Source organism: Quercus robur, chromosome 2 (genome assembly GCF_932294415.1).
Source record: "Quercus robur chromosome 2, dhQueRobu3.1, whole genome shotgun sequence".
In the NCBI taxonomy this organism is placed as follows: domain Eukaryota; kingdom Viridiplantae; phylum Streptophyta; class Magnoliopsida; order Fagales; family Fagaceae; genus Quercus; species Quercus robur.
In genome coordinates, this window is record NC_065535.1 from 13473282 (window position 1) to 13529924 (window position 56643).

The 56643-nt window shown below is 35.6% G+C and overlaps 2 protein-coding genes across 5 annotated transcripts; one reads left to right on the forward strand and one right to left on the reverse strand.

The window, feature by feature from the left end:
• Positions 1 to 18066: 18066 nt before the first annotated feature.
• Positions 18067 to 24762, forward strand: LOC126712465 (probable nucleoredoxin 2). 2 transcript variants are annotated; one of them, XM_050411793.1, is made up of 3 exons: positions 18067 to 18479; positions 22974 to 23468; positions 23985 to 24762. In XM_050411793.1, exons 1-3 carry the CDS (start codon positions 18342 to 18344, stop codon positions 24609 to 24611), a joined length of 1260 nt encoding a protein of 419 aa, XP_050267750.1. In that variant the 5' UTR covers positions 18067 to 18341; the 3' UTR covers positions 24612 to 24762. The 2 variants fall into 2 exon arrangements, with proteins under 2 accessions (XP_050267750.1, XP_050267751.1); XM_050411794.1 differs by having other exon boundaries at positions 18424 to 18533.
• A 7701-nt stretch (positions 24763 to 32463) lies between these two features.
• Positions 32464 to 36275, reverse strand: LOC126712466 (NEP1-interacting protein 2-like). Of its 3 annotated transcripts, none has more exons than XM_050411796.1 (5): positions 35918 to 36275; positions 33941 to 34119; positions 33751 to 33840; positions 33487 to 33642; positions 32464 to 33358 (listed from the first exon to the last, which is right to left on the reverse strand). In XM_050411796.1, exons 1-5 carry the CDS (start codon positions 36054 to 36056, stop codon positions 33236 to 33238), a joined length of 687 nt encoding a protein of 228 aa, XP_050267753.1. In that variant the 5' UTR covers positions 36057 to 36275; the 3' UTR covers positions 32464 to 33235. The 3 variants fall into 3 exon arrangements, with proteins under 3 accessions (XP_050267753.1, XP_050267752.1, XP_050267754.1); XM_050411795.1 differs by having other exon boundaries at positions 33487 to 33657; XM_050411797.1 differs by lacking the exon at positions 35918 to 36275 and adding an exon at positions 34466 to 35014 and having other exon boundaries at positions 33487 to 33657.
• Positions 36276 to 56643: the final 20368 nt, after the last annotated feature.

Below are 56643 nucleotides of genomic sequence, written 5' to 3' on the forward strand. Positions count from 1 at the left end.
TAGGAGAGCACAGGTATAATAAGTCTACTGCATGCCTAATAAGCATTAAGCAGCGAGAGGAAGAAACGCTGAGATCCTATATAACCTGTTTTAACAAGGAGGCCCTCTCGATTGATGAGACTGACGACAAGATACTAGTGGTGGCATTTACCAATGGGTTACGGAAGGGTAAGTTTTTGTTTTCCTTATACAAAAACGACTCAAAAACCATGTTAGATGTACTTTACAAGGCTACCAAGTACATGAATGCAGAAGACGCGCTGTTGGCCTAAGAAGAGAAGCCCAAGAAGAGGGAGAGACTAGAGGATGCATGGCAAGATAAGGGACGGAAGATGGCTAGGACCGGAGACCGACGGGAGGACAGGCGTTCCAAACCCCCCACTAGGAGGTTCTCAAGTTTCACCTCACTAACTACCCTGATCGACCAAGTCTTGATGCAGATCAAGGACGAAGGAGCCTTAACATTTCCTGGTAAGTTGAAGGGAGATCCTAGTAAGAGGTCCAGAGACAAGTACTACCGTTTCCACCGTGATCACGGTCATAATACATCCGACTGCTACGACTTAAAGCAGCAGATAGGAGCTCTTATTAGACAAGGAAAACTACAAAGGTTCGTTAGCAGAGAGAGGACGGACCCACCACAGGAGCAGGCTACCCGGAATGAAAATGAGCGTTCTAGGACCCCCTGGGAGACATAAGGATGATTTTAGGGGGAACCACAACATCCAATTCGTCTAGGAAGGCACGCAAAACCTACTTACGGGTGGTGTAGATCGTCTAGCTGACGGGCTTCTTCCTAAGATGGCATGGATCGACAACCTTGCAATTGGATTCATAGAGGAAGATGCTCGACGTCTTCATCACCCACATGACCATGTGCTCGTAGTTAGCATACGGGTGGGGGACTATAACACCCATCGGGTCTTTGTGGACAATGGGAGCTTTACTGATATCCTTTACTACCCGGTATTCCAACAAATAAGGATTGAGAGAGAACAGTTAGTTCCAACTAACGCATCGCTCGTTGGATTCGGAGGAATGAGAGTATACCTTCTCGGCGTGGTTACTTTGCCCGTGATGGTCGATGATTACCCTCAATAGATCACCAAAGATGTCTCGTTCCTGGTTGTTGATTGTTCGTCTACTTACTACGCTATCCTGAGTTGGCCTACCCTTAACTCGTGGAAGGCCGTAACATCAACTTGCCATTTGATGATCAAATTCCCTACTAAGTGCGGAGTGGGAGAGGTATGAGGAGATCAAATTGTGGGTGAATGCTACATTGCCATGTTGGAGATGGATGATCGTTTATAAACAATGTGTATAAAGGAGCAGCGGACGGTGACAGAACCCATGGAAGGACTGAAGGAGGTGCTTCTTGATAATTCTAGGCCTGAGTGAACAATCAGGATTGGCACTCTTTCTAGCCCACTAGTACAACAGGCGCTCACTTTATTTCTGAGAGAGAACTAGGACGACTTCGCCTGGAGCCATGAAGACATGACTGGAATTGGTCCTTCGATTATTGTCCACAAGTTGAATGTATCGCTCTCTTTTTCCCCCATCCGTCAGAAGAAACGGGTATTCGCGCAGGAGCAAGACAAGGCCGTAGCGGAAGAGGTTCACAAGTTACAAGAAGCAGGATTCATACGTTAAGTATACTACCCCAACTTGCTGGCCAACATAGTGATGGTAAAAAAGGCCAACGGGAAGTGGAGGATGTATGTGGACTTCACGGACTTGAACAAGGCATGCCCCAAGGACAGCTACACACTTCTGCGAATTGACATTTTAGTGGTTTCAACAGTGAGACACCAGTTGTTGAGCTTCATGGATGCATTTTCTAGTTACAACTAGATCAAGCTAGCCAAGGCTGATCAAGAGAAAACCTCATTCATCACTAACTAGGGTCTTTTCTACTACAAAGTAATGCCGTTCAGACTCAAGAATGCTGGGCCCACGTATCAGAGGTTGATGAATAAGATGTTCGCACATCAAATTGGGAAGAATGTTCAAGTCTATGTGGATGACATGTTGGTAAAGAGCATTCGGGAGAATGACTATTTGGACGACCTCAAGGAAACCTTCGATACCCTTTGTTTTTATAACATGAAACTGAATCCGAGCAAATGTGCTTTCGAGGTGATGGAGGGTAAATTCCTTGGATTCATGGTGTCTCAAAGGGGTATTGAGGTTAACCCAGATAAAATATAGGCCATAATGGAGTTGACCCTGCTAAAAAACGTAAAAGAGGTACAGAGTCTAAACAGTATGGTAGCTACATTGAACAGGTTCGTCTCAAGAGCAACGGATAGGTGCATACCTTTCTTCCGCACATTGAAAAAGTCCTTTGAATGGACGACCGAGTGTCAGCAAGCATTCGAGGACCTGAAGGTGTATCTTTCTTCCCCACCTTTGTTGAGCCCGTCTAAACTAGGTGAAGAATTGTTCCTCTACCTAGCTGTCTCCATAGTCGCTATCAAAGAAGCTCTAGTCAGAGAAGAGGACGGAGTTCAAAAGCTTGTATACTTCACGAGCCGGGCACTCTGGGGTGCAAAAGAAAGGTACTCACCAATGGAAAAGCTAGCTTTTGCCTTGGTAATTGCAGCCTGCAAACTCAAACCTTACTTTCAGGCACACACGGTGATTGTTCTAACGGACAAGCCTCTACGAAAAGCAATGAGCAGCCTAGAAGCCGCAAAACGGATGACACTTTAGGCAATTGAACTGAGCAAGTTCAATGTGCAGTATCACCCACGCACGGCCATAAAGGGGCAAGTTATTGTTGACTTCATCACAGAATTCACGCACATAGAATGCCAGGGGGTAGGAGAGATTCCCTAATGGAGTATCCACACGGACGAATCGTCCACCATACAAGTAGGCAGAGCTGGAGTGGTACTCCGTAGCCTAGAAGAGGACTAGGTTGAATGCATGGTCTAACTCGATTTCCCTACGACAAATAACGAAGCAGAATACGAAGTCTTGATAGCAAGGCTGGATCTCACCAAAGCAACAAGAGCTGCGAATGTGGTAGTATATTGTGACTCTCAAGTAGTCACCAGTTAGGTTAATGGTGATTATGAGTGCAAAGGCGACTGGATGAAAAGGTACCTAGAGTAGGTGAAGAATCGGGTAAACGACCTTCAAGCAAAGTTCGCTTAAATCCCAAGAGAGAAGAATGAGCATGTCGACTGTCTTGCCAAGGCCGCATCAGCAGAACATATGCTCATTCCTAATCAGGTACTGTCCTTCGTTCAGCTATCACCGTTAATAGGTAGTATCAGTGTGCATGAGATAGGCTCCAAGAACGATTGGACGACGCCGATTGGACGACGCCAATTACCTCCTATCTGAAAGACGGTGTGCTACTTGATGGCAAGGAAGCTGCAAGGAAAATGAAGGTTCAAGCAACACGATTTGTGCTGATTAAAGATGTCCTGTTCAAAAGGGGTTTCTCCCACCCATACCTGCGGTGTCTTATCCCCGAAGAGGTAGACTACGTCATGCGAGAAGTACAAGAAAGAGTCTATGGAAACCATTCTGGATCACAGTCCTTAGTGCACAAATTGATCTGGGTGGGATACTATTGGCCTATCATGCAGAAAGATGCCATTGCATATGTCAAAACTTGCGACAAGTGTCAGAGGTTTGGCAACCTCATCCGACAGCCAACAGAGGAACTCACCCCAATGACAGCTCCATGGCCTTTCGCTCAGTGGGGATTAGACATCATGGGTCCGTTCTTAATAGTAATTCAGTAGCTAAAATTACTGGTGGTCGGTATAGACTACTTCACCAAGTAGGTAGAAGCCGAAGCTCTGGATACCATCACGGAGAAGAATGTACGAAACTTTGTATGGAGAAACATCATCTGCAGGTACGGTATACCTAGAGTATTGGTCTCAGATAATGGGAAGCAGTTTGACAACGATGCGTTCAAAGGGTTTTGCTCACAGTTAGGGATCAAGAATCACTACTCATTACCTACCCACCCTCAGGCCAATGGACAAGTTGAAGTCACGAACCGATCCTTGCTTAAAATCATCAAGACTCGGCTCTAGGGGGCAAAGGGTATATGGCCGAAAGAATTACCAAGTGTTTTATGGGCATACAAGACGATGGCAAGGATGCCTACATGAGAGACACTGTTTCGTTTAGAGTGGGAAACCATGACGAGAGTGGAAATAATGAAGCTTTGCACCTACAACTGGATCTGATGGACGAGGTTAGAGTAACGACAAAACAAAGGTTGGCATGGTACCAGGACCTCATGGCCAAGCACTACAACTCCAAAGTTAGACGCAGGGACTTCTAAGTTGGAGATTTTGTCTTAAGAAAGGTGACGGGCGCTATAAAAGAGGCCACTTAGGGGAAGCTTGGACCTAATTGGGAAGGGTCGTACATGATCGCATTATGGCATAGGAAGGGAACCTACCACTTGGAGAAACTTGACGGACAAAAGTTGCATCACCCATGGAATACGGTGCACCTGAAAAAGTACTACCAGTAGACAATGGCAAGGAAAACGAAACCTCTCATTCCCAGTTTATTTCCTTTTAGTTAATTTCTACTATTTACAGTACTTTTACACCCGAAGGGTAGTTTTTTATTTTTAAGAACAATTTTTACGCATATTTATCACATAATAAAAGGAGTTTATTCAGAAATATCATGAGCATATGTGCAAGGAGTTAATTTCTACTATTTACAGTACTTTCACATGTCTACAACCAACTTCTTATGTGAACAGGATGCCTTGTGGATGGGTTCATCCCAAGAGGAGGTCCAAAAATAATAAGTCCATAAGCGGATGGGTTCATCCCAAGGGGTGAGCTAAAAATTATAAGGTCCACAAGTGGATAGATTCATCCTAAAGGATGATCTAAAGAATATAAGTTTGCAAGTGGACGGAGGGATGATCTAAAGAATATAAGTCTGCAAGTGGACGGGTTCATCCCAAGGGATGATCTAAAAATACAAGTCCACAAGTGGACAGGTTCATCCCAAGGGATGATCTAAAGAATACAAGTCCACAAACGAACAGGCTCAAGGATGATGTCCATAAGAGGACGGGATCATCCCAAAGGGGTGATTGAAAAAATTATCAAGCCCACAAGTAGACGGGCTTACCCCAAGGGGTAACCTAAAACTATGAAATCCATAAGAGAGCATTATAAAAACCATAGGTGGATGGGTTCATCACAATAATAAGAGTTTTTCAAAGATACCGCGTGTGCTGTCTACATTTCTACTTAAAAGTCCAAAAATGGACGAATCTATCCCATGGTATTCCTTAGAAATACCAAAGTAGACAGGAATATTAAGTTCTCGAATAAATAAGTTCCTTAAGTGGACCAGCAGAAACATGCTTCAAAAATTGGAAACAAAAAGCAACATATGAATGAGCAAACGTAAGTGATGGATAAATAAAAATAATAAATAAAAGCCCATGAAAAGGCAAGTGTTTACATCTAATGATTTAGTTAATGGAAGGAATGGATACAATTATCAAAAGTTAATAATTTACAAGTAAAAAAGAAAAAACTACTACTGAACGGCAGGAGTCTCCTTATTCTTCTCCTCCACAATTTGATCTCCTTCAAGATGATGGGCAACGTCCTCGATGGATTTTTCTTGATCAACTTGAGTAGCATCCCCGTCACGGTTAGGATTGGTCTCATCGGCAAAGAGCTCGTTGGTTCCTTTGGAGTAGACGGGCTGAGCTAGAGTCTGAGCTTGGGCGTCGATAAAAACATGTGAAAGGTCCAGGTCAGGGAAAGAGGCTTTGACCTGACGGAAGCAGTTGTCAAAACCGTCGGTAAAAGAGCCACCAAACTCTTTTTGGAGGGCGTTGGAGTCGCGATACTCTCGTACCGCATCCTTTTTAGCCTGACGGAGGTGACCCTTTGCCTTCGAGATCTCTGCCTCCTTGTCCTTGAGAATCTTCTTTAGCGCCTCGACTTGCACTTGGGACTCCTTCAAAAGTTGCTTTGTCAAGTCGAGCTTGTTAACTTGGACCTTCTTCCAGGCTGTCAGCTCCCTTAACTCCGACTCCCTTGCCTCCACCTTTTCCCTCAGATGGCTGATCACCGTCTCGTGGGACACACAACGGTCCATAAGACCTTTCATCATGACGACCCCTTACAAGAATCAGAAACGAATGTTAGAACGAGACAATAATAGGATGGAATAGAGGAAAGGGGACAGATAAACATACTTGTGTCAAACTAAATAGGCCCGTCTCCCCCATGGCCTTAGTAGCATGATTACCCAAGTCTTTATAGTCGTCGTCCTTGATGCTAGACGACAATTGCTTGAGTGCATACCCTGAGTCCTCACGGAGGAGAACGAGGCGTTTCTCTGTGATGGGATTAGCACCCTTCATTAGGCCCTTCCCCTTCCCCCGACCAGGTTTAGGGGGCAACTTGCTGGTGGCAGGGGTCTCACCAACAGTTGACCCCGTTACCACCTTAGGCTTCTTGAGTGGATGGTCCACCTTTTCGGACGGCTTCCTTTTTATGGACGACTGCCTTCTTCCAAGCTGTCAACTCCCTTAACTCCGACTCCCTTGCCTCTACCTTTTCCCTCAGATGGCTGATCACCGTCTCGTGGGACACACAACGGTCCATAAGACCTTTAATCATAACGACCCCTTACAAGAATCAGAAATGAATGTTAGAACGAGACAATAATAGGACGGAACAGAGGAAAGGGGACAGATAAACATACTTGTGTCAAACTAAATAGGCCCGTCTCCCCCATGGCCTCAGTAGCATGATTACCCAAGTCTTTATAGTCGTCGTCCTTAAGACTGGATGACAACTGCTTGAGTGCATACCTTGAGTCCTCACGGAGGAGGACGAGGTGTTTCTCTGTGACGGGATTAGCACCCTTCATTAGGCCCTTCCCCTTCCCCCGACCAGGTTTAGGGGGCAACTTGCTAGTGGCAGGGGTCTCACCAACAGTTGACCCCGTCACCACCTTGGGCTTCTTGGGTGGATGGTCCACCTTTTCGGATGGCTTCCTTTTTATGGATGGGTTAGCCTAACCCGTTACCTTAAGAGGCAGGCTTCCTTCCTGTTTCTTCTTTACAGTAGCCTGCTGCTTGATGTAAGCCCTCCTTTTGCTATCTTCCATTTTTGCATAAAGATGGACAGATAAGAGTTATACAAACTACTAAATGTTAGAAAAGAAAACAAGTAAAGGTGACGGACTTACGTTTGCGCACTTGACTGTCGTAGCGACGGCTAGCTGCTGAGGGTTCGGGATTGTCACAATACCAATGGAGAGTGTCCAAGGTAACTAGCTGCGCCCACGTTCTTTTCGACAACTTGATCTTGAATATCGGCTCAAGGAAACTTTATTGTTCAAGAGTAACATTTGGACGGTTTCGAGCTGCAATAAGAGACGGTTTGAACATTATTTGAAAAAAATGAAAAGAGATATCAAATAGACGGACACCTACCAGACGGAGGCATTATACCCCAAGTCTTGTCCACGGGCATGTACTCCTGGTTGTCGGGGTGACACATCCAGTCGTCCCTTTGGAGGAAGAAGTACTGACTCTTCCAATTTCTGTTGGAGTCAAGGGTCTCGCACACTAACCTAAGGGTTGGCTTCCTTGGTAAAAAGCTATACATGCCCTTGGATTGGACTATTTCGGATGGACGGTAACAGTGGAAGAACTCCTCCACCATCATCCTACGTGCCCTATTAGATAACACGCCGTATAAAACTTCAGTACCTAGGAAGACTTTCCAAGCGTTTAGAGAGATTTGGGTGACGACCAGTCCTAGGTATTGAAGAAAACGACGGTGAAGAGCACTTAAAGGGAATCTAAGCCTCGTTTTCAACATTTGCTCATATACCCTGACGTCCTCAGCATCCTGGTAGTAGCACTTTTCAAACTTGAAAGGTAGACAGATAGGGATGCTGACGAGAATCTGATATTTCTCCCTAAGGGTTTCAAAATATTTTTTCTTTATGGTAGAGTTAAAATCATTTATTGTCCACAACGGAAGGAGTTTGAACTGCCTATGACCATTAAGGTGTATGACAGACTGGATTGGGGGCTCATCATTGCCTATGTTTTCATCCTCATTGGAGTCACTTTTTGATCCGTCTACATCCATATCATCATCCTCCTTCGTGGAAGGTGAGTTGGTGGATGGGACCCTTTCATCAAAAGAGGTGCCAGGGTCGTTCTGACCTAATGGATACACCTCATCGTAGCTCGCTCCCTCGCGGACACACGATTGTTCACTTGATGCACTAGACATTTGTCACCTACACGTGACAGATAAACCCTAAGACTCTGACGGGTCTACCTAGACAACGAGTTTGCAAAATTTAAATAAATGACAGAAATTTAACTTGAGGTAAATGATACTTACCGATTGAACAATGTAGAGAAGGAAACAAAGAAGGTGTAGTTGATGGTTGCACCAAGTAGATAGTGTGCCAGTTTGATAAAGAGGACGGTAGTGTTCTAGTTGTAAATTCGTTGTGGAAAGTGAAAATGAAAGGTAAAGCAACATTTATATATAGAGGGAACAACATGGAAGACGAAGGGACGCTTCGGTTCGAGTGATTAACCACTAAAAATGTGCCACATGACCCTACGACATTTATGGCCTTAGGCTAGTTTGTCAATCAAAGTACGTTTCTCAGGGGCTGAGTTAGATTGTCACTCCACGGGTCCATCCATGAAAGAAGGTGACAGACCCATAGAGTGAGGGGCAACTGAAGAGGATAAAATTGAAGAAGATGGGTTCATTCACTTAAGTCTGCAATAGGCGACGATACTGAAACAATAAATAAAAAAAACGAGAGGCAAGATGATGGATCAATATACTGGATGGAAAATAAATGAAACAAGTGGATCCTTAATTGTGGACGGATTCTGGATGGATGGACACAAGAGGATAGATATCGAGGCCACATGACATCTACATGGCTTAAGTAGTCTCCAAGATTCTAAATGGAAATGTCTTGCGTCTCATGATTAACTCTAGTCAATGGAATCCTAACATAGGAAGAATCCCACAAAATACGTGCATTTATGAGGATCTTCCTCATAAGGAAATACCTTCCTAAGCACGAAACGAAAATCGGTTCCAAACTACTATAAAAACCCAAAGCCCTCAGAAAACATGGTACGCATAATTTACCTTAGTTCTGGCACTCTAGAGTTGTGAAAAAGTTCTCTGACTTAACTTTTAGAGGGTATTTGGTTGGTATCACGCCGATACTCTCTGTAAGGTCTTCTTCTTTTTCTGTGATGTGCCGGTTTTGTCTGAAACACGTGAGGACTATGCGACTTACTGATGATTTTCGACATCATCAGAATGATTATACTTTTTGTGTTGAAGAGCGACTAAATCGAGCATTTAAAAGGTTGTAGTTCTTAGTTGTCACATTTGAGTAATTTCATAAATAATACGTTTTCAATTAGTCAAGTGTAACATGAGAAAATATAGTAAGTATGATAGGAGACGGTTTTATGAGACCTATGTCCCAATAATATGTAGGTTCCGTGTGTGTGTGTGAGAGAAATTGTATTCTTTGAAGTCTTAAAAAAATTTAGGGCAAAAATTTTCTAAGGACAAATCCACGTAGCAAAAATTTGTTATTATTATTGTTTTATTTAATTTTTTTTGGGATAAGTGAGGTTGCAAACTTTGACACTTTGGCTTTGTCCCCAAACTCATGAGTCATGACAAACTGACAATTACAAGTCATTGACCTATAATTTAAACAAAATAAATGTGAAATGTTACTTCCACGGCCTATATAAGTGAGATTTTATTTTTATTTTTTTAACGACTGCTATCAGTTCAAGCTGAGTATTTCGTATTCCATTATATAAAATTTTTCCCCAAAAAAACTTAAACAATAAAAAAATTATTAAGAAAAACAGACTCACTTACAATGAGATTACGCGTACAAACCAACAACACATTGAATTTATTTATTTATTTTTACTTTCAAAACTATTGACTGGAAATAATAATTAAATACATATTATTTTTTAATTATATCTTGCTATAGTCATTAGCAAAATCCTATTAGTCATATTCTTTAAAAAAGGCTTAGAATTATCTATTTTTATAGTGTGTCACCTGTATTTATTTATTTTTCTAATCATACCAAATAATTAAAAATATTTTATATATAAAATTTTTAACTGTAAAATATTTTATTCCAAAACAAATGGGAAGTAATTAAAAAATGAATGGGGGCACATTTTCAATGACGTGGGTCAGTCATTTTATTTTTTAACATTAATCTTACTATTAACATGCAATAAAGATGACATCAGTCATACCAAAGAAGTGACGTTGAAATATGCTACCAGTTACTCATGAAAAATAAATGCTAGGATTATAATTTGTCATCATTTTTGTTACAATTTACTTGTATAGTAAGTCATGATGGTAGAATAAAAGTGATGAGTTCATAATTTTACTACTCATAACTTACCACATAGATAAATTATGGTAAAAATTATAGTTTTAACATTACTCTTAAAAAAATAATACTTGTGAGATTTTGTGGATCTTAGGCATCTTTAATAAAATCGAAATCATTTGAATAGTACTTTCATTTTGTCATTTCAATACCTGTAGTTTCGGATAGTAGAACTTCACCCACCTTGAAACCTTTTTATTAGGGATGCCTAAGACCCACAAAATTTCACAACAGCTCTAACAAATCACAATAATTGAGTTAGACCCACTATTGATACCAATTTCTTGAAAAAGAATTTAATTTTCAATTTTTTACTAGTTGAATTTCTGATTTTAGCTATTTTTATAGGACCAGTTTAGAGTTTGGTCCTATTGTACTAAATAGCCTAATTCGGTTTTTAAAATCATGTTTCTTTTCATAATTTGTTATTTCAGCAATTTGTGATGTTATTTCATATTTATAAAATTGAAAAATATTATATCGACAATCAGGTACTTGATTTTAAAAGTTTTTTTGTTTTTGTTTTGTTTTGTTTTTTTTTTTTTTTTTTTTTGTGTGTTTTGAAAAACAAATAGTAATTAAGAGAGTAATTTTACTAGTAAGTATAAGTTAAAACCGGTAACATGAATGGTTGCGAAAGTACGTAGCAAGGAATTGAAGCTTTGAGAAGGCAAAGAATAAGACGTGTCACAAAAGTACGTATCAAGTACCACGTGTTCGAATCTAAACAGACCAGCATGCCTTTATAGCTGGCTGCAGGTCACGGACTCCAATCAATAGATTTTCATAAAAGTAATTGAAAATTGAGGACCGCATAGCTTTTGGCTTTTGGCTTTGCTTTCGCTAACTTCAACACGGCACAGGGGTACTGACTAGACACGTGGGCTTTGAACCTTGCGCTTCTGGGCCTTTTCTTGTGGGCCCATTTGTACCTCTCTCTCTCTTAATAATTATTGAACCTTTTAAATCAAACCTCCAAGTCTCCAACAACTTCCATACCCTAGCATGTGTCACCTTGTCCTCCTGCTCCTTCATCCTTGACACGTGTATGCTCTGATTTGAGTAATAACCGTTTAAGAAATTATTTTATAACATTTTATAAATAGTTGTTGTGTTTAACTTCTTAGTAATTTTATTATTAATATAATTTTTTTATTAATAATTATTTTTTACATCGTCAATTTGTAAAAAAATTTGTATCTTATTATTTCTTTGATTTTACCTACTTCCTCTCTTACATCGTGTTTGGCTGCACTTGATAAGAGGAAACGTTTGGATGTATAGAAAAGAAAGAGAGATAAAGTAAAACATTTTCACTATGTTTGGCAAAAAGTGGTGGAACGAAGAGAAAAAAAAAAAAAAAAAAAGGAGAGGAGGAGGAAAAAAAGAAAAAGAAAAGTGCAGTAGTTTTTTTTAATGGTGTTTTGTTCTTAGGGTAGAAAATAAAGCAAATATGTGGGTCCATAAAAATTTGTCTCTGCTTTTCCACTCAGTTCGAAAGTAATAAATAACAGTTTTTAGTTATTTTAGAGATACGTATGGGTAAAAAAATTTATAAAAATACGTATAATGTGGTTTAAAAACTAAAAATATATATTTAAAATGATGTACCAACATGAAAACATGTGTTACTCACTCCTTTTCTTTTTCTTTACTTTTCTCAGTGTGTTCGGTTGCACATGATGAGAGGGAGTGTTTGGATATATAGAAAATAAATGTAAGTGAAGTAAGAATTTCCACTATGTTTGGCAAAAAGTGAAGGAGGAAAGAGAAAAAAAAAAAAGAAAAAAAAGAAAAAGAAAAAGAAGAAGAAGAGAAGAATAGAAGAAAAGGGAAAAAGAGCACTAGTTTTCTTTCATAGTGTTCTGTTTATAAGGTAGAAAATAAAGCAAATATGTGGACCCATACAAATCCATCTTGACTTTTCCACCTAATTTGGAAGGGAAAAATAAATGGTAGGCCATGAAAATTTATTCCCTCTTTTTTTTTTTTTTTTCCTCAGTTTCTGTCCAACCAAATAAATTATTATTCTCCTCTTCTTTCCCTTTCCTTCCATCTTCCCTCAAAAAAGTGAGCTCAGACGCAATCATGCAAATCCCTTTCTTTCCATCTTTGCTTTCCTTTGAACCAAATAAGGAATCCCATTTCTTTCCTTCCTATTCTATCCCTTCCCTCGTGTTCCATGAGACCAAAACACACTATTAGACTCTTTATATGTTTGGCCTTTGGTTAATGGTTATAGATTATATTGCCTCAAAAAATTAATTTAACAAGATAGAAGAAATTACACAAATACTCCAAAGTTTAACCTTATTTTAGATTACGAAACGGATTTTTCATTTTTTTCAATTAAATTTCAAATTTATGAAACATTTTAAATTTGAATCCCAAGTTCATATTTGTTATTCCATTTCATTGTTCTAAGCAATAAAATAATAAATAAAATAAAAAATTGTTATTTAATGTGTTAGGAAAGCTCTAAAGCTTTTTTATTTTTAGAAACACACATGTGCACGTGCACACAAACAAAGGAGAAATAATGAAGTTCTAACTTCTAACACAATGCACACCACATATTTCACATATTCCATTTAAAAGTCATAGTAATTATTTAGTTTGAATTTTTACCCTATTAAATTTTTATTTTTATTGTTATTATTTTTTTTTTTTATTATATGATATAATTTTAATTTATGACATCTTACAAGGCATTATATCTTATCATATTTTTTTTTTTTGAGAAACAAACATACACACACATGAGAGAGGGAAATGAGTTCTAACATAAAGACACATTACAACTCCACTCAAAAGTCATGGTAACTTTTAAGAGAGGGTATAACAAGTTATACTACACATAACACACTCTTTTAAACAATGTGGGACAATTACCGATATTTTTTTTTGAGAAACAAACACACACACATGAGAGAGGGAAAATGGTTATAACACAAAGGCATATCACAACTCTACTCAAAAGGCATGGTAACTTTTAAGGAAGGGTGTGATAAGTTATATTACACACAACACACTCTCTTAAACAATATGGGACAATTGCCATTTTTTCTTTTTTTTTTGAGAAACAAACACACATACACAGAAGAGAGGAAAATGGGTTCTAACACAAAGGCATACCACGACTTTACTCAAAAGCCATGATAACTTTTGAGGGAGGGTGGGGCAAGTTATATTACACACAATACTCTCTTAAACAATGTGGGACAATTACCTCTTTTTTTTTTTTTTTTTTTTTTTTTTTTTTTTTTTGAGAAACAAACGCATACAGGGAAGAGGAAAATGATCTTATCATATCTTAAAGATAATAACAAAAAAAAAAAAAAAAAAAATCATATCATCTCTATAAAATAATACTATGAAGTCATACTGCTTAGTTAACTTATAGTATATTATAGTGGGGTTTGGGTTATATTTCTATTCATCCATATTTTCTTAAAATAAATATCACTTATTAAGGGAGTTTAACTTTAGGTTAGCTTAAGCCTAGGGCCAACCCTATTTATTTATTATTTGGTCAGGACGACAACTGATTTTTGAGCTTAACAAACACTAATTAATGTATTTTATTTACTACATCGGTAGTAATGAGTGGAGAAATTTAAACTTCAAAATTTTCCCTATAAGAAATTTTAAGAAGTGACGATCAATTGTACTATACAACTTTTAGCACGTTAATCCAAAAAAAGAGATCAGAGTTTTATTAGAAAACTACTCAAATCTTTATCAAATACAACTTCAATGTTTGGTGAAATAGTTTCTTGGCACACTAATCTACTTAAATATGTTAGAAATGGGTAATGTCAAAATACAGTGAACAATCAAACAATAGGATAAGATATACAAAATTGATATCGGGGCATGCCCCACATCCAACTCTTAAATGATTGTTACTATTATCACTAATTCATTATCATCAACAACGACATCATCGCTGTTTTTTTTATAATCTATTTGGTACTGATGAGTTATGTTGATTTTTTGCTACATGCATGATGACAGGGCTGTCAGGGCATATTATTGATACTTAGTTTTAGTCGATTAATATGAAACAAGGGTTTTTTTAGCTAATTAAATTTATCCCGAAGAAGTACAAAACAAACGCAAATTAATGCAACTTGTCAGTTGTCAATTAATTCCTTGGTGTCTAATAAAATTACCGAACGCTGTGCCTCAAAATCTGTCTACGAAACAAACCAAGAAGTAATTTTTAGCAAGAAACCAAGAAGTATTTTGCTATTGTAATTTGTAAACAGAAACGATGAGAGATAAGAATAAGGGTTTTTTACTGTGAAAATTTTATATTTCTGTTTTAACGATCAATAAAGTTAGGAACATAATAAAATTTTACAACATCCATATTGAGCCCACCATAATCTGCAATTTTTTTTTTTTTTCATAATGTAGTATACCAATTTGGGAATTTCATAAAATTGTTGTGAATTGATATGACTTAATTAAATCCATAATAAAAACTTGACTATTTACACAATAAAAATGGAAGTTATATTATATATCTCGCGCGGTGGTGAGATACATTATAGTGATTTTTTTTTTTTTTTGATAAACATACATTATAGTGATTGTTAACAACTAGTTAGCCATCAATAATGGCACTCATGAGTCATGACGGGTTATTCATTAGCGGCAGTTAGCTTCGCATTAATTTCTAGAGGATTATAAACGAACTTGATCGTTAGACCAACTTTGGACAGATGTTTAGAGGCATATTTGGCTTGAAATAGATAAATGATAGTTGTTAGCGACACAAGTGACATCATGCCCAAGGAAGTAGTTGAAAGTATCCCCAAATCATTAATCTCAAAGTTTTGGCTGAGAAGTGTTGCACACATCATATCCCTATATATAGTATCACCACCAATAATAATCATGTCACCGACATAGAGGAGAGTGAGAGTAGCTTCGAATGTGATTTTAATGATGAAGAGTGTAAAGTAAACTTAGGGAAAAATAACCATGTTTAATAATGACAAAGATAAATTTGAATAACCAAAAATGCGAGCCTGTTTAAGTCCATAAAAGGGCATGTTGGAATCTGTAGACCTAAATAGGTGGATACATAGCCAAAAGGAAATTACATGTAGACTATTCATTAACCTCACCATTTAAAAATGCATTTTTGACATCCAACTAAAATATAGGTCAATTACAAACAATGACAACTTCAAGTAAATATCTAACATGGGCCAATCTAGCAACAAGAGTTACAGTTAGAGGAAAATAACCAGTTTAGTAACGACAAAGATAAATTTGAATAACCAAGAATGCGAGCATGTTTAAGTCAATAAAAGGGCATGTTGGAGTTTGTAAACCTAATTCGGTGGATACATAGCAATAAGGAAATTATGTGTAGACTCTTTGTTAAGTTTACCATTTTAAAATGCATTTTTGACATACAACTAAAATATAGGCCAATATATCTAACATGGGCCAATCTAGCAACAAGAGTTACAGTTTCTTCATTATCAATACCATATTATTGAGTGAAGCATTTGGCAACCAAGTGAACTCTATAGCCTGCCACTTATCCATCTGCTCGAGTATTGATCTTGTATACCCACTTACACCCAATTGTAAACTTACTAGGGGAAAATCAACTAAGTTGAAGTGTGAGTTTTGTGCAAGGCATTAGATTTATCAGACATTGCTTTTGCCAAAGGGGTCCATATTACTTTCATGAGACATAAGAGGCACATGAAGAGTGAGAAGAGAAAAGAAATAATGATAGCCATTAAGATGGGAGGGACGAAGAATATGATATATATGGGTGAGTTTTGATTGATATTTTAAAATATCATGAATATCATAAGTAATTATCAACAAAGATGACAAAAAAATAAGATCTTCCCTTTAGTGGGGACCAAATATAGCAGATTCTCAAATATCATAATGGAATAGATCAAAACGTGTAAAAGCAAAATAGTCAATATGTTTGTTTTCCAATATATATATGACACGAGACACAATCAAAATTATGAAAATCTATGGAAACTAAGTGGCATTAGCCATTAAGAAGTGCTAACAATAGAAGACGCGAGACAAGGATGCATGACCTAAGAGATAGTGCCATAAGCTGGGTAAGATGGTGGCAGCGGTAGTAAACTAAAGGGAAATAGATATGAAGGAACTTGCAAGACAGAAAGCTTGAACAAACATTCAACCTTAGGACATGTTCCAAGTAGTTGGCGCTCATTCATCGATCCTTCACACCACAACCATGATTAGAAAAATGGAACTAAAGGTTGAGTTCATAGAGTTGCCCTATTGAAAGAAGGTTAAGAGAAAACTTGGGAACAAGATACTTGTCATTAATAAATAAATTACGAGAATAAATGGATCCTATTTAACTAACATATATAAGAACCATGGATTAGATGATTGCTACATGCAAAATCAATAAACTAAAAGGATGCAATACCTGATGAACTAATGTCTCAGCATCATATATAGTAAGTGGAGGATTTGGATGGGATGCAATACCCGTGCAATTCACCTCTCTTTGGACACAAACATTTTTTACCATTTTTACTTTTTAACTTAAATTTTTTTTTTTCTTCAGGGATTGAGATTGAAAATTACTTTTTTTTTTTTTTTTTTTTTTTTTTTTATAACTCTCACTCTCAACACTTGATAGCTATTGCATTAAGTGTTATGCTTTAGATATTGCACCTGATCTCAATCTATAAGTAGGGGAACTTGATGCGTACCATCAATTAAAGACTCAAGTAGAGACAGCAGATGTCCTAGTAACAATTACCAGTAAGAAGGGGTTTAGAATTACTTCTTAAATCTTTCTTTTTAATTTGTAATTACTTCTTAAATCTTAAGTGATAAACTAACATAACTTGATTCAAGCTATAATCAAGGATGGACTATTTTCACCACAAACAAACAGCACTTTTATAATTAAAAAATATTATTATTTTATATACATTTTTTTTGATAAGCATTATTTTATATACACTTTGTATCTATATTTTCACATGAACATTCACATTTAACAAATGTTTGTACCAAGTACCAACATTGTACAAGAGGAGTATAAAGACAATCAATACACCCACCCTTTACCAAAACTTTAGCTTTTTTCTTATTTCTTATTTTTTATTTTCCTCAACAGTATTATATAGCTTCTGGGTCACTGTCAGCACAGCTTTCTTTTTTTGTCTAATATATTTTTTTTTCTCCAAACAGAAAAATGGCCCTTTACTTAAGCCGTTGGATCTGTGCTTTCTTGAGATATGCACCTCGTACACACACCTCATATTTTCCGGGAAAAAGGAATGATACAAAAGAAAAGAGAAGACAGGTGTCCCCCTATTTTGTTTTGCCCTTATTCACAACTACTACAACAACATCAATATTTCATAAGGGTCTTTAATGACAACACGGACCTTTGCCAATCAATACTCATTTTGGTGAGTGTTTATATATTTCCACGTCAAAGTAAAAGTAAAATATTAACCCTCTCAACCGCATCATCACCAACCATTCACGTGGCACATTTTGATTCACTGGAGTTGACCTAAGAGAGCCGAGTCAATCATATCTGCCTACTGTGATCTACTTAGGAAAAAGAAACGGTGGTGATTTAACGTAGCACCATTTTTTTATTATAGACAAAGAAATAGCTTATAATTGTTGTCACAGAGAGGGAGGTGAATGCTACGTGTTGAAGTTTTGGTGTATCATGGGGAGCGAGTGCATAGGATGTAATGATGTGGAAAGAATATGGTTCTTAGGAATATAAACAAGCTTTGGAAGAATGATAAGAGGCTGGTTTTTTCATACTTGAAAGAGAGAGAGAGAAAGAGAGAGAGAGAGTGAGAGAGATGAAGAAAGAAGGTAAAGATGGTAATTTTGAAGCCCTAACAAACGGTGACTATGAAGAACAGCTCTCAAGCTCAAGATTCTCATCTCTCTTGGAGTCCAGAGATCGAGATTATCTTCTCAGTTCAACTGGACTTCAGGTTCTCTCTCTCTCTCTCTCTCTCTCTCTCTCCATATAAAGTTTGTTTTGTAAGGTAAACTAAAATTTTCTTTGATATATATAGTATTGTGGTCTTAGCTAGTTTTATCATGGGATATTATATATGGGTTTGAAGTATAGATTCTAATTTCTACAGCAAATTCTTTCTGTGTGACATATAATGGGTGGTCAGATGAAGTATATGCTTACTTTTGGCCTAACTCAATAATTTAAATTTTCTTTCAACTGAAGAAAAGAAAAAGAGAGAGAGAGAGAGAGAGAGAGAGAGAGCAGAGATTGTAGAGAAAGAAAGAAATTAAAGAATAAGAAAGTAGAGAGAGTGTGTATTAATCTTTCATAGTTTTTACACTTTTCTTTCTTCTTGAACTTTGTGGCGTTTCTCTCTCTCTCTCTCTCTCTCTCTTTGTTTCTTTCTTTGTCTGAATGTTAACTTCTTCTGATGCCGGAGTTCATTAATTAATTGTTAATCCTAAATCATTTTTTTTATATAAATAATTTGAGTTCAAGTTTAAGAAACAATAGGGCATATAAATGTTAAAAAAAAAAAAAGATTTGTTGTTTTTTTGTTTGTATTCTTCTTCTGAATGTTAATTTTTTTTTTTTGGATATTTATTGGGTAACTTATTTCTTGTATTTTTTTAGTGTAAATCCTGATTATAAGATGATTTTAGACGGGTTTGTCGGGTAGAGTCATGAAATGGATATTAAAATTTTCCATTTCAAAGAGTAGGCCTCTGAATTAACTGGTTAGCTATAGATTTTGTAGCAGAGATTTTATCACTCACTGAAAATTGAAAGAGAAGCTAAGTGATCATTGCCAAATGAGCCTTAAATATTTTAAATCGTGTGCATGAAATATGAATTAAACTAGAGAGTTTTTAGGGTGAAACTTGTGTCTGTCTTTTTGCATCGGATACGCTATGATGTGCACACGTGTTCAGTGCAAAAAAACACCGAACATAAGCCGAATCTGAGTTTTTAAATTGTGTTAATAGGTTTTATTACTTTATAGTGCCAATAACTGACCGTGAAGGTTACCACTTACAATCTTCAATTTGTTTGTTCTATTTATTCTTATATTTGGTAATCCATGTCATTTATACCCAGACTCTTATACCAAACTGCCAAGTGTAATAGCTGTTTTTAATTCGCTGCAAGCTTTCATTTGCCGACATATCCAACCATCGAAGGGCCATTGACATGGAAAATTACTAGCTATTCTCGAGTATTATTAATGGTTACTCCCTCCTCTCACATGAATGGTAAGTTTTGTCATAAATTTAATTAATAGGATCTATTATTCATGTGAGAGGATAAAATACACATTTATGGTACTTCGGGAGTACACAATAATTTCTCCATTGACATATAGTAATTTGAATGTATTGATGAAATGAAACTAAGTGATCAAACTGCCTATTCTAAATAAAAAAGTTATCAAGCTACCATATATGCAACAAACAATTATTTTTATTTTTGTGTTATCTTTTTTGATAATATAATATTTACATGCCAGATTGAATAATTTGATTTTGCTTCTCTCCGTAACGAGAGGATGCAATATCACTAATTTATAAGGTTTTTTTTTTTTTTTTACTGTGTCATACACATTTTTCTGATTGGACAGGATCAAATTTTTCCACGGTTATATCAAAAATACCTTTCTGGTTGATGTCTTTGATATTTTTGTGCAAAGCTGATAATTATAAAAAAAAAGTGTATTTAAAAAAAAAAAAAAAATTCTATAGTTGAAGATAGGGAAATTTGAAATTTTGATATCTCTATTAAAAACACTAGAAGATGTTAGTTAAACTGCAAAAATTAGAAAGCATTATCAAATTGTTTGTACACCCATATCAAATTCACTAGTGGTTTGTTGATGTCTACACAATGAGCATTATTTATTTATTTATTTTTTTTGAGAAAGACAATGAGCATTATTTGGTTGTTAGGACAGAAGATAAATTTTCTAAAATATATAGTATCTTTTGTTTTTAACACGACTGCATTTATTAATATAAGTATATATAAAATATTTTAGAATTAAATTCAATACAAACTATGTATTTTTTAATTTAATTTAAAATTTTAAGATAAAAAATTGCTTCTAAACATATTTACCATATTAGTGTTAATAGGCTAGGTAAAGGATTTGAATCTTTTCAATAATTATCATATTGTTTATTGTTATTGGAAAATTTTTAATTACTTCCAAAATAAAGTAAAATAGTGTTTGCTCTTTTTACATTCATAATGAATCTTATTATGTACGAATTTAATATGATTTCATCATAAATGTAAAAAGAGAAAGTATTATTCATCGCACTTTAAAAACACTTAAAAATTACTCGTTATCGTTGACTTTTGGGGGGAAGATGTTTGAGAGCCGAAGTGTTTGTTTTGTTCAGCGAAGAAAAGGAAGAAAAATATTATTTTTTTAATGTATATTTTTTTAAAATCTCATATATATATTTTAAATTACAAGTATAGGTTTTTTTTGGATGCAATTACAAGTATAGTTAAAGCATATTTGATTTTTTTTTTTTAATTTCAAAATAAGCTAAATAATAAGAATGAGTTTTAGTGAAGATGCTTATTGACTTATTGTAACGACACACGTAAGGTTAATATGCTGTCCAAATCAATGAGGGGAGTCCCACATTGGAGTTGTCGTTGGGACAGCGCAGCAGAAAGGACATGTGTCACATATTAATCCCACTTTTGGTCTAGCCTCACATTAACGCTATTGGTACAACACGTGGCCCGTTGTAACCCTATACACATGTATATTTGGTGAGAGATCGTTTTCAAAATTTTTGGGCTTCTAGCTTCTAGCTGACCGAACCTTCTAGGCCCCTAGGGTAGTGGATTTTGTGCTGTCCACTCCACAGTAGTAATTCATTCCCAAGTACTGTTTCTTTTGGATTGTTGTTTTCAACATCCATAGTGCCAATTTCATTTGGATCTATCATTGTTTTTGGGTCTTTGATTTGATTGTATTGTAACATTGAGCCATTGACTTTTATAGGTTCAATTCATCTCTCACATATTGTTTTGCTTGCTATTGTTGTTGCTACTTTTTTATTTTTATTTTATTTTTTATACCATTTTTGGATGCTCTAATGATATCGACATTTTAAAAAGTTAATGCATACTAACTATCTTTTGAAGAATAAAATTGAACAAAAAAGATAAAACAAATGAGGGTTGGGTTTGAGAAATTACCAAGATGGATGAATAAAAATGGATAGAAGGAATATTGTTTATGGTACATGGTATACAATTAGCAAAAAAAAGAAAAAAAAAAAGAGGTACATGGTATACAAAATATTAAATATATATATTTTTTAAATTACAAATTATTCTAGGGTTGTGTTAATGGTGCTCGTAAACAATAACTGTTTTGAAATTTTTCTAACAATTTTTTTTTTTTGTATTTTTACAACTTTATTTTATTTTTTCAGCTTTATAAGTATTGTTTGGTGTTTTTTAAAACATTTTTCTATTTTTTTTTGACACCTTCAGTACTTGTTAACATTTCTCATTATTCTGTATAAGATTTGTGTCATCTGCACATTTATTAATTAAAGCATAAATAAAAACCAATCCTAATTAAGTAAAAAAAGCACATGCACCTATATAGGCTATATATAGAAAAACAGGCCACAAAAGAGGACAGAACGGAAGATATTTATTTTTTGAGTTGGACGTTACAGTACGAAAAGAAATAGGAAAGTGGACTTTATCATTATGGGGTCACACACTGAAAAGAATGTGAAAGATAAAAATAAAAATAAAAATAAGTTCTCACATCTCAATTCAATTCAACTTTACTCCATATTTTGGATTGTGTTAGGTATATCATATATGGCTCAAATATAAAAAAAACATTACAAGTTTTGTTCTATAATTACTAAAAATTGATGTATCAGCTTTTAAACTATCGGAAAATAATTACTAAATATATTTATTAAATTAGCTTATAAGTCTTTTGTTGTGAAATTAATATTTTTTTAGAATAAATTGCAAATTACATCCTTTAAGTTTGGAGGTGTTTGGATTTTACAGTTTGAAGTTTTAGAATTTAGATTTTATCCCCTGAAACTTGGGGGTGTTTGGATTTTATATCCTAACGTTTCTGAATTTGGATTTTACTCCCTAAATTTTAGTGGTATTTGGATTTTACTCTTTAAAATTTTTGGATGTTTGGATTTTACACAAGTTTCAGAATTTGAGGGTGTAAAATCCAAATACCCGCAAATTTAGGGGATAAAATTTAAATTCTGAAATGTCATGATATAAAATCCAAACATCTCCAAACTTTAGAGATAAATTCAAAATTCTAAAACTTCATTGTATAAAATCCAAACATCCCAAACTTTATAGCCGTAGTTTGCAATGTACCATTTTTTTTTTTTTTTACATATTTCTATGGCTCTTGATTGATTTTTTACTGGTATTCTTCGTGGTGTAGGTGAAAGTATCTGATCTTGAAGGCAAGGTTATAGGGCTCTACTTCTCAGCCAATTGGTACCCGCCATGCAGAAACTTCACCCCAGTCCTAGTTGATATGTACGAGCAACTTAAGACCAATGGGTCTAATTTTGAAATTGTGTATGTGTCATCGGATGAAGACTTGAATGCCTTCAACAACTATCATGCATTGATGCCTTGGCTGGCTATTCCATTCTCTGATTTGGAGACTAAGAAAGCATTGAACAGGAAATTTGATATCGAAGGAATTCCTTGCTTAGTCATTTTGCAACCTAACAGTAATAAAGATGATGCAACATTGCATGAAGGTGTTGAACTCGTTTATCGATACGGGGTCCGAGCCTTCCCGTTTACTAAAGAGAGGTTGGAGAATTTGCTGGAGGAAGAGAGGGAGAAGCATGAGAGGCAGACCCTTACCAATTTAATAACTAACCACGATAGAGACTATCTTTTGGGTCATCCCAGTCCTAAACAGGTAAGTCACTGCACTATCTAACTCAAATTAGACTCTGAATCACAGTTGAGACAGCTCAGTTTTGATGTTTAGCTAGTGTCCAAAATCATAAAACCATAGATTATTTTTTCTCTCTCTTAGAGAAAACAACTTGTTTGAGATACGTAATTTGAACGATGTGATATGGTCACACACATTTCATTGGTTGGCAAGCACATGTTTCAATAGTATCCTATATTAACTTGTGTGTAAAGATTTTGGGATCTTAGAAATGGTTCCATTATGTGAAGTTTTGTTAGCTTTATACAATCCTGTAATTGGTTGATCTTATCTGTTCACCAAATTTTCTCTCCTAACTGGTATTTCTACCTATACAGTTAGTGCTACGTTGATTTAATGCACACCTCTAGCTCGGATCATGGCACGGTAGTGTATATAGTCACCAATTGCGGGGTGGAGGGGCTTCTTTATGTGGTTGCGCATTAATGAAGAGTCAAAATGAGCATAGAGGCTCATGAATGTTTCTCTGTTGTGCAGGTACCTGTTGCTTCATTGGTAGGTAAAACAGTTGGACTATACTTCTCTGCCCAATGGTGCGTTCCATGTGTTAAGTTTATTCCGAGGTTAATCTCCATCTACCAAAAGATTAAGCAAATGCTGGTAGAAAATGGAGATCAAGAGGACTTCGAAATAGTGTTCGTGTCAAATGATCGCGACCAACAGTCATTCGACACCTATTTTAATACCATGCCTTGGCTAGCTTTGCCTTTTGGAGACCCAACTGTGAAGGAGCTTGCTAAGCATTTTGATGTACACGGGATCCCTTGTTTGATAATTATAGGCCCTGATGGTAAAACTGTGACCAAACAAGGTAGGAACTTGATAAACTTGTACCAAGAAAATGCATACCCTTTCACTGAAGCCAAAGTGGAGTTGCTAGAGAAACAAATGGATGAAGAGGCTAAGAGCCTTCCAAGATCGGTGTACCATCCAGGGCATCGCCACGAGCTCAATTTGGTGTCTGAAGGCAATGGAGGAGGGCCTTTTATATGTTGTGATTGCGATGAACAAGGGTGTGGTTGGGCTTACCAGTGTTTGGAATGTGGGTATGAGGTGCACCCAAAATGTGTGACAACTGCAGATCGCGCCTCTACGGGGCAATAATCAATTGGCAGTGCTCTTGTGTTAATGCTAATTACTTGGATGTTACATGTTTGTGCTTTAAAATTCAAATTATGTGGTTCTGTTTGCGGATTTAGAATATTGGGATTAGATATCCTTTGGATCATCTAAATATCTAATACAAGTTCCAACACGGATCTTTTATCTATGGTTGCAATGATTTTGGGAAAAAGCCGAAGCCCACTGGGCTACTATGCAGTGTGTCTAGTGTACAGTTATCCAGAGGGAGCTCCAGCAAGCTGTAATTAACCAATGAATGAGAACTATGAATTGATGCATTTAGGCTGTATTTGGTTCAATGTAAATCGAATTGCGAGTGTAAAATGAATGCAGGGGAAAGTGAATACCTGTAAGGAAAATGAAATCGGGGTGTTTGGTTCTGCAATAGAAAATAGTCCAGAAAACGATTTCTTGTGTTTGGTAACATTATGAAAATGCTATTTTCCTATAATTTTTTCACATTTTCTCAGCTCTCAAACAAATTTTATAACAGAAAAATTCAAAATATACACTTAACACAATCAAAAATCAAAATAAAAACATCTTTTATTCACAAACTCGGTGAGAGGAGGAAGAAAGAGTGGGAGATTGAGGGAAAGAGAGATAGATCAGGAAAGAGAGGATCAGAATGGATGGAGGCGGCGGCCAGTGGGGGTTTGAGAAATGGGTTTGCGGAATGGGTTCATCGAAGTGGTGGGTTTTTCGAATGGGTTCGTTGGAGTGGGTTTGAGGAATGGGTTTTCTAGGTTTCAGGGATGGGTGTGGTGGGATGCAACCAATTCAAGTTGAGTTTGAACAAGAAAAAATGGAGGGGACGATGAAGCTGGAGGGGACTTCAGACGACGCCTTGTGGTTTGGGCATTGCTCGATGAAAGAGCTCGGTCTTGGGTGGGTTGAGGACGAGATCGGTTTTGGGTGGATCGGTCTTGGGTGGTGACGATCTAGATGGCAGCGCCGATGAGCTTCTAGCGGCGGCTATGGGTGCAATCTCACCAGTGCTGGGTACGACGAGACCGGTGCTTCTGGGTGCGATCTCCTTGTTGTTTCTCTCTCTCTCTTCTATTTTCCTGGGGTGTAATTCATTTGAAGGTAAAATAAAACCTGAAATGGTTTTACACCCTTTAAGCCTTATTTTACAGTCAACGCAGAAAACCAATTCCGTTTGACCCAATTTTCTGTACCTACCAAACACACACGCTGGTTTAAAAACATTTCCGGAAATGGTTGGAAGCCAAAACAAACGCAGCCTTAGTGGCAATTTATTAACTAATCTTACCGTTTGCTATCAGAATTAATCTTAGTTTACAGATGAGAATAAAGATATTTTTGCTTAAAACTACAATATTCATAAAGAATTCACACACACATGCACACATGTGTGCGCGCGCACACACACATATATGCACTACCGAGATCTTACCGTCTTAATCTCAATGTGCTCTAAGGTAGTCAACTTTAAGTTTATCAGATACTCAAATTACAGTATCCTCTAGTCCACGTTGGGAATATATACTCGAACCACTATGTTTCCTACCCATCAAAGTTCCAAACCAAATTATGGTTAGATTTTGATTTACTAAAATTTTTAAAAGCAATACATCGATACCCTCATCTTGCCTTAACATTACAATGCATCGATCCAATCAAAGAGTTGATATGTGAAGAAGCATGCAAAGAAGACTGCTCACTCACAATATTATGATCCTGTCCTAACTATGCCATTCGCTCATAGTTACCTACATCAAAGGCTTCTTCTAGCTAGGACTTCATAGACTTTTAGGAACTCCTGAGCTTCTAGGACCATTGCAGTTTTCATAAAAAGGAGTATTTGTATCAATACTGTTGGAAGCAAAACTATGTCAATTGACATCGCTCTGCATTTTTCACTATCCTCTAATTCATCCTCACGAGCACAACTATTATACCCTTTGGTTCTATTGAGACACCAGTTACATTTGTTTATTTTGTTGATTTGGAGGCACTCTTCAACCAAGTTGTATTTTGCCATAATATTCACTCATCTTTTACTCTTTCAATCACATTAGATAATTCTTCTTGGTATGTGACTTCTAATTCGTCCACTATCTCTCACAAATCTGTGGTCTCTAATATTCATTTTATTCATACTGCTAATGGATTCACCATGTCTATCACCCCCTCAAAATATATCATTATTCCACAAATGTCACTTCATGAGACATTTCTTTTTCCTAATCTTTCTCACAACTTACTCTTTGTTGGTCAAGGATCCATATCAGCACCATGTAATTGTGAAAGGAAAAAGTTGAGAAGAAAAAATGATAAAAAAGTTAAAAGTTTTGATCCAAGGATTGAGATTAAAAATAAGTATTTTAACTTTTAATCTTAGCCATCAAAAGTGATATTGCATGGTGTTGGTGCAAATACAATAATAATGGAAATAACACAACGAGAAACTGAATAATACTTCTTAATATTATTAATTTAAAGAGAAAAATTACATAACACTATATGGACTAAGACGTGGCACTCGATCTCTTTAAGGAGATTCAAGTCCTTAGTTGACTAAATTTTGTAACTGATGCAGACCTTCTCTGACTTGTCTTCCACAGGATATAACTGCCCAACAAGTGTCGTATGGTTAGAACAACCTCTGCACAAAATGTTCAAACCCAAAACTCTACCAGAAAGAACACCCCTCCTTGCCAAGAACCTCTCTATTTTTTAGTCTCTCTTCTTTTCAATGTGAGATTAAACATTTTCACCAACTTCTCATCTTCCATATTCATTCCCATATCTTTACATTCATGTTATAATATTTATTCATTTTAATTAATTAATATTAAAATGCTCCAACAATCCCCCACTTATTTTAATATTAAATTTTTTTAGTTAAAAAGATATTACCTGGCAAAGTTGAGTCACTATGCATCACGAAGGTATGCTTTACATTGAACCTTCACTTAGTAAAACAACGATCTCAACTCTAGAGTCGTAGTGGTTTTCGACTTGAACTAGGATTGCTTTAGGGAAATTAAACGTCACTATTTACATATAACAACCCAGGTGTTGACATGAGCTTTTATAGCTAGCACTTTTCGGCCGTGTGTTGATCCCAGTTTCATGAGTGTATTTGAGATTAAGTTCAAATCTCACAGGGAGCAGCCTCACCCTGACACTCACATAGGTGAAATTTCGTCAAGGGTACTCCTTTAATTTTGACACCCCACTTATACGAGCTACAAATTTCATTATGAGTTTTTTACTCAACCTTTCCACATTACAGGATAAATGCACTTACATAATAGGGATGAACAATTTAAAAATTATTTACAAAATAAATAATTAAAAAAAATAAACAGTGCATTTCTTACGACTATCGTATGATTTGTTTTTCCCATTGAACTCAATTCTCAGGATCTTTGGTCCTTGGGTTGGATATCTTCATACATGACTCATGATTCTATGGACTTTAGTCCCATCCCCCTTAATGTATTCCAGACCCTATCTTTTGCCAAGGCCTTGGTAAATGGATCTGCAAGATTATCATTATAGTTAATATAATCCACTGTTATGATGCCACTACTCAAATAAGATCGCACGGTATTGTGCTTTCTTCTTATAGGTTTGGATTTACTGTTGTAGTAACGATTTTTAACTCTGTCAATTGCAACATTACTATCACAATGAATTAATATAGGTGGAATTGGCTTTTCCCTAAGTGGAATTTCATATAACAAATCTCTAAGCTAATTTGCCTCTTCACTAGCTGAAGTTAATTCTATTAGTTCAGCTTCCATTGTTGAATTAGCAATTATTGTTTGCTTTTTAGATTTCCAACAAATAGCACCACTACCTAAGGTAAAAATATAACCGGTGGTAGAGAGAGAATCACTTGACAAAGTATTCCAATCGGCATCACTGAAAGCTTCAATCACAGCAGGGTGTTTTTTTTATTATAAAATAAGACATAGCTTTTGGTATCAATTAAATATCTCATAACTCGCTCAATAGCTAGCCAATGATCTCTATTAGGCTTGCTAGTAAATCTGCTAAGCACTCCTATTGCATATGCAATGTTAGGTCTAGTACAATCAGTAGCATAACGCAAACTACCAATGATGCTAGCATAATCCTTTTGATTAAAAATCTCATCATCATTATTCATAGGAAATAAATGAACACTAGAATCAAAAGGAGTAGCTACACTTTTGTGATTATGAAAATTATATTTTCTCAATGTTTTCTCAACATAATGTGATTGATCAAGAAATATTCCATCACATGTTTTTGTAATTTTCATGCCCAAAATAAAATTAGCCTCACCAAGATCTTTCATATCAAAATGGCTTTTTAAGCATATTTTTTGTCTCATTTATAATATGCATATTTGAGCCAAAAATCAACATATAATCCACATAGAGGCTAATAATAACATGTAAATTATTCCATGATTTAGAATAAATACATTTATCAGATTCATTTGATTTATAACCATTCTCATTGATGCAGGAATCAAACTTTTTATGCCATTGCTTAGGTGCTTGTTTTAAGCCATATAGGGATTTAGTTAGCTTACATACCTTGCTTTCTTGTTCGGGCTCTACAAAGCCTTCGGGTTGATCCAGAGAAAAAATATCAAAAAAATCAAGGTAAGCTTTTTGTTTAAAGCCTTTTGCAACAAGTCTAGCTTTAAACTTATTTATTGATCCATCCGGTTTCAACCTTTTTTAACAACCCATTTACAACCTATAGTCTTACAACCCAATGGAAGATCTAGTAATTTTCAAGTTCTATTAGAAATTAGAGATTCCATCTCATCATTTACAGCCTATTTCCAAAATATAGCATCATGTGATGCTAAAGCCTCTTTTAAATTTTGAGGATTTTTCTCAATGTTAAAAACATAATAATCAGGATCACAATCCTTTTCAACTCTAGCTCTTTTACTCCTTCTAGGTTTCATTTCAAAATTTTCTTGATTTTGTAAATGAGAAGTAGAAGAACTAGGTTGTGACAAAGTATTTTCTTCACCCCCACTATTTTTCAATTTGAAAGGAAATTTTTTTTTCATGAAAAATTGCTTCACCATATTCAATAATTTTTTTTTTCAAGATCAAAAAATCTATAGGCTGCTCTATTAATTGCATAACCAAGAAAAGGTAGTAGCTCTTATACCTAATTTAGGTATTTTAGAGTCAGTAAGCCTTACATAAGCAAAACAACTCCATACTCTCAAATATCCCAAATTTGGCTTATGTCTTTTCCACATCTCAAAAGGTGTGGTATGTGACTTTTTATGGGCCACCTTATTCAAAACATGATAGGCAGTTAAAATAGCTTCACCCCACAAATGTAAAGGTGCACCAGATTCAATTAACATGGCATTTGTTAACTCAATTAGAGTTCTATTTTTTCTTTCAGCCACACCATTAGAAGCAGTTGAATATGGTGTAGTAGTTTCATGGATAATTCCCAAAGATTGAACAAATGAGTTGAATGCACATGATTCATATTCACGGCCTCTATCACTTCTTATTCTTTTTATTTTTCTACCCAATTAATTTTCAACTTCTTTTAAAAAATCTTGAAAATTTTCAAAAGCATCACTTTTATTTTTCAACAAATAAATAGTTGTATATTATGAGAAATCATTAATAAAAGTGATAATATATCTATTTCCTCTACGAGTTAAAATTCCCTCAAATTCATATAAATCAGAGTGAACTAACTCAAGTAATTCGGTATTTCTTACAACACTTTTATGAGGCCTTTTTGCAATCTTAGCTTGATTACAAGTTTCACATTTTTCAAAATCTTTTGACCGTCCTAGAATTAACCCTAAACTACTCATTATTCCCACATATCTACTATTTATATGACACAAATGAGCATGCCAAAAATTAATAGAAGAAAGCATATAAACTGAACTGGTAGATGCTTTATTATTCTCAACATTCAATTTAAACATTCCATCACAAGCATAACCTTTACCCACAAATAATCCCTTTTTAGTGATTACATAATTATCAGATTCCATAATTTGCTTTAAGCCAGCCTTGTTAAGAAAAAAACTTAATGTCAAATTCTTCCTCATGGACGGAGCGTAAAGTACATCTTTCAATGTTAGCACACGTCCAGAAGTGAATTTCAAATCAACCTCACAACTCCCAAGAACCTTGGTTTTGCTAGAGTCACCAAACATAACAGTTTTTTCTTCTTCAAAAGGATTGTACAACTTGAATCAATTTTTGTCATAGCAGACGTGCCAATTAGAACCAGAATCTGCCCACCACCCTTCAACATATTGCACCATATTGATGTATGTAATCATAGCCATTAAAGGGTCTTTGGTTACATTAACCTGTGGGACAAATTCATGTTTCTGAAATTTGCAAAATCGAGCAATATGCCCACTCTTGCCACATACAAAACAGGATCTATTAAATTGATCTTGTGAAGAGGGTCCTTGGTTCTTATTGTAATTTTTATTCAGGTTTCCCTTTGCTTGAGGTCTATTATTATTTTTAAAGGCTTTTTTTTAGGCTTCAATTGACCATTTCTAGGAAAATGATTTTTGGGCATATTATTATTGGTTGAAATAAGGTTTACCTTTGTGGTGGAATTACTATTGCTCTCTTGTGTCATGAGTGCATCTTGTCCTCTAGCCTTCTCCTCCACAAGAATGCATGTGATCAAAGTCTCCAAGGATGTCTCATTTTGTTTGTGCCGCAAAGTCTTTCGGAATTCTCTCCAAGATTGTGGTAGTTTATCAATTATGCCAGCTACCACCAAATTGCCTCCAATCTTTATGCCTTCGGATCTCAATTTTGCCACAATCATTTGGAAGTCTTGTGCTTGATCCACCACCGATTTTCCATCCACCATTTGGTAACGAAAAAATCTACTAGCAGCATACTTCTTTGCACTAGCCTCCTTGGTATCATACTTGCTTTGTAAAGCTTTCCAAATTTTCTTGGCAAAATTATAAGTTGTATCATAATAATCATAGAAAAGATCGGTAAGATAATTCAAAAGATAAGAACAACAATTATATTCATCTTTTGTATACTTAACTATTTTTTCTTGATGGAGACTATATTCTTCCTCACTCATCCCATTGGTAGAAACCTTTGATGGATTCTTGTCCAATATCTAATTCAATTCATATTAGTCCATTAATCACCACAATTAAAAAGAATAAATAAGTCTCTCTCATTTTCAATATGGTATTAAACACTTTCACTAACTTCTTATCTTCCATATTCACTCTCACATCTTTACATTTATGTTGTAATATTTATTCATTTTAATTAATTAATATTAAAATGCTCCAACACATGGCTATTGTACCATATCTCAATCTGTCCGTCAATTATGTGAACTTGGAAAGTACTCTCAACGTTTCTCAAAATGATTGCAATGTGTAGGATTCTCACAGAGAAGATCATTTGGATAGGGCGTAAAGTATGATGTTTGTTTGAACTTTGCTCCTTTTACCTTCTATGCCACTTCTCGCTGCTACTGTTACTTAGGCCTTTGTGTCTTTACAATTATGGCGCACTTCAGATTAGGTCATGCTACATTGTCTTGTATTCAGCTTTTAATTTCTAGTCGTCATTTAGGGTCTGTCCTGTCCTAGATTTTTCATTATATTGCATGTCAATTTGGAAAAACAAACTGTATTACCCTTTAATGACAGTGAATCTTTTTTCATATGCTCCATTTGATTTATCCATTCTAATGTTTTGGGGCCTTCTCCTGTCAGCCTGTCTCCACTATGAAGACTCATGGTATTTTGTTATTTTTGTGGATGAAAATTCTCGTTATATATGAATTTATATTATGAATCATAAATATGAAATTCATGATACTTATAAAATTTTTACAAAACTGGTTGATACACATTTTTCTAACTCAGTCAAAATCTTTCATTCTAATATTGCCATGAAATACAAAGAAATTGATTTGTTAATCTCTTCGATGCTTATAGGACCTTGTCTCATTAAGTTGGTCTTGATACATCCCAGCAAAATGGTTGAGCCGAGCTTAAGCATCAACAAAGACTTGATTATGTTCATGCTCTGCACATCTGGGGCGAACTGTCCCTAACTGCAGTGAGTGCAGTGTATACCATGAATTGCACCCCTTCATCTATTCTTGATATGAATTCATTCGTATGAGCGTCCATAATATGCCTCAATTCAAAATTATTCCCTGCTGAAAGTCTTTGGTTGTGCATGTTTCGTTCTTCATCAACCTCATTCCAGTCACTTGAATTGGCATGAACAGTGCTTCATCTTCCCTGGTGAACTTCTCCACCATAGTGTCCCTTTGATTTTTTCACGACAGGGCTCATGTTACCCCATCTTCATCTCAATCTCTGTCTAGTTTCTGCTGTGACGTGTGAGATTTTTCTTTGATTTGAGAACCCATAAGCGACTGACTCTATTGTACATAATAACTTGTGTTTGTTGACTCGTAGTTCTTTGAAACACGTGAGAATCAATACAGAAGAAACGTGCAAGCTTCCAGTAAAGTGCTCATATATTATATCAATATTTTTGTCCTTGCTGACTTGAACCAAAGTTGAATGTGAATATTGTGCAATTATCAATTGGTGTAAGTTATATTTCCCCTCTGCACAGTGGGCAAGAGCTATGCCCCACAAGCCACTTATCTATGCATTGCAAATGAAAAATGTGGTAACAAGGCGGCATGCTACGAGCCATTTCCTCTAGCTGAAAGTGCTAACAAACGGTAAGAACATTGAACAGAGTGAGTCAAGGTGAAGTTTTTAATAAACTAACGAGTATTTTCTTGGAAGATTAAAATAGATGGTAATAATAAATTAATAATAGAGCTAAAGGCATGAAACCTGAAGGCAAATTGAGCAGGATATTCCATTCCCTGAGGAATCTAAGATGTGTCTGTATGTCATTTGGAACCTGGGGATCTTCTCATCTGAATATATTGATAACCCCATGGTGGTTCTCATTGGGACCTCCTCAGAAGTTGTAATGGAAGCATGTACCTGATCAGTCACATTCTGATTTGAAAAGGGAAGAGAAAAATTTAGGAATGGGATTTGTACTATAGTTTAAGACCTCTATAATTCTTTAATTTGCGAATAATCTCTTACCTGTCTTTGCATTTGCACTGCGCTTGGCAAGGTTGGTGTAGATGGTTCTGCAACGGGTCTTCCACTCAAAAGTTTTGCGATTATGTCAATCTACAAACGCACTGATGATTAGAATGTATTTTACAAAGTCCAAGTTATAAGAATGAAGTGACTAATGAACCAATGGCGATATGGGAAGCTATTGACTTACCAAGGAGAGGAAAAACCTTGAACTACTAATATTAGAATTCCATAGATCAAGTATAATTCTGAAAAGCTCAATGGAGAAAATGCCACCCTTGATCGCTCCAACCGCGGTCCCATGGAACACGCTGCTCTTTGTTTTTATGGCAATCAAAGCTCCAATCATGGCCCCCATTTCTGCACCAACTATAAACAGGAGTTCTGTGATTTTTAGCCATACACTAGGTACAATCTATTCAATTATTACCTCAATTTTTTTACATGTACATGTACAATACTTCAAAAATGACATTTTCTAAGATAAAACTATAACACAATAGTAAAAACTAGACGCCCATTAATAAAATCAACTCTGAATATACCAATATGAAGTTATGAATCCTTTGAAATGACTTAGAATTCATTAAAAAACTTTAAAGCTTGTTAATATGAATGTAAAAACGGAGTGTATTCCTGGGTTTTCATTTATACTACTTGGTTGTTCACTCAAATGGAACAAAATTACAAAATGACTCATAAAAAGGTTACTAACCCACTGCAAATAAGAAATTGAAAATCACACAGAAGAGGATGCATAAAACTGCAGAAACTGCGGAGCAGCACAACTCCTCCATATCAATTGTGAAATATCTAGTATAGAAAACAGGAAGAAGAGGAAGTAGAAGAAGATAGAGGGCATGTATAATTCCTTACGCTCGCAAAATATAAAAAAATTAGGCTCAAATAGCAGCTTCTTTATGTAAACTTGCAAAGGTATATTACTACTCTACATGCCAAGAAGTTTCATGCCAAGAAGTAAGAAGTTGTCTGAAGTTGGAAAATAGAATGGGTTCGAACGAGTATACGTGACAAGGAAATTCCATTCCACGTGAGAAAAAAGAACACGCCGCCACAGAAATCAACGTGTAGTAGTGTTTGCTTGGTTTCTAATCCAGTCAATGTCGTCTAAACTCCTAAGGAAAATACGTGATTAATTACCAACTAACAAAGAAAAGTAAATTTTTTTCATTCCCCTATATATGGTTTTTAAAAATCACAATTGAGATTTGTTAATGAACAAGATCAAATTAATTAATTTATACTTATAAAAAGAACCTCTAAGGTTTCTAACATCATACGACTACGTAACCTCTCCTACCTGCTACCTGTGGTCATCGGTCTTTTGAAATTATAAATTTACCGTGTGTACAGTTATATAATATTTTCAGTTTCAATCAGTAATGTAAACTGATAGTGACAGATACTAAACTTTGAATAATTAATTTTATTTAACTACTAAAAGGACTTTGTTAGTTGTTTCACCCTCCTCGTATCCCTTTAATTCTAAGATAATTGTTGTCTATACGTCTCATCTATTGATTTTTTTTTTTTGGTGGCAAATAATCTCAACTATTAAACTTAAGGGCTATATCTTAGGATTTCTACTTAAATTTAATCATTTGGTTATATTAACCAATATATTTGTCCATAAACTCCATACAAGTACAACCCACATAGTTAATTAAATTGCAAAACTTAGAGAGCATTTGGTTTGCTGTGATGTGTCCTTAGTATGATGCACAATACAGTGATATGACATTAATATTTTTGATTTATTTTATTTTATTTCTAACATTACCATAATCTAAAATTACAAATATATTACATTACCTTAATCTTATCACATTCTTAAACAATGCATTCTTGTATTGAAATTACATTAATGTAAGATTACATTAAAGTAATATTACGGTGTAATGTCACAGTGAACCAAACGCTCCCTTAGACCACAAATTTTTTTTGTCTAATTAAGCTTTGTCTTTACCAAAATTTTTTTGTCAGCGTCCTTGGGAGGATAGTAACTGATCTACAATTACAAGTTCATGTCATTTGAAGAACATTTAACGCAGTAACAACAAAAAAAAGAAAAGTAAACAAAAATAATTAGGCAAACATTACAACTTCTCAAAAAAGGTACATAAATGGATCAAGAAAAGTTACTAACCTACTGCAAAGAAGAAAGTGAAGATCACATTAAAGAATTTGCATATAAGTGCATAAAGCATGCAGTAGCAGAACTCCCGTACTCTTTCGCCAGAGACCCAAAATGGGAAGGAAGAAACAGGATAGGTGCAAATGCCCATTGTTATGATGGGGGAATTATATTTTATCAAACTAGGCCCAAACAGTTCTTTTTTGAAAGTGAAAAATGCTGTAAAATAACGGAAGCTCAAATTACTCAGAGAGAAGTAAAAAACAAATTTGCACCGAATCACAAAAGCCTCAGCACTGCCAAAGAGAACTCACAGCAAGCTGCAACTCTCTACCAAAACCAAAGGGCGGCAAAGCCAAGTCGTACCCTCTCACAAATTAATCTGGCCGAGACTTTTTATATATAAGTGCTTGGTTAATTAAGTCAGCTACATGTAAATCCAAAAACCAAGTAGTTGAGAGAGTCTGAATTGCGATAAGCTTGGAAAACAAAGTCAAAGCATCTCCACTGAAATTCCGGGAAACGCCCATCTGGCTTTTTTATTTTATTTTTTTCAAATTGCACGCGGTGAAAAAGAAAAGAGTATTTCCTCTGCGGTTCATACTTTGTTGTCAACCTCACTACCTCAGGTCAGGTCTCACACTAGTCTTTTAGTATTTGAGCTTGCAATACGCTCCAACTTTGCTCCATGGTACATGAGACATCAACCTTACCAAATACCAACCCTTAATTAATTACGTATTAATTTAACATACACAAAAAAAAAAAAGGAATTGTGAAAATGATCGATTGTGCGTGATTTGCATGCTCATCTATTCTACCAAAAAAAAAAAGACTAATTAGTTTATTTTTGTGGTTGATCTTTAATGTATCATTCTACGCAATTGACAAACATTGGATCTATAAAGTTCTACTAATACTACTTAACAGATAATAAATGATTTCAAATGACCTGGATGTGATTGTTAGAAAATTCATATTCTCTCTAATTTCATATAGACTATGTGGGGAAAAAAATATTGATAAATTCCTTTCACGCATTAATACTTTGAAAAGAGTGAGAACCAAAGTTTGAAAAATGGATATAATAGAATAAAACTTTTTATATTTTTCCTTATTTCACATTTGTGGTGAACCTTATCATGAATTTAATGATTAGACCACACTATGAATATGAGAAAAGGGAACACCAGTCTCATTGTTCCAAGAATACCTAAGAATTACTTATAATAAAAACATTAATTACATGGTAAACTAGCATAAAAGAAGAGAGAAAAAGTTTACAAATAAAAAGGAGAGGGAATTATGCAAGCCAGGACCTATTGGGAAGTCTAAATAAAAAGATTCAACCAAAGGAAAAAAAAAATGGAATGCCACTCAACGAGAGATGATCCAATGGTTAAACAATTCGACCTGCTGATGATCTAATGGTTAAGCACCCAACTTGGCAATGGAATACCTACAAAACATAAAGATCAGCTTTGGTAGAATTGGCCCAAGCTCTCCGATACTTAAGTTGGTGGTGATCTTACTAGAGCAAGCATTATTTCTTAATACCTATCTCTGATCGAGAGAAACTAAATCCTAGACTTGCTTATTATAACCTATTTTGCTATTAATTTAATTTAGTCATTACCTTGGTTATGGCCATCAAGGGTGAGATTGGGGCAACTGCTCTTGTTGTTGGCCAAATTCTAGGCTTACGGTTATTAATTTCCGTGAATGGAGGTTATGGGTTACAATTTTCACATATTCTTTTCTAATTTCTGGGCACAAATTTGTCAATGATGGTCATACTCATCCCTTGGGTTGTGTTTTGAGCCCGAGTCTACCTATATGTTGAATTATAACTTCATTCTTCAATGGTCATCAAATTGCTCAAATGGTGTGGATGACTGAGCTATATTCCTGTATTTTGAATGTTGCAAGATCTTCCATGTCATGTATGGTTGTTCAAACCACCATATCGTGATGAACAATCTAAAATGGTTTGAATTCATTTTAATTAATTATTTAATTTTAAGAGTAAATTGCAAATTTAATTCTTTAAGTTTGGGATCATTTTGAGTTCGCCTCTTAATGTTGAAAATTTTTGATTTAAACTTCTAACATTATATAATTTTATGATTAAGACGCCTAATATTGTATAATCTTTTTATTTTTAAAAAACAATTTTTTATACTTCTCACTATAATCTTTATCATCTATACTCACTACAATAGATATATTTGGGACTATATTTAGGACTTTTTTGGAGACAGAAAGTGTAGTAATGTACTAAAATCGCTGAGACAATATGGGGTGTGTGATGCGAGATATTGCTTCCTTCGTGGACCTCCTCATCCTTCAAAGTAGGGCATGGAAATTTTTGGCAATGGAAAGGAGGCTTTCTTTCTTTCAAGGCACGCAAATGGAGAATATAGACTCATATAGTACTTGCTCCTCGACCGGTGTATAAAACGTTTTCCGCAATTGTGTAGAACAAATCGTTGTCCAATTGAGACCACGCACGCAGCCATGATCACGTGATAAAATCTGCAAAGAGTGAGTGATGTATTGAACTTTTTAATCACAAAAGTGCATGCATGTGTGAATGTTTTCAAGGGGAGAAAAGAATAAAAGTGGTGTTAAAATAACAAGAAAATTGAGGATTATTCATCACTCCCTCTGTTGAGTGCTGTTTGATTTTAGAATCCGATGAACACCACAAATAATATAGATATATATATATATATATATATATATATTTTGAGGAAATATAGATATACTGTTAGTCTTTGACTATCGAAAATTTTTATTCCTTTTAGAGCCGGGTCCTTTAATATGCTTCTTAAATTTAAAAAAAGAAAAAGAAAAAAAGAGGTCAATTGAAAATTATATTTCTGAAGTTTGGAGGTGTGTGGATTTTACACCTTGACGTTTTAGAACTTGGATTTTACCTCCTAAAGTTTGGAGGTATTTCAATTTTACACTCCCAAGTTCTAAAACTCCAAGTTGTAAAATCTAATTGAGGTTTTTAATTCCAAATTGAGGTTTTTAAATGCCAAAATTAAAAAAAAATTAATTACTCAATTTTAATTAAAATTTTTTTTCTTTCAAACAGAAATTTTACTTTCTTTTAATTAAAATGAATCTTTTTATTTTTTATTTTTAATTTTTAATTTTTTAGAAGAACATTTAACAAACAAAACCCTTTTCTCTCTCTATTCTCAAACTCTCTTTCTCCTCACCCTCCATGGATGGAAAGTCTCTCTAATCTCAAAGTCTCTCTCTCTGTTCACAGTAGCTCCATGGCCGGAGCTCACAAGCTTGGCCTTCTTCTCCACCACACACCATCGCTATCGTGGTAGTGTGGGACCTAGTAGTCGGCCTCTCCGCCGTTGATGTGCAAGCGGTAGAGATATGAAGTGATGAACGGTTCTTGATGGGCTTTGAGGAGCCGATGGAGACAACCTTTGGGGAAGCCAAATGTGCCGAGGAGAAAGAAGTTGACATTTCTAGACATTTGGGGTTTGCTGGAGACTTGGGTTTGGTGTTTGTTGGACATTTCGCATTTTGAAAATTTTTTTTCCCTGTTTTTTAAGTTGTTAACTTGTTGTGGTATTAGAAGTTTCTTTGATTATGGTTTGGTTTGGGAGTGGATGAGTTGGGTGCTTTGCTGGGTTTCTATTCTTTGGATGGTTTGGTTTTGGAGTGTTTTCATTGATGTGGTAGTGGATGATTTGATTCAGTGGTGGTGCTTTGCTGGTTGCTGGGTTTCTATTCTTTTTCTTGGTTTTGATCTTCATGTTCTTTGATTCAGTGGTGGTGATTTGGAGTTTTTCTTTCCAGTGGGTTTTTTTTGTGTTTGTTTGCCAAGAAAATTTATAGGTTTGAAGGCTAAGGTTTTCTTTACTTGGGATATGGGTTTGGGGTTTGGTTAGGATTTGGGTTTGGGTTTTTTGCTGGAGATTGGGGAAGAACACTAGGGAAGAACACAAAGAACATGAACATGTTCTTTTGAAAAAAATGATGAAAAGAAAACAAAAAAAAAGAAGACAAGAAAGACATTTAATTAATTTATTTTGTTTTGATGTGTTTGGTTATAAAGAAAGTACATGAAAGGAAAAGAAAATGATAAGAAAATAAGGATTGATTTGGTAAGAATATGAATCATATACGGGGAAGAACATAAAGGACATGAATATGTTCTTCTGAAAAAAAGAAAAAAGAAAAAAGAAAAAAGAAAAAAGAAAAAGATTGGAATAAAAAAATTCATTTTAATTAAAAGAAAGAAAAAAAAAATTTTCGAAAGAGAATAATTTTTTTTTTGTTTAATTAAAATTGAGTAATTAATTAATTTTTTTTTTAAAATTTTGGCATTTAAAAAATGCCAAATAATTTTTTTAATAATATTTTAATACCCACGTCAGCCACGTCAGCTTTTTTTTGTTAGTTAGTTGACAGTAAGGACTTAATTGTCACGCGTTAAATGGTTTAGGGACTAAAAGTGGTAAAAATAAAATGTAAGGGCCAAAATGGAAAAAAGTGCAAAATATAGGGACTAAAAGTGCATTTACGCAAAAAAAAAAAAAAAAAAAAAATTGTGGCTTACTTGGCTTGGAGGATTTCAATCAACTAGCCTTACTGGCCGTTGGTAATAAAGTTTAGGAAAATCATTTTTTTAGATTATTTTTTTTTATATATAATAATTATAATATAGCTTGAACTATATCCTCTTACATTTACATTATTAATATACAAAATTTGGGAAATGCTATATTATTTGCAAAAAGTTCATGGTACTTATCTTCTTTTACAAATATGTATAACATTCACTCCATCACTTTTTATGGGTTTTTAATGTAAATCCTACAATTAAAATTAAACTAAACCATCACGTAAAACAAAATTTAAAAATGCTTCTCTTTGAGACAAAACATAACCAAACACTGCACAGCCTAGATTGTTTCTCTGTGCCTTTCTCTCTCTTCTTAGCAAAAGCGTCTTTGAGCAAAAAGAGATAGAAGAATGATGCCTAGGACCATCCAAGAGGCAAAAGCAAAGCACAAATAGAAAAAAAAAAAAAAAAAAGGCATTGTAGAGCAATTGAAATCAACTTATGCTCTTTCAACTAAATTGAAGATTATAAATTTCTCAAAAGCACTACATGATGTAAAATAGAAGAAGAAAACGATAAACTAAAAAAAAAAGGGAAAGCATAGTTGGATTGAAATTCTACTACTTCATTAATAAGGAAATGGCCATAATATAGACTAAAAACAAATGGTTATAAACACAAAAATAGGCACCACTAACATCATGCTAAACAACTCCTACAAACTAGGCAACAAACAAAAACAAACCACTGAACTCCTAAAGACTAGGACAACCCAAATCAACACATTCTAACTTGCTGCTACTAATTTATTCAACAATCACTCCCTTAAACTAATGTTCCATACATAACATCAGTTTAATAAGACTCAAACTTTGAAGCGCCATCCCTCATATAAAGTCTTTTGAACTGTAAACACCAAGTACCTCCCTGAGCTTCTAAAATGTTGGAAATTTGAGAGGCTTTGTTAGAATATCAACAATTTGATCTTCACTTCTGTAGTAAACCAGATTAATAACTCCATCATTCGTGATATCCCTCAAGAAATGATACTTCACATCTATATGCTTGCTTCGACCATGTAGAACAGGATTCTTTGAGAGCTTTATAGTTGAACTGTTGTCACAATAAATAAGAGTAGGCCCATCTTCTTTGAACTGTAGCTCTTCAAGAATCTTCTTTAGCCAAATAGCTTGACAGGCATAAGCTATTGTTGCAACAAATTCAGCTTCAGTGGTTGACAATGTGACGATTGGTTGCTTCTTTGATGACCATGAAACAGCTCCTATTCTTAACATGAAAACATACCTAGATGTGCTTTTTCGATCATCAGAATCTCCTAGATAATCACTATTTGTAAAGCTAAACAAATCTGACTTTTCTCCCTTTTTTAAGAACAGCCCAAACTCCTTATTACCTTGCAAGTACCTAAGAAGTCTTTTTGCAGCCAAAAGATGAATCTTTGTTGGACACTCCATGTATCTACTAATGACACTTACAACATGCATTATATCAGGCCTTGTTGCAATTAAATACATTAGGCTCCCCACAATTTGCTTGTAAAGACTACTGTTAACCTTCTTTCCTCCATCATCCTTGTTTAGCTTCAAACCAACCTCAAACGGTGTATTCACAGGATTACAATCCTTCATCTGAAACTTGTCCAAGATTTCTCCCACATACTTCTTTTAAGAAATAAGAATGCCAATAGAGAACTGCAACACTTCTATGCCAAGAAAGTAATGCATCATGCCAAGATCAGACATTAGCAAACAATGAGCATTTTCCCTCAATCCTCAACTTTTATGAAAACTGTATGTTCATAAGGACATTTTTTGTAACGACCCAAGGAAAAGCGCTAGCCACATCTGTGCTATACCTCAAAAGGACTAGTCGCAATTGAGGCTCCTTGTAGTTATTAATAAAGGCCAATACAATACAGTAAATACCCGTATGAGACTCATCACACACCCATACACATCACACAATCAATCAAATTGGGGCATCACAATCTCCCCTACTTAAATCCCTAACGTCCTCGTTAGGGCTAACTTTGTGAGGTAGTGTCTCTGAGCCCATACGGAATTACTGGGCCGGCTCTGATACCATATGTAATGACCCAAGAAAAAACGTTAGCTACATCTGCGCTATACCTCAAAAGGACAAGTCGTAATTGAGGCTTTTTGTAGTTGTTAAGAAAGCTCAGTTCAACCCAGTAAATATCCGATATGGGACTCATCACACACCCACACACATCACACAATCAATCAAATTGGGCATCACATTTTTGAAATCGATCCTTCAAAAAATAAGTTTCAATATGATTATACCAAGCCCGTGGGGCTTGTTTTAATCCGTATAGAGCCTTCTTTAGTCTATACACTTTATGCTCATTTCTAGATTTCACATAACCAGGAGGTTGATCGATAAATACCAGTTCCTTCAAATCTCCATGGAGGAATGCCAGCTACACATCCAACTGGAAGATAGGCCATGAATTCTAAGCTGCTAATGCAATCGCCAATCTGATTGTGTCATGCCTTTCAACTAGAGCAAAGACTTCTTTATAATCAACACCGAACTCTTGCTTATAGCCCTTTGCCACCAAGCGTGCCTTGTACTTGTTGATTTCACCATTCTCCTTTAGCTTTGTCTTGTTGTGAGAGACCGCGCCCCCGGCCGGTTTTTATAGGATGTTGGGCCAAACCCACGTGAATGAGTGGAGTCGTGTTGTTGCCTCTCAAAATGGAGGTTCGACTAGTTATATTTTCCCTTTTAGATTAAAGGTTTTACAATGGAGTCACCACTTATTTAATTATTGGGAAAATAAGAAAACATAATTGAAAAATTCCTCATTTTATTAATTTAAAATTGAATTTACATTGATCTTAGGAAAATTACATGGCTTTGGTCCTAGATACAATCTAAGATAAAGTAAATTGCTTTGTTTCCTAGTTACAATTTAGAAATTAAAAATTATATGGATAAAAATTTGATCTACTAACCCTTGATCTAAGCTTAGAGGCTATGTTACAAGGTGGGAAGGTGTTAGGCACCCACCTTACCTGGTGAAATCGGTCTTTTAGACTATGGTGGAAGAGGAGACTCTTGATGGAGGTCTTAAGGGTGGAGGAAAAGAAGAGTTAGGAGAGGGAGAGTGAGTCTCACTCAATACCTTGAGTCTCATGAAGACCAAGATATGACAAGACTACTTAACTTCACTAGAACTCAAGAAAAGAGAAGAGATGGGGTTTTTGTGTGCTTTGGAATGAAGGAGAAGAAGAGTTTATATAGTAGTGGTGGAGGATATATGAATGGAAGGCTATTTAATAAGGGTTGACAAAGAATCATGAACTTAGACCTCATTTTAGCCTTTAGGGAAATCTGGTGCATTAAATGTGGAGATTGATGAGAGTGAGGAGCAAGCAAAGTTCGGTTTTCCCATAGTTACTGTAACAGCCTGTAAAGCCAATTTCGAAAAATCATATCTAACTCAATTCTAATTGGAATTGTCTCATTCTTGTGCTCAAATTGAAGCTCCGGATGTCTAGTTTCTAGGAAAATTAACCTCATTCACAGATTCAAAATATTCTGAGAGATATCGATGAAATAGTGAGCAGAGGTCATTTGTTAGAAAATGGTTTCAACACAATTAACATTAATAAGCCCCAATTAACATTAAATGGCTCCAATCACTCCCATTTCAGACTTAATTGGTTCCAAATTTACTCTAATTAAAAGATAATTGTACAAATTACTCCTTGAATAATTAGTGTTTAACTATTTAGTTAATTAGGTGTGTGCAACCTTACAATAAAATGTAGTCCTAACCAATCAAATTATGACACATCATCGATTTCAAATTGATTATACTTATAATCAATTGAATCAATTATTCATAATCACATATAGTCGGGCTCAATTTGTGATAGTGCATCTCAGCCATTAAAATTTGATTTGATGATAACTTTCAATTTGATGGTTCGATTAGGGCTCTTGACTAGTTGATTTGATCGTTATAACATCAATATCATTTTGGTGAAATGAGATTAAGGATCTAATGACCAGAATCAAGATGCATATTTTCAATGTGAAATTACCCTTTTACCCTCCATGTGAGGTTAAATACGGGTTGCAAAATAGGGTGTTAACAGAATGCCCCTCATTGGTAGAGCTTGAAAAGCGAATGTCAATGTATGAAAGAGGCATCTAACTTTGCAATCAGTATTTAACCGTGGTGAATGTATGATACATGTAGATAAAAATGTAGACGGTCATGTTTTGGATCAAAATGTGGACCGAATCTCGAGGGAGATTTCCTACGTACCTCTTAGTGAGAGGATCAGGTCTAAACGTTGTTCATGCATGCAGCCTTTTTTTTTTTTTTTTTTTTTTTTTTTTTTTTTTTTGTTTGTTTGTTTGGAAAAAAAATGAGTACAAGACATGCTTACCAGTGGTCTGATGGATTTGAAGTTTTGGACGTGCTTCCCAGAGGTCTGTGGATTTGAAATTTGGACGTGCTTCCCAATGGTCCGATGGATTTGAAATTTCGACGTGCTTCCCAGAGGTCCATTGAAATTGAATTTAGACGTGCTTCCCAGAGGTCTATTGAAATTGAATTTTGGATGTGCTTCCCAGAGGTCCGATGGTTTGAAGTTTTGGACATGCTTCCCAGAGGTCCGTGGATTTGAAATTTTGGATGTGCTTCCCAGAGGTCTGATGGATTTGAAATTTGAACGTGCTTCCTAGAGGTCCAATGGAATTGGAAGGTATTATTCATACCAATGTGTGTGGGCCTTTTACCCTAATACCTGCAAAATAAATACTTTCAATTAGTAACAGAGTTATTCATTGAAAAGGCTTTGGCATACCTAGCGAATGCCCCTAGTTTGGGACATATTCCATGCTTTGATGAATGCTGAGAGTGGACAATTGACTTGATGTTGCACCACTAGAGAATATGGAAGAAGATGATAGCTTTCTGTTCCTGAAGAAGAATTTAATGAAGATTTTTTTTTTTTTTTGAAGAAGAATTTGGAAATTTTGAATTTTTTGAAGGAATTGAAAATTTTGATTGACGAATTTTTTTTTTGAAAAATTTGGAAATTTTTAATTTTTTCAAGGAATTGAAAATTTTTATTGATGTTTTTTTTTTTTTTTTTTGAAAGCAACCTAAGAAGTACGAGCCCAATGCCCCTAGTCCTAAGGCCTTTTTTGAAAATTTCCTGCTTCGTTTTTTTTTTTGAAAGATTTAGAAAGAATTTATTTATTTATTTTGAAATATTAAGATTTGTTCATTATCAAAAGGTGAAGAAGATGAAGATGAAGATGGAGTAAAAGTGATGAAGATTTATTCATGATGATTTTTTTTTTTTTTTTGAAAAACCTATCCTTTGAATGAGAATAACTTTGGCTGGAAGTTGATGTGGATTGCTAGATAAGTCCTTGCTCAATTCCTGCAAAAAGATAATTTCAATTAGCAATGGATTTATTCATTGAAATGAATTGGAAGTACTTACCCAATGCCCCTAGTTTGGGGCATAATCCATGCTTATATTGAAGCTGAATTCATTTGATGTTGTGACCATTGGGGAACATGAAAGAAGATTGTTGAGGACAATTTTTTTACACCATGCGGCTTCATTTTATTGGCGACCCGCACCACGTCAACGCTATCATGGATTTTGGAAAAATCTCTTCTAAAGCCCAAAAGAGCCCATATTTACACAAAAAAGGCATCAAAGCCCATGGTTTAAGCTCATAGCACATCATCTCATTTTGGCTCATGATCCAAGCTTATGAGTCTTATCGGGGGAATTTTGGGAGTCGTGGTTTGGAGGGCCAAGAAGTATGTTCAATAAAACTCCAGTGGTTCAAAGTTGATAAAGGAAAGCATGTTACTTGGCATGTCTTCCCCAATTCCCTGAACTCTGATGGGTCAGTGTGCAATAGGTAACATTTGGTAAGCCTCTCATATCACATAACACTTAAAAATGATAAAACTCCTCGTGCTCTTTACAAAATTAATGTCCATTATATAATATAAGTTTTAAAATATAATTATATCATATTATTATTTTCATATAAATCAATTCCAAGCACATGACTAAATATATATTAGTATCTCATATCTAGCATTAAATGCTCTCTTTACTCTCCAAGATTTGGTTAAAATAGAAAAAGACTATAAGTACATCTCTAAAACTTCATCAAAAATCAACCAACTAGTCTATTACTTACCAAAATTATATATGACTTAAGCATATAATTTTCCAAAAGAAAAAACTTAGCCAAAAATACCAACAGCAGCTCCAACGGAAGCTGTAGACAGCTCCAGCAGAAGCTGTTTTGTAAAAACAACTCCCACAGAAGCTGCAAACAACTCCAGCAGAAGCTTCCGCAGAAAAAGTTTCTGCAGAAACAGCTTCTACAGAAGCTGTAACAACTCTAGCACTTTTTGCAGTGGCTTCAGCTGTGGTACCAGAAATAGGATATAGCTTATCTTACCTTTTTTAGCCAAACCATGAATTTAATGCCAAATATTTTCCTCCAAGCAAAGGATGTCATCCTCATGACATCATCCAATTGTGTCACCAACATTAAAGTCTCAAACTTTCTTCTTTTGGTTAAAAAACAAAAAACCACTTACTTTGTCAAAGATTTTTCATTTTTTGCTAATTTTCCCTTCAACTAGTTCTAATCTAGTTACATGCTTGGCTCTATATAAAGAGGACCAAGCTACACACTAAACACACCATCCGTCCCTTTCTCTCACCTCCTAGTTCTGAAACTTCACTCATTTTTGCTGCCACATACACATTTTCCTACTTCCCCATCTCTCTTACAAAGTCCCTCTTCATAGATAACAATACAACACACATATTACAACATACCATTATCCATTACCGATCTTTCCCACACTCCATTATTCTGAAACTTCATCATTTTTACTGCCTGAAACGCATTCCTCACAAAATACCCATACATCTCATAAATCTTCAAGATCCATGTCCAACAAAGTATCTACATATAATTCCTATACATATCACAAACACCATATCTCACAATATACACATATATATACACACACACACACACACACACACACACATATATGTTTCTTACCATCTCCACACATCTTAAAAACATATCAAATACTCTTCCAAGAACATATTACAAAAGCCCTTTCTCATGGAAGACATATGAATATCAATATTAAGGCCTTTCTCTTAAAAGGCACAAAGACTTCATATTAAAAATCATTCTCATTAAAGACATACATTTCTAATATTTAAAGCTATTCTTATGAAACATAATATCACTCATGCTTGACTCAAAACTAAAAGAGCATTACATGGGGAAAGTCATTTAAGTGCATGATGAAAGGGGACAAACTTAATCAACCTATGCACATGGCTGGACGTGCTCTCTCTCCCTTCATTCCATCATATTTTTTCTCTTTTATTTGTAACTATGAAGCCTCTAATCCTTTCTTAGTATTATTATGATGAAGGCCATAATGTTTTGGAAACTATGGAAGGTTTCCCTTATATTGACTTAATAATAATAAGAAAAAAAAAAGATTTTTACCATGTAAACACACTTATTAACCTGAAATTACCCTACCGTTGGAGATAATACCGTAACACTAGAGGATTGATTTGAACTATCGGATCAGGACCATTAATGTACTAATTAAGTATTGTAACATGTTTTTCATTGGGGCTTTTGTTGCTATTTTGTCATGTGCAGCCTTTGTTTCTTGCTTGGATAGGCTTTGTCATCACACCGAAAGCCTTTGGGTACCATTTCAAGAGCCTATAGTCGAGTTTCGGTTTGGCTTCCCAACATCTTAGATAGAGGCATCAATTTCCCCCTCGACAAAGATCATGGTCGCCATCCTTGGTTCCTACAAAAAGGCTTTCTTTCTCTAGCTTGTTAGAAACCAATTATCGTGAAAACTTGCACACAATATAAATAGGCTAACGCACCTTGATGCAAAACAAATGAGCTTAGCCTAACATGCACCCAAACAATTTTGTCACATTGTTTTGAATTTGTTCCCCAAGATTGTTTGGGTGATTGGGACCGAGCCTTTGAAAGGCTGCCTACGTACCTCTTTCGTAGAGGATCAGGTCAAGACGTAGTTTAAGAGAACTAGATTTTGAAAAAGATTTTTTTTTTTGAAAAAATCTAATTTCCATATATTTTTTTGAACAAGAAGTGATCCTTTGAACAACCATTTTGGAAAATCAAAGTGTTTAAGAACCAAACAAATCTCTTTGATTAGGAAGGATCAAGATCATTAAACTCATGTAATCAAATTTGCTTCATCCTTTTGAACATCTTCAGATCAAGTCTCCAAAGGCAATCAAGAAATGAAATGTGATAATATTTATGAATCACATTGTTGGGTACAAACAAGGAAAGTGCTCCATGTTTGAAAGTTCTTTTGAGTCATTTCGAGGATTTGAGAAATTTTGTCCTCGGACATATCATCTTGTGGGGTTTGATAATTTTAAGCATTTTTTCTTTTTAATTCAAGAGAAAAATATTATTGGAGTTTAAGATGCACCTACAATTAGCAAGACTTCAAGGTGGTCTTATTCATGGGTTGTAATGTAGGCTGAGTTTAGGTTATGAAATGAATGATATAAAAAGGCTCAAAATTCCCTATGATGTTCCCCCAAGTATGCATTACTCAAAAATCAAGTATTGGAGGAGTTTTGCCATTTTTTCTTTGCCATCTTCTCACTAGTCTTCATTGATCACTTGTATCAACATTTGTTTTTATGCTCATTCCCCTTGAATCATACCTCTAGACTTTCATCTTGTAAAATCCTTTTCTTTTTAGGTTACATCTTCAAGTTTTCAATTTGCTAGGATTTTCCTTTTTTTCTTTGGCCCTAACTTTTGCCTAGACTGCCCTTTTGGGTTTTTAGTCTAGCGGGCTTTCTTCTTCTTCTTCTTCTTCTCTCTCTCTTCTTTTTTTTTTTTTTTTTTTTTTCATCTCTTGATTGAATGAACTTTTTTGGGGATCTTTTGCCTTCCTTGTTTTCCTTAGCTTAAGTCATTTTGATACACTCTCTAGACTTCTTTCTTGCCTCGTTGTGCTTGCACATTTCTATGCTTGATGAATCTTTTCCTTTTTTGATGAACTTTCTTTTGGATGAACCTTGTATTCCTCTTGGAATAATGAATTTTAGGTTCTTCAAACTCAATGCATATTTTTTTTTCTCTCATGTTGATGGAATTTCATTTCTCTTTCCTTGATTGGGTAAAAGCTCATTTTTCTTTGATGATCTCTTATCTTTAGTTTAATGAATTCTGTACTTGTCTTTCATGTCTTCTAGGAGAGCTTTATCAATTAGCTTCAAAGCTACAAGGTCGACTTCTCCTTAACATGAGATTTAAGCATGCATACTTTGAATTTTTCCCACCCTAGGTTTAGATTTTAGTGAGTTCATGTGAAAAAGAGGTTAAGTGTTTGAAGGCTCAAATGGGCTAGCAATGGATAATGATCGTTCTAGGTATTAGGGAATAATCTTGTTTAACCAAAGATGGCCTCCTATCCCTAGTAATGCTTGCTTATAGGCACAATGACTTAAGCTCTTTTAATAAATTCATCTTAAAAGAAAAAGTATGAATGCTCTAATGTTGTGAAACAAAGGATCAAGTGCATGGATTCTTGGGATTTCCCGACGGATGGATTCTTTTTGATTGCTTTTTAAGACCATTTCTTCTTTTATTCAAAGTAATTTAGCAAAAAGTGTTTACACGGATCAAATGAAATTAATCCTTTCTCAGTACAAGTTGATTGTTGAAGCCTTTAAACATCACAATTTAGATAAAGTTTTGTCCAAGGGATCCTCATGTACCATTTTGAAAAGAAGACTTTAAAGAATCTTGAAATCTTTGAAAGAAAAAAAATGGGCCTTTTTGAAAAAGTCACTAGGAAGTCCAATGCCCCTAGTTCAAAGAAAAATTTTTTTTTTTCTCAAAAATGACTTAAGGGCTCAATGCCTCTAGTCCAAAGACTTTTTTTCATTTGAAAATTTTTCTCTGTTTTTGGGAAAGATTTGGAAATCTTGAATTTTTTTTTTGTTTTTTTTTTAATATATATACACAAACAAAGCTCATTAAATACTAAATGAAAATTTTGAATTTAAAAAAAAAACATAGAAACTTGGAATAAACAAACAAATTTTAAGCTTAACCAAGATGTTGCAAACCAAATGTGGAGTGAGGCAAAGTTGGGCCACTTGCTTCTTCTTAGTCCATTTAGGATGCTTGAGGCTTGGTGTGCTTGAATCTTGATTATGATGAAATGGCTTGGGCTTACACTTGGAAGGCTTGAACTTTGGTTATGATCTTTTGGTATTTGCTTGAACTTGGGCTTACACTTGGAAGGCATGCATCTTGTGAGCTTTTGGCCTTTGATGTTGATCATGCGTATACACCTTTGATGGGCTCAAGTGTTGGGTTTAGAATGATTCAAGAAACAATTTTGGGCTTCCATACCAACTAGAGTTTAATCATAGGCTTTTGGGCTGGAGTTCATTCATAGCATACAAGGTTCAAACAATTATGATGGGCTCAAGCGTTGGACTTGAGTCATCATGGTTCAAACAATGTCCATACACATGTGTAATGCAATGCAATTTACATGGACTGACCTAAAGGTAGGTTCTATTGGTCATTACAACATGGGTAGAAGGTAGGTTAAAGGTCCCCACAAGCTAAGACGTCGTACCTCCTAACTTGTGATGCTAGGAGCGCTGCGTTAGTCCAAATGGTACAGTTTGTCCTTATGAACCACCATGGCATAACCATGATGATCCTTGTCGCGGTGGGTGGTAGGTTCATCGCTGGGTATGTGAGTCTCAGGAAGACCACAATCCACGGCTAATACTACTTGGTTTTTAGGCTAGCACACAAATAAAATAAATTTCATTCAAGCAAATGATGCATAACATGCAAAATAATGACATATTAGACATATTATATACAAAAAAGCAATAAACAAATAATGACATGATTGACCACCATAATCTAATTGAAGCTTAGCCCTCAATATCCCTAACAGAGTTGCCACTGTGAGAGACCGCGCCCCCAGCCCGTTTTTATAGGATGTTGGGCCAAACCCACGTGAATGAACAGAGTCGTGTCGTTGCCTCTCAAAATGGAGATTCGACTAGTTATATTTTTCCTTTTAGATTAAGGGTTTACAATGGAGTCGCCACTTATTTAATTATTGGGAAAATAAGAAAACCATAATTGAAAAATTCCTCATTTTATTAATTTGAAATTAAATTTACATTGATCCTAGGAAAATTACATGGCTTTGGTCCTAGATACAATCTAAGATAAAGTACATTGCTTTGTTTCCCAGCTACAATTTAGAAATCGAAAATTACATGGATAAGCATTTGATCTACTAACCTTTGATCTAAGCTCGGAGGCTATGTTACATGGTGGGAAGGTGTTAGGCACCCACCTTGCTCGGTGAAACCGGTCTTCTACACTATGGTAGAGGAGGAGACTCTTGATGGAGGTCCTAAGGGTGGAGGGAAGGAAGAGTTAGGAGAGGGAGAGTGAGTCTCACTCAATACCTTGGGAGAGTGAGTCTCACTCAATACCTTGAGTCTTAAGAAAACCAAGATATGACAAGACTACTCAAGTTCACTAGAACTCAAGAAAAGAGAAGAGAGGGGGTTTTGGTGTACTTTGGAATGAAAGAGAGTGAGGGTTTATATAATAGTGGTGGAGGATATATGAATGGAATGCTATTTAATGAGGGTTGACAAAGAATCATGAACCTAGACCTCATTTTAGCCTTTGGGGAGATCTGGTGCATTAAACGTGGAGATTGATGAGAGTGAGGAGCAAGCAAAGTTCGGTTTTCCCATAGCTGCTGTAACAGCTTGTAAAGCCAACTTCAAAAAATCATATCTGACTCAATTCTAATCAGAATTATCTCATTCTTGTACTCAGATTGAAGCCCTGGATGTCTAGTTTCTAGGAAAATTAACCTCATTCATAGATTCAAAATATTATGAGAGATATCAATGAAATGGTGAGCAGAGGTCATTTGTTAGAAAATGGTTTCAGCACAATTAACATTAATAGGCCCCGAATGAGCTCCCAATTAACATTAAATGGCTCCAATCACTCATATTTCAGAATTAATTGGTTACAAATTTACTCTAATTAAAAGATAATTGCACAAATTACTCATTGAATAATTAATGTTTATCTATCTAGTTAATTAGGTGTGTGCAACCCTACCATAAAATGTAGTCCTAATCAATCAAATCATGACACATCATCGATCTCAAATTGATTATACTTATAACCAATTGAAATCAATTATTCATAATCACATATAGTCGGATTCAATTTGTGATAGTGCATCTCAGCCATTAAAACTTGATTTGATGATAACTTTCGATCTGATGGTCCGATTAAGGCTCATGACCAGTTGATTTGATCGTTATAACATCAAGATCATTTTGGTAAAATGAGATTAAGGATCTAATGACCAAAATCAAGATGCATATTTCCAATGTGAAATTATCCTTTTACCCTCCATGTGAGGTTAAATGCGGGTTGCAAAATAGGATATCAACACTTGTAAACACACTTCACACCAATTGTTTTGTGCCCTTCTAGAAGATCAGATAACTCCCATGTGTCATTCTTTTCAATGGCTGCAATTTTGATTCTTTGGCAACACTTTCAAACACTATAGGATCATAATATGAAAATAGAGCAAAATGAGTGAGTGGGTCTTCAAATTGATCAATTCTGGTTACCTTATAATCTGACATCCATGCTGGCCTCCTTCGAACACGATGAGAACGTGATTCAATTGCTGCTTTTGGTGCTGTTGGAGTGACTTCAGAGGCTACAGAAGTTTCATTTTGAGGATTCTCAAATGCATCAGTTGCTGGAGCAAGGTGTTGTTGCGGCTGGTTTGCTTTATCACCATCTTCTCCATCAAAACTAGTCGGAATTGGCTCTCCAACTACATTTTTACTCCATTCCCAGATTTGATATTCATAAAAAACAACGTCCCGACTAAGAAGTATTTTCTTAGTGTTAGGATTGTAAAGTTTATAAGCTTTTGATTGATCACTAACACCAAGAAAAATACATTTTTCTCTCTTGTCATCCAGCTTCTTCCTTTTCTGATTTGGAATATGGGCATATGCAACACACCCAAAAATTTTGAAGTGATTAACAGCTGGTTTCAGTCTGCTCCATGCTTCCTCTGGTGTCATATTTTGAACAGCAAGTGTGGGACTTCTATTCAATATATGAATGCTCCAGTTAACTGCTTCAGGCCAGAAGTTCTTTGGAATATAGCTCCTTATTAAAAGACTTCGCACAATATTTAAAATAGTGCGATTCTTCCTTTCTCAAATGCCATTATGTTGGGGGTGTATAAGCTGCCTTTTTATTCTATGAATCTCACATAAACTTGCAAATTCATGTGAGTTAATTCTCCACCACGATTTGTGCGAAGAATTTTTACGGGACTGCCAACTTCTTTCTCAACCAGCGCTTTATAGCTTTTAAAGGCTAGTAAGGCTTCAGACTTCTCTTGCAAAAAATAACCCAGCTTTTGCGACTTAAATCATCAATGAAGGTAAGTTTATATCTCTTATCTCCATTAGAGCATGGAATTATTGGCCCGCAAATGTTGGAATGAACAAGCTCTAGTGCAGCCTTCGCCCTCCTTGATTTCCCTTATGGGAATTGATTACGATGTTTTTTGCTAACAACACATTCTTCACAAACTTCAGAAGGAGTTGTAATTTGAGGAAGACTAGTCTCCATATTCTTTTGTTGTAAAGTTTTCAACCCATCAAAGCTAAGATGCCCATAGCGAAAATGCCATAGCCATTCCTTCTCTCCCAATCTTGCAAAAAGACATGAGTGACCGGTGTCATGGAGATACAATGGAAACATTCTGTTGGCTGTCATGTTGACTTGAGCTATCAAGCCCAACTTCTCATCTTCAATTCTATAGACTCCATTTTTGATAGAGATTCCATATCCCTTTTCTAGTAGTTGACCAACATTGAGTAAATTTGTTCTCAAATCTGGAACAAAGAGAACGTTAGAAATAATTTGAATAGAATTTCCGTTGGTTTGAATTGCTACCTTTCCCTTTCCCATAACAGAGACTGTAGAGCCACCAACGAACTCCACAACATCATTAAAAGCTTCATCCAATTCAGATAATATAGACTTCTCTCCATTCATATGGTTGCTAAAACTAGTGTCTAAGTACTACAGGAATTTCTTGTAGGTTTCCTCCTTACCGTGACAAGCCATCAACAAAGACATTTCTTCTACCTTCTCAGCAAAATTGGACTGCTTTCCACCATCTCTCCTTAGATTAGTACGGCACTCTGACTTGTGGTGGCCAAACTTGTGACACCTGTAGCATTCAACTCTTGATTTGTCCGCTGACTTTGACTTGGAAGGCGTTGAATGATTGTTGTTGTTGTCATGGCCTTTTCCTCTCCCTTAAGAATCAGAATCTTCAAATTTCTGAGTTGAGTGTCTACCATCATTGCCGCCTCTACCTCTTCCTCTTCCTCGTCCTTGACCTCCTCCTTTTGATGCCGAGGCTTATAATGCTTGCTCCTCCTTGTCTTGTTGATTCATTTTCTGCTCATGAACCAATAAAGAACTCTACAATTCATCAATGGACATACTGTCAATGTATTTAGATTCCTCAATCGAACAAAAAACATATGTCGACACCCAGCTTCAATCGGGGCGGAAGCTAAAAAACTGCTGTCGCCGTCGCGGGCCCTTGTTCGACCACCCGCTGTGGCGATAGCTCCTGCGCGCGGGGGACCTTGTTGGGGGGCACCTTTCAGTATATATGGTGTGTGTGTTCGCTCGGAGCTTCAGGTGCTCTCTCTCTCTCGGTGGAGGAAGGTAGGTCTTCCTTTGGTTTTATGGCCGAAATCTAGGCCAAATTTTAAGGGATTACCAAAGGTAAGTGGAGTCGCCACCAATCATTAGGTTTTCTAAGGTGTGATTGGTCACCTATTTCTAATTGATTTTATTACCAATCCTAGGTTAAGAAAAATGGCATTTTTCCTAATCTAATGTGGATGGCAAAAAATCTTGATTCTTAGGTCTAAAAGTTTGGTTATGTGTGGAGAAGGTGTTAGGCACCCCACAACACCTGTCCAAGGACAATCCTTTATTTTGATAAAACCTTAATTTTTTGAAATTGGCAGTAAAATCATGATTTTGGCATTGGCTTTCGGGCCTTTGCATGCATGGGGGCTTTGAGGTTTTGGCTTTTGATTGGGTGTGGTCCCAATCTATGCTTTCCTAAGGCGTTCGAGCAAAGTGCTAGATTTCTATGGTGAAAATCTGGCGAACAGTCACCTTACTTTCGCGGCAGAAATTAGGCATCGCTTGCCTTAGGTGACACAGACTATGACAATCACACTGAAGGGGGGCGAGCAGGTATATATATTCATACATCATGCACAATGCAAGCACACAGAGCAGGAAAGTAAATGCCTACATCCATAGGGCATGACCCAAAATATAAGTGCAAGAAAGTAAACAGGGGTCGCCATACTCTAAGATAAGGACGAATGGTACACGACATGATATACCTAATACAAACCATCTAAGAGAGAATGGGAGGAGGAAGGAAAAGGTTTATGTGAGTAAATAACAAAAGGGAAGGGTTGAACTCCGAAACCTATTGACTACAGTCACTTGGCTCATATCTACATGCTCGTGTCTGCACCCCTTTCACTTGCGCTTGGGAAACCGTACCCTAGCTCCATGTGTGTACATGCAAAAGCAAAGACAAGAAACCAGTAGACAACCAATGGAAAGAAAGTGCAAAGAGTGTATGAATGAGGCATAAAGCAGATAAACGTGACAAACATGGAAGCATAGTAGGAAAGAAAACAAAAAAACGTAAAGGCAAATAAGCAGGAAAACGAACAAAGCATAGCATATGGCAGAAGACATGACAAGCAACAAGATAAGAAGACAAACAGGAACTCCGATAAGGCAAGGAAGCAAGCAAACAAACAAACAAAAGGTGGTGTCCACTTGGGACAAATGTAGTTTTGGATCAAATGTCCAT

What these genes read in the sequence shown, in the direction of transcription:
- LOC126712465 (XM_050411793.1), top strand. Translation starts at nt 18,342, where the DNA reads ATGAAGAAAGAAGGTAAAGATGGTAATTTTGAAGCCCTAACAAACGGT. An exon ending in TCAGTTCAACTGGACTTCAG is followed by an intron (nt 18,480 to 22,973) that starts GTTCTCTCTCTC and finishes TTCGTGGTGTAG; the next exon opens with GTGAAAGTATCTGATCTTGA. An exon ending in GTCATCCCAGTCCTAAACAG is followed by an intron (nt 23,469 to 23,984) that starts GTAAGTCACTGC and finishes TCTGTTGTGCAG; the next exon opens with GTACCTGTTGCTTCATTGGT.
- LOC126712466 (XM_050411795.1), bottom strand. Translation starts at nt 36,056, where the DNA reads ATGGGCATTTGCACCTATCCTGTTTCTTCCTTCCCATTTTGGGTCTCT. An exon ending in CAGTGCAAATGCAAAGACAG is followed by an intron (nt 33,658 to 33,750) that starts GTAAGAGATTAT and finishes TTTTCAAATCAG; the next exon opens with AATGTGACTGATCAGGTACA. An exon ending in CCTGCTCAATTTGCCTTCAG is followed by an intron (nt 33,359 to 33,486) that starts GTTTCATGCCTT and finishes ACCGTTTGTTAG; the next exon opens with CACTTTCAGCTAGAGGAAAT.